This window comes from Bos grunniens, chromosome 26 (genome assembly GCF_055505025.1).
Source record: "Bos grunniens cultivar Pamir isolate PY7600 chromosome 26, Bosgru_T2T1.0, whole genome shotgun sequence".
Taxonomy (NCBI): Eukaryota; Metazoa; Chordata; class Mammalia; order Artiodactyla; family Bovidae; genus Bos; species Bos grunniens.
In genome coordinates this window covers 33,964,063-34,030,686 of record NC_141190.1, presented here as the reverse complement: position 1 = coordinate 34,030,686, position 66,624 = coordinate 33,964,063, and the positions used below count along the sequence as shown (strand labels likewise).

The 66,624-nt window shown below is 42.3% G+C and overlaps 1 protein-coding gene across 8 annotated transcripts; it reads right to left on the bottom strand.

Annotated features, from left to right (window-relative positions):
• Window positions 1–25,218: 25,218 nt before the first annotated feature.
• Window positions 25,219–51,540, bottom strand: PLEKHS1 (pleckstrin homology domain containing S1). Of its 8 annotated transcripts, XM_086377065.1 has the most exons (14): window positions 51,461–51,540; window positions 49,333–49,432; window positions 49,096–49,142; window positions 42,732–42,820; window positions 42,514–42,620; window positions 42,050–42,184; window positions 40,014–40,089; window positions 38,829–38,939; window positions 36,884–37,009; window positions 33,829–33,941; window positions 33,125–33,331; window positions 32,323–32,424; window positions 30,542–30,677; window positions 25,219–27,643 (listed from the first exon to the last, which is right to left on the bottom strand). In XM_086377065.1, exons 3-14 carry the CDS (start codon window positions 49,121–49,123, stop codon window positions 27,464–27,466), a joined length of 1,410 nt encoding a protein of 469 aa, XP_086233191.1. In that variant the 5' UTR covers window positions 49,124–49,142; window positions 49,333–49,432; window positions 51,461–51,540; the 3' UTR covers window positions 25,219–27,463. The 8 variants fall into 8 exon arrangements, with proteins under 8 accessions (XP_086233191.1, XP_086233193.1, XP_086233198.1 ...); XM_086377067.1 differs by lacking the exon at window positions 38,829–38,939; XM_086377072.1 differs by lacking the exon at window positions 49,333–49,432 and having other exon boundaries at window positions 38,829–38,942.
• Between the last annotated feature and the right edge of the window lie 15,084 nt (window positions 51,541–66,624).

Here is a 66,624-nt window from a genome sequence, read left to right as displayed (position 1 = left end):
CCCAGGGATGGCAGAGCCTGGTGGGCTGCCGTCTATGGGGTCACACAGAGTCGGACACAACTGAAGCCACTTAGCAGCAGCAGCTGCCACTAAATTTGTGACCTTGGGCAAATTAATTCACTTCCCTGAATTACTGAAATGAGGTCTGTATCCCCCACTACAATGGGAGAGCTGATGGATCTCTAGATGGTGACTCTATAATTCTAAGTCCTGTTAGCTCAGTTGTTGTTTTGTTGAGTGTTTCATGCTTTTCTAGGACTTGGATATGATGGTTTTGGTCAAGCTTCTTATCACAATATATATATTCTATAATATTAAAATATGTCAGATGAGAAAAGGGTTTCAACCAATTTATTTTGTTTAATATATATTAAAGCAGAACTTCCTGCCATTTAGATTTGTGGCCTTGGAGGTAAAGCAACGGTAGAATTGATCTCTCATAGTGTTATTAACCAAAATAGTTGTGTTAACTATTTTGGCTCCTGGTCAGGAGCCAATATCAACAGACTAGCCCATCGGTAAGTAACTGAAAGAGTGAGTAAGAACAGCATGTTTATTCTTCTGCATTCTCAGGGAATAGTGAGCACAGGAGAGCAGAACAAATCTGCATTCTCGGATTATTCATTTTGATAAGCCAGGTGTGTCATACAAGCAGTTGGTAAGACCTATAATGGCTAAGGAGCTAATGCTCAGTCGTGTCCAGCTCTTTGCGACCCCATGGACTATACCCCTCCAGGCTCCTGTGTCCGTGAAATTTCCCAGGCAAGAAGACTGAAGTGGGCAGCCTTTCCCTTCTCTACACCTTTCTCTTCCCAGATAGAAGATGGCTTAATTCTCTATGAGGCAAGCCAAGACAGAGGTCTGGCCCCTAGTTGGAGCAGTAGAGGACAGAGCTATTCTGCTTTTGGGGAAAAAAAAGAGTGGCTTTTTAAAGTTCCACTGTCTCTGACTCTCTCTTTCAGTCTTTGGAGCCAGCTCTTCAACCATAAGCGAAACAGATACAAACCCACCAGGATTCAAACCCCACTGGTCACTGTTCACTCATTTTGGCAATGCGTATCTTCCCAACAGGGACATGATCAAAAGATATTAAGCATTATCTGTTGTTTATCCCTAAAGGGGTCCATGGAGACAATTTATTTTTGCCATATCCTGGCCTGGCGAGAGAGGATGTTGCTCACCATCTGCCATTTACTGGCCAGATTACAGCGTCAAGACTAACCGGCAGCTGGTTTGTTTCACCGATAAAAGAATGAAAGGCCTTGCTTGTAAATAGCTTTGTCTGTGTTAGCAACCTCTTAAATTAGCCTTGCTACCCTCGCATTCCCCAAGGGCTACTTCAAATGCTCTGCCCATTCTTAGGCTGTGAGTCACCCTGGTGACTAATCTTGATAATCAGTTCCTGGAGATTTTCTTTGTGGCAGAGTCTTAGTGCCTGTGAGTGATGGCTTTGAATTTGGTAGGAACTTGGACTCTGTGTTTGCCTGTTCCTGGTAATGGGTGTGTTTGTGTGGAGTAGTGGGGAGTGGGGGTGGGGTGGGGTGGTGAATTCTCCCTTGCTAGGATCTGAGCAATGGAGTGCTGCTGAATTTCTCCACCACTTTACAGACCTATCTGATTCACCCTAAAAATAAGAAAGGTAATTTATCCCCAACCAATGCCAAGATCCTGCAGAGAGCAGCTCTTTAGCTTCACAGAAGTCTTTCAGTTCTGCTAACATTTGATAATTTCTACCTACTCCATCTTAAAAATAGTCACCTGACAGCCTGTGCAATAGCTTGTGGAAAAAGGGGTTGGATAGTGAAAGGAGAAAAGATTATAGTGCCTAAATGCACCAAAAAAGGGAGAAGAGGAGGAGGAGGGAGAGGAGAGATGGGGGATGAGGAAAGGGAAGAGGGTGGGGGAGAAGGAGGAGAGAGAAGAGGAAGGAGAAGAAGAAGGCAACCAGGTATGAAACAAGACCATTTTTTGAAACAAAGCATTTGCCTGTATCTCTTCGGAGGCCTCCAGAAACTTCCCACTGTGGAATGTGCAGTTCACTCCCAGAAGGACTTTTTCGCTCCTCATGGGTTTCTTTCTGAGCTTAGAGAACCCTCAGATAAGAGCTTAATAAGGAGGTGAGTAAACCTAAGACAGCTCTCCTCCATTCCAGGGTTTCTCAGAGCATGATCTGTGAGCATTTCTTAAAATCACCTGGGGCCCTAATTTAAAAAAAGACAAATTTCTGGACCTAAATCAGTATCTCCAAGGGGGCTAGCGGGGTTGACCTGGGAATTTATGCAGGGTTAGCAAGGTTTTTTTTTTTTTTTTTATAGTTAAGGAGGAAGGACTCAGATGATTTTTAATGTCACCAAAATTTTGTGAATCACTGCTTTAATCCATAGGACTCAGGGCTCTGTTTTTCTCCCTGTGAAGGATAAAATTTAACAGTGTCTAGAACTTTCATCACCAGCCAAGAAATGTGGGTGTTGCATAGCTCTAAGCATCCTGAAACACTAAAGAAAGATGTGTGTACAAATATTGAAGGAGAAAACATTTGCTGCATTGCTGTGATACATAGTCAGATATCATAAAAGATACCAACATCATAAGCCTCAAAAAGAAAACGAATTAGGAAGCTCATCTGCAGGGGGCTTAAGAATAATACGCACTATGTGTATGGAAAGAGACGGCACACCTGAAAACAAAGGTTCAATGAGGAACTGGCTTTTTTAGGGATCTCAGCACACTGTACTGCAGTGAATTTCCAGCACAATTTACTGCCAAATCTCCATGCCGGAGGCATTCTTTCCTGCCTCACGGTGGGCACAATGGCTCATTACCCACCGTCTGCATGTTGTAGAGCCAGGAGATGCAGCTGACGGAATAGTACTATCATCTGAGGTGGAAAAACATTGAGATCCAGTGCCTGGCCAGGTGGCTGGCTTCTCCCTGAAATGCAAACCTGTGTTTCTGGATCTTCTCTGCTGTGAACTCAGTGTGCAGAAGCTTCCCGAAGATAATCAGAAAGGACACACAGAGGGGAGGGAAGACAACCCACCCCATGGTGTTAGATAAAGCATTGGGTACCCGGGAAAACCTGATGGCTGAGAATAAGCCAAGACACGAGCAAACAAACAACAACCAGAGAAGCACCTAAGCTTTCCATGTTGTATTCTGTAATGTTGTTTGGTTGCTAAGTTGCATCTGAATCTTTTCTGATCCCATAGACTGTAGCTTGCTAGGCTCCTCTGTCCATGGGATTTTCTAGGCAAGAATACTGGAGTGGGTAGCCATTCCCTTCTCCAGGAGATCTTCCCAAGCCAGGGATGCACCATGTCTCCTGCTTGGCAGGCAGATTCATTATCACTGAGCCACCAGGGGAGCCTCAATTCTGTAATGACCCACCTCTTAAACTATTTTTCATGGATAGGAATAGAAGAAAGAAATTTTTATAAATGCTTACAGCAAAGTCACTCTGTCAAAAATAGGATCATTTAAAATAAACAGTGGGATTGAAGAATGGAACATTCCAAGAAGAAAACTGTCAAAAAAAAATATTTTAAAAAAAGAAGAAAAGTCAATAATTAAAAGTTTTTGGTTGGCAGTAATCCACTCTGCGTTGATTAAATGAACATTTTGTGGAATGATGAATAAGAAAAAAAATCTGTTTTATATTTATAAAGGCTTATATTGCTAAATTATGAAGTTTTCCATTTTTATACAATCCTTACAGGTTTTGACAAATACTGCTTCCCTACTGACTCTTGTTAACCTCAAACAATAGAACAGCTATGTATTTGATCAACAAAACAAGTTTATTGGGAGCAGCAAAGACTTGCAATTCAGGGCAGGCAATTATGGTGAACCCCATGTAAGTCTAGTAAAACAAAAGAGAGAAAACTTTTATAGCCGAGAAGGGGAAGTTGGAAGGGACTGTTTATAAACAGAAAGTCCATTGGGAAAACCTGGAGCTTCTAAATATGGTGACTTTTCATTGGCTGAGTTGTAACAATATGTCATTGATTTGTTGTCATGAATCAAGTAGCAAGAGCTGAAACTGACATTTCCTTTTGTAAACGTCAGATTCTGGAATGCCTGAAATCATTATATTACACAAGGATTACTCACAAAAGCTGTCCTTATGTTCTTGTGTTTTGTCAGCCGTAGAAATATTAGGCATGTATGGAATTGAATCTAATACAAGATATGTGCTTCTTATGTATCTTAGAATGAGAGTGTCATCAGAGAACTTGAGAGTGTCATCAGAGAACTTCACTTGCAGCAAGTCGAGGCTTTCCTGTGATGAAGTGAACAAGTATGACCACTCTGCACTGTAAAAGTGAGACTGAGTTTTGTAACTTACTTTTTCTTGTGATTCCATATGTTGACAGTACAAATGAAAGTCATGTCTGTTTTGGATTAAAATAAATGATGGACAATAATCTCCTTTTTGCTTGTCTGGTGCTTTGTTATTTACAAATCTCTTTCCCACTCATCTCACCTACTTAAATCCAGACCAATATAAGCAGATGTCCTGAAAGTCCTTACTTAGAGCTTCAGTTATCAGTTTGTGCTCTTTTAAGAACCAGGCCTGGACAAGCTGGGAAAGTTCCTGGAGATAGGCTGGAATGGAAGACCCCTTCCACTTTTGTTCCATATCCTTATATCCCTCCAAATGCCACTACTTCTGCTTTCATGTGTTCCACTAAGACTGGCAACCTGGTGTCAGTCCATCTTAGGGGACCTGTAGGCAGCTAAGGGGAATAGAATGACTCCACACTTTTTATTGCTTTTTTATTTCTGGCAGCCTTTCAAAGCACCAGATCGTCTATGTGATGTTTAGTGTTTCTTACCAATTCATCCAATGAATCTAGAGGTTGGGAGTGCTACGTTCAAGTTCTCATCTTGCTACTGAGTTACCATGGACATGTCTTTGGAGTTTCTGGAGTGTTTCAACCTTACTCAGAAGATGAAACTGTTAGATCAAATGCCCTCCCATACTCCATCCAATTCCAGCACTTTCTGTATTATGGAGAATCTTTGAATGAAATGTATAGGAGACTGTGAGAAGGGACAGGAAACCGAGGTCTTGGTATCTGACCTTCAGTAACTACAGTGCAGTTGAGGGGTTAAGGCCTTTGAACAAGTGTCGAATTATCAGTCCAAGGCTATGTGTTATGAAATGCCCAAGCAGCTGACTGCTGAGGCTCACAGTTCTGATTGCAAAGCTTGAAAATAATACTGGATACAGTTTGTAAACAAATCTGTGAGCTCTTGGGAGGCCAAATATCATCAACAGTCTTTTGCAATTTATTAGAGGAGGGACAGACATCTACAAATTGTAGATATTTACATAGATGAAATGCAATACTCTAAGGGGATTAGACTGCATCTCAGTAAAAAATGAAATGTCTAGTCACCGTATTGTAAATTTAATTCCAACTAGAATCTTTATTAAGCCTTTTGGGGCAGGAGGACATGTGGATATAAACATTTTAAAACTCGGCTGTTCTCCAGAAGCCAGCACTCTTTCCAGTTGCTGAGAAGAGAATGTCCTATTTTAGTCACACTTAAGTAACTTTAATTGAATTTTTAACTCCTTATTAGCTAGTTTGAGACACCAAGAAAAAGTCAAGGCATATACAAGTATTTAGAACAATGGCTACTTTTGTGATAAGTATCCTTTTTTTAAAAAATATTTTAATTCATTCATTATTTTTTGGTTACACTGGTCTTTGTTGCTGCACAGTGGCTTTGTCTTGTTTCTGTGAGCTGGGCTATTCTTTTCAGCGCATAGGTTTCTCATTTTGGTGGCTTCTCTTGTTGCAGAACACAGGCTCCAGGCACATGGGCTCAGTGGTTGCATCTTGAGGGTTCTAAGGAGAAGGCAGTGGCAACCCACTCCAGTACTCTTGCCTGGAAAATCCCATGGACGGAGGAGCCTGGTAGGCTGCAGTCCATGGGGTCGCTAAGAGTCAGACACGACTGAGCGACCTCACTTTCACTTTTCACTTTCATGCATTGGAGAAGGAAATGGCAACCCACTCCAGTGTTCTTGCCTGGAGAATCCCAGGGACGGCGGAGCCTTGTGGGCTGCCGTCTATGGCGTCGCACAGAGTCGGACACGACTGAAGCGACTTAGCAGCAGCAGCAGCAGCAGAGGGTTCTAAAGTGCTAGAGTGCGAGTTCAGTAGCTGTGCCTCCCTGGGCTTTAGTTGTGCGCGAGATGTGGAATCTTACTGGACCAAGGATCAAACCTGTGTCCCCTGCATTGGCAGGTGGATTCCTATCCACTGTAGCATCAGGGAAGTCTTCTCTTTTAAAAAAGAGTACTTATTTATTTGACTGCACTGAGTCTTAGTTGTGGCGTGCAAGATGTTTTAGGTGCAGCATATGTGATCTTTAGCTGTGACGTGCAAAATCTTCATCGTGGCGTGTGGGATCTAATTCCCTGATCGGGGATTGAACCCAGGCCCCCTGCATTGGGAACACAGAGTCTTAGCCACTGGACCACCGGGGAAGTTCCTGTGATGAGTATTCTTAACCATACTTGGTAACAAGTCAGGGTCATCATTAGATAAAGCCCCTAGTATAGAGCTCTGTACATGAGAGACTCTCAAAGAATGGTTGCTGAGGGATTGACCTTGAAATTCCAATATACCTGAAAGCCAACTTTAAAGAAAATAATTAGTACTTGCACACTTGAAAATTTTGCGTGTGGTTTGCATTTCAATTGTTTTTCCATCTAAGCTATATTTTTCAAGTGAGAAAACTGAGGGTTATAGAGATTGATTTGCTCAAGACCTCACTGTCGTAGCATCAGGATTCCTCTACCTTTAATTTTAAATTCCGTGATTCTTTCCAAATCCCGAACATGTAGGACATAAATACAGACATAAATATAGACAGATACAGCTCTTTCTCTCAATAACTTTACATTATTTGGAAGCAAAGAAGTCCTTGAAAAAGAAACATCTTTTATTCTGTGATTTCTTTTCTTCCCTGTTCCATTTTCCAGGCTTCCATACATCTTTTCCTTGGATAAATGTGTTGAACTTTCCAAATATCAGACCCAAATATAAGTTTTAGAAACAAAAACCCCACAACTTTGAGAATAATTTTCAGAAAGTCCTCCAGTCTTTAAAGACTCCTTCTGGGGCCCACTGGGTCCGGCTTCCTAACCAGGGCTGGCATCTGGCCTGGCTTTTGATTTCCCTCTAGTGCTACCTACTGGTGGTGGATCTGCAATGGCACCTTCCAGGCCATAGACCATGCGATCATTTGTTCTAGGGTCAGATTCTCTGTACATCAATGATTCTCAGCTTCACCTGCACATCAGAACCACATGGGATGTTTTCAAGAGTGTGGATGCCGGGGACTTCCCTGCTGGCCCAGTGGTTAGGATTCCGTGCTTCTACTGCAGGTTTGACCCCTGGTCAGGGAACGAAGATCTTGCATGCCACACACTGTGCCCCCACAAAAAAGAAGTTGCTGTAACAGTATTGATGCCCAAGCCTCACCCCTAGAGATTCTGATTCAATTCAGTCTGGGGAGGACCCTATGCATTGGTATTTTTTGAAAAGCTCGCCAGAGAATTCTAAATTGTAGCCAGGATTGAGAGACACCAACCTAAATCAACCAAATCTCACTAGTACAGATAATAGGAAGGGTAATGTAACTGTGAAAAATACGCAGTCAATTTCGTCATATATAGACCAGTACCCCAGTTTATTTCATACCATTAATACAACTCACTTCGACTCTAGGTGATTTTTATGGATTAAAAAAATAGAAATCAATTATTTTATCTGTAAACTTTTAGGATTTTCCTCATGACTAAACAAGAATCCAGCCTAAAATAAGTTAGCTTTATTATTTTACCGCATTTCTTATTAAAAGCTATGATAATGTATAATTCAGAAAGAGGTGGCTTGTACTTCATTTTAATGTTCCTGTAAGCTTGGCATTATTTTAACACATGAGTCAATGTTAGACTAAGTCAGAGGCTTTCTTACTATATATAAGCAGGCAGATTAAGAAGGCAATTTATTCGAGACTGAATTTCTATCTGGTCATGAGGAAAACTGAACATTTCAAAAGAAGAAAATAATATAAGCTTTACACACACACACCTTGCATCATGTACAAATCTTATGTATTTTCAGAAATTACAAATGCATGGGAAAAGGGGTTTGATTGCCTTGGAAGTGAATTTGACAGATGATCCAAAGAACATCTATTAGAATAAATAAATGTTAATCTTGTGTTCCCAGGAGGTATTGTGTCGGCTGCAGGTCAGGAAGCGTTTTTATACCCTAAGCAATCCCAGTCTCAAACAGCCCAAAGGAAAACATGGCATGTTTATCCTTGTCTTAAAAGTTTGTTTTTAATTGGAGGATAATTGCTTTACAGTGCTGTGTTAGTTTCTTCCATGCAACAATGTGAATCAGCTATATGTATGCATACATCCCCTCCCTCGTGAGCATCCCTCCCACTCCACACTGCCTCTCACCCTTCTAGGTCATCACAGAGCACTGGTCTGAACTTCCTGTGTCATACAGCAACTTCCCACTAGCTATCTGTTTCACACATTGTAGTGTATATATACGGAGAAGGCGATGGCGCCCCACTCCAGTACTCTTGCCTGGAAAATCCCATGGACAGAGGAGCCTGGTAGGCTGCAGTCCATGGGGTCGCTAAGAGTTGGACACGACTGTGCGACTTCACGTTCACTTTTCACTTTCATGCATTGGAGAAGGAAATGGCAACCCACTCCAGTGTTCTTGCCTGGAGAATCCCAGGGACGGGGGAGCCTGGTGGGCTGCCGTCTATGGAGTCGCACAGAGTCGGACACAACTGAAGCGACTTAGAAGCAGCAGCAGCAGCAGTGTATATATGGGCTTCCCTGGTAGCTCAGCTGGTAAAGAATCCACCTGCAATGCAGGAGCCCCAGTTTGATTCCTGGGTTGGGAAGATCCCCTGGAGAAGGACGTGACAACCCACTCCGGTGTTCTTGCCTGGAGAATCCCATGGACAGAGAAGCCTGATGGGCTACAGTCCATGGTGACGCCAAGAGTCGGGTATGACTGAGTGACTAAGCACAAGACACCGCAGCACAGGGTGTATATTTCAGTGCTACTTGTAGACACAGTGGGAGAAGGAGAGCAGGGGATGAACTGAGAAAGCAGCATCAGACTGCTTATCCTGTACATCCTCATTATGGTTGGGAGGCTTTGTATCTTGTCAGGACAGAATGTCAGAATCTATCCATCACCCGTACCTGTGAGACCCTGACACTCTGACCTGCTGGACTTCATGGCATTTAGGAAGCTACAGCTGTGGCATTTTTCTTTAACTGTGTGAGCTTTCTAGAAAAAAGCCAAACCCCAAACCGAACCACCACAAGTAACAACAAAAAAACTCATCTGGTATCTTTTGGCCTTTAGGCCTTTCCTTAGCTTCAAAAATTTTATAAACACACAAAAAATTCACAGTCTTGTTAAGTGCTTTCTCAGTCTGATGGGGGAGAATTGCCAGTGTTAGTCTCAAGTGAAATTTTTATGGAAAACATTTTGTAATAGAATATAACTCATTATTTAACAAGATGAATTTGAAATTTTTACTGAACTTAAAAGATTTCCAATAAATATAGCCTTACAAAATATAAGGACACATGAAAGGGAGGTAGAGTAAATTCATTTGGTTTTAGTCTTATTGCCTGATTAAAGTTCTGAAAATATTGTGCAATTATTTATTTTCATGGCTGAAGAAACGAGTTACAAAACTAGGGAGATGTGATCTTGAAATTATTTGAAAACAACCCACTAGCTCATTCTCTCACACTTGTTTTATCTAGAGGATTATAGTCCCGTGAATTTCCCAGCATTATCATTTTCGATTTAGCCAAGATTCCAATTCTGATCATCCAGAATAGATCTAGGGAAGGTAATGCGATTTTTAAATTTCTGTTAAAATCATTTTGTACTTGGAAGGAAATCATTCCAGCACCCTTTGGTACTGCAAAGTAGACAGGCAGTTCTAAATTCCTGAGATTAGTGTCAACATCAGTCAAAATGTTATCACTAAGATGGATTTTTCCACCTGGTTCTATTTTAAACTAAACAGGATTGCTCATAGAGACCCAATCTACTCCATCAAATTGTTCGGGAGGGCAGACTCTTTATTTGGAGGCCAGGTATGGGTTTAAACTGGAGAGCGTTGGGGATGAAGAGAGCTTATCACTCATCTAAGGTCGCACAGTGAGTCATGGTCAAGGTCAGACTACATTCAAGTATTTTGCTGTCCACCAACACCCCACCGCCTTGGGAACCCCACTGTTGAATGCACTGTTGACATTACTCTCTTTTTAATTCTTTTGATAAATGCAAACCTCTGCAAGTTCTTCATCAATTTCTTGCTTTTTCCAAAGGGTGCACTTTCTCATTGGAATGTTAAATTCCAGACTTTTTATATCTAAAAGATGTTGCTAGGAAATGTCTGATCCATTCCAACTACCTTGCAAATGTAGCAAAATTATGAAGTGAAAAATATTTGAGGCCTTTAAGGCAATGGCACCCCACTCCAGTACTCTTGCCTGGAAAATCCCATGGGTGGAGGAGCCTGGTGGGCTGCAGTCCATGGGGTCGCTAACAGTCAGACACGACTGAGCAACTTCACTTTCCCTTTTCACTTTCATGCATTGGAGAAGGAAATGGCAACCCACTCCAGTGTTCTTGCCTGGAGAATCCTGGGGATGGGGGAGCCTGGTGGGCTGTTGTCTCTGGGGTCGCACAGAGTCAGACACAACTGAAGCGACTTAGCAGCAGCAGTAGCAGCACAAGGGTACACATGTGGGATTGTTACTTCTTAGGACAAAACAAAGTTATTCAGGAGATTACATTTGCCGGGAGGGGAAAGCCAAGAAACCACATTCCAGCAAGACCCAGGATCTTAGAAATAACAGCAAATTCATGAAAGTGTTTTGATATTGTCAGCATGTTAAGTGTATTTAAATGTTTAAATAGTCAGTTAAAATATGCATATTAATCAATAACACTGCTGCTGCTGATGTTGCTGCTAAGTTGCTTCAGTCGTGTCCGACTCTGTGCAACTCCATAGACGGCAGCCCACCAGGCTCCCCAGTCCCTGGGATTCTCCAGGCAAGAACACTGGGGTGGGTTGCCATTTCCTTCTCCAGTGCATGAAAATGAAAAGTGAACGTGAAGTCACACAGTCGTGTCTGACTCTTTACGACCCCAGGGACTGCAGCCCATCAGGCTCCTCCGTCCATGGGATTTTCCAGGCAAGAGTACTGGAGTGAGGTGCCATCGCCTTCTCCAATCAATAACAGTTATACTTAAATTTTAAAATACCTTATTTTTCAAATAAGGGTATAATTAAATTGTAACCAGTTCTCATATTGTGAAATGAAATTCATATTTTATGGCAAGACAAGAAAGATTTGGATGTAAAATTTTTTCTCTGCTCTTTGGCCTCCTCTCTCCCTGCTGCTGTGCATTACGTATCTGCATTATACAACAATTAGACCTCCCCATTGGCAGAAACACCCTCTCAACCAAGAAGAGCAACTTTCTCCCAGCATCAGTAAGCAACTCCTTAAAAGATAACATTTCTTCTTGACCTCGTAAGGGGCCATGATGCCACTTAGATCTGGATTGTGTAAACTATGAATGATATGTCATTTAACATATAGCCCTCAGTCTCAAAACACTTATAGAACTGTGCCTTGACTTTGAACAGGTGAAACAATTCTCAGAGCTTTCCGAGATGTTCTTCTTGGGTTATAATCCTCAAATTTGGCTCAAATAAAATTTTCCATTTTTTCTTAGATCATCTGATTAATATTTCATCAACAATGTTATTTAGAAGAGTTTACTTTTTTAACAAGAGAAAAGCAAACAGAAGCTTATTAACTTGTATACCTCAGGTGTTGTCCATGGGACACACAGAGGGAAAATCAGGAAAGTTTATGTTCAGTTCAGATGTCAGTCAATGAAAATTATTCCTAAAAAATATTGGCAGAAAATACATACTCTCTGTCAATTTTGTATAGAAAACACATCCATTATTATAATTTCTAAGTTGGAGGTGATGTTTTTACCAAAATGTAAGGTCTATGAAAGCAGCAACTTTGCTGCTTTTTTTTTTTTAAAACAAGTAAGGAAGATTTTATTCCTTTATGCATTTCTTAAAAAAAAACCCACAAAAACAGAACCCACAAATAGAAGCAAAGAACAAAGTTTTCCAGCTCTCTGGGACATGCAGAAACACGTCTTATAGAAACACAGCTATGTGTTAAAAATGCACTAATCAACATTGTTTTTTGCTTCCCCAGTCAAAAAATCTATAGAGAAAAACACTTTACATCGTATTCTGTGATAACTAACAAGGACTTACGGTAGAGCACTTGGAACTCTGCTCAATATTATGTGGCATCCTGGATGGGAAGGGGGTTTGGGAGAGAATGGATCCATGTATACGTGTGGCTGAGTCCCTTTTTCACCTGAACTATCACAGCATTGTTTTTCAGTCGGCTATATCCCTACACAAAATTAAAAATTAAAAAAGAAAAGTTAAAAAAGAAAAAAAAATGTCACTAAAAAACACTAAGTGAAAACCTACACAGGAACTCCCAGTACTATTTTTTCAACTTCCGTGGATATTTATTTTAAAATAAAAATTTTTTAAGTGTTAAAAAATAAATTGTATTCTAATATAACTTTGTGGCATGCTTAAACTTCAACTTATTCAAAGACTTACTGTGTAATAAACTGCAGAAAATAGAGTAATCTTTAATAATCTGCTCACAATGAACAGTTAAGCAGTAGACAGGGCGATAAATATAGCATGTATTACTTATTTGTTAAACTTCACATTTGTAACAAGCAGATGATTTATCATGAATAGTAACTACTTTCTTACATTTTAGGAGATACCAGATCCAGAAATGGAAGTAGGAAGTAATTTAATGAAACTGATTTTAGAAAATATTTCCTTGAGTCTGAGTCACTATGGTATTTATTCCATACTTAGGCCAGTTCCAACAGTTTAAAAATGTAGATATTAACAGATTTATAATCTTCAGGGAGAGAATATAGTGACACCAATTTCTAAAGCAACGCATCTTGGGTTTATTTCTATAGTTCTGGTACCTTGAATAGTCCCTAGAACATAAGAGGTGCTGGAAATATTTGTTGAACGAGTGGCTTTTTCTTAAACAGATACAAATTGGCCGCCAAGTAACCAGGACTGGAAATCTGGAGGATTTACTGAGACCAAGGAGAATTTAATACTCGGCTATTATTCCCACTTTTGGGCTTCCCAGGGGACCCAGCAGTAAAGAATCTGCCTGCCGAGCAGGATACACGAGTTCAATCCCTGGGTTGGGAAGATGCCCTTGAGAAGGAAATGGCAACTCACTCCAGTATTCTTGCCTGGGAAATCCCATGGACAGAGGAGCCTGGTGGGCTACAGTCCTTGGGGTCACAAGAGTCAGACACAACTTAGCGATTAAACCACCACTACCACCATTCCCACTTTCAGGTTGGGGTTGGTCATTGATTTGGGAATAAAGAAGGGATTTCCACTTTGATCTTGATTTATATTTTCAAATCTTCAGCCCATGTGTTGGCCATCACGTGTTCACTGTGACAATTTTCAACGCCTGGCTGGGGTAGCAATAGAAAGAAGAGTTATATTTCATCTAATCTTATATCTTCAGGATGTCTTGCATGTACTAGGTTTTCAATACACATCTACAGATTTGCATTGAACTATGCAATTTCAGTTTTAAGTGTAGCTTTCTATTTCTTTTGACAAATGTTAATCTGGTTAAAAATCGACATAAGGACTGAGCACATAGACATACTGTTATTCAGTCCTGCTGAAATGATTAAGTTAGGTCTTATTTCCAACCTGAAATGAAAAGCAGTTCCCATATGGGAAACCACTGCACAATTCCTCTCCACCTGCCAGTCATTCTTAAAGAAAGTACTATCTGCATAATTCTCCATGTGGTTTTCCAAAGAATTTATGTTATATTAAGATGCTTTGGTTAAGTATTCCAATATAAGGCCCCCCTCCAAGACCTGGTAGGTTGACAGGATATGGCTAAGCTTGCTCTATGCTGCCCCCACCTAATCAAGACTCCCTGTTAAGGGGGCTGCACAGCTGAATTTTCACTTGAGACACCATGGGGAGTTGGGCACACAGGAGAGGGGACAGGACTAGACTCCCCACCACCTCACCACACCTTCTTCCTTTGTCCATTTATGTCCCTCAGGGTGACAACGGTGGTTATTATTAAAAGCCAGCTTTCAATACACACACACCTTCCCTGGAGAAGGGAATGGCAACCCACTCCAGTATTCTTGCCTGGAGAATTCTGTGGACAGAGGAGCCTGGTGGGCTACTGTCCATGGGGTCGCAAAGCGTCAGACACGACTGAGCGACTAACACTTCTTCACTTCAACACAACATTCCTTTCCGAATGGTAATCTTTACATCTAGTGCCATGACATCCAGAGTTTTCCCTTCTGGAAAGACTTTATCCTTTGCTAGTTATTCATTTTAGTCTTTAATAATTGGTGTTCTGAGAAAATCAATGCAATGTGTAACAGCAACTTCAATTGATGGTCACTGAATCTTCAAGACTGCCACACATTCCGGGTACAAATTCCCACCAAGTGTTGGAGGCCCCAGCCTTGAAGGCTGGGAGATAGGTTATGCCTTGAACATTTGTGCCTTGAAGTTGGCTGATAGGTTGACTGAGTTTTTGCCATTGCAGATGAGTGAAAACAGATGTGGATGCTTGAAAGCATAGTGGTCCTCTAGAGTAGTTCTCTCTGAACCCAAAAGGGCCAGTGGTCAAAGGGGGCTTAATTTGAAGCCCATCACTTCTTGACCTTGAAGTCACATAGTCATAGTATTTGATTGTCACATTGTGCAGTGCAGTGAGAAAGTGACTTCTTATATGATATCACTTCTATATTAGACGTCAGGTGTTAAAATTCTTGAGTTGCTTAGAACACAAGGACTAAATATACGACAAAAACAAAGCCTCTAGAGAGCCAAATTCTCTGATAAACTAACATGTAGAAAAAAACTGTATTAGTCAAAGAGCTCAAAGACAAGAACTGAGAGTTAAAAGCTTGGGAGAAAGAGAAAGAAAAAAAATATCAACAGACACATGAAGAACAAATCTAGAAATTATGACAATAATAATAACATTTGGCACTCTTAAATGAAATTAAAAGAAATTTGGACTACAAAGATCTCAAAGAACTATTTCCTCCTAGAGAACCCTTGGGAAATGTGTCTCTGTAAAGAGTTTCATCTGGTTACCATCTATCAGATGGAATTAAAGAAAGAAATCTGCTTATTCATTGCCAACCTCTCCCTGTTGTTTTTCGACATGGGATAATAGACCAGTTATTAAGTAAAAAAGTTACTAGATATTAATTTTGAAAAGAGGAAGAAAGGTCAATTTTCAAAAGGGAAGAAAAGTAGGTAACAGAAACCACCTTGATTTTATAATGACATCAGAATATAACAAACAAAAACGAAATCTATTGACATGACAAAAATACAATGATGCAATGAATATCCAGAAAAGTCCAAATCAAATAAGTTGAGTTTGTTGGTTCATCAAAGGGTAGGACAAATTACAGGAATTAGGGAAGATATCTTTAGGGTGTCACAGTTCTTAATATTTTGTGGGGAAAATTAATCCACATAGACTGATAATCTCAGTGACTACAGAAACCATATGATATTCCAGACGCTTCTGAATAACTTCTCTTTAACACATTGTCATCTTTCCTGGTTAGTCAAGAGCATGGAATCAGAATTCTGGTTCTACCACTTAGAAACTGTGTCACCCTGGGAAAATCACTTCACCTCTCTGATCCTTAGTTTTCCATCAGTAAAATGGGGTTTCTCAAACAGCTAACCTCACAAGATTAGCGTGAGGATTAAATAAAGTAATGCTTACAAATTGCTTGGCGCACTTCTTGTTATATATCAATAATAAACACACAGTAAATGGAAGTTTTCTTTATCATAATGTGGAATGCTCTTTTCCTTAACATGCTCATTTCAAATTCATTTTTCTTCCTTTGTTCAATCTGCTCTCTCCTTTGTCTTTCCAAATCTCATTCATCCTTTTAGTTCCAGTTTATTGCACGTCTGTTCCAAGCGGCCTTCTCAGAGATCATTAGCTTACATGCACGTGATCTTCCTGTGAATTCCTGCATTACTCCTTGTGTGGATGGTAGATTTTAGCACTTTGAAACATTCTTTCTTGTGTTACACAATGCTTGTTTCATGATAGTCACATGTCTTCTAATGGATTTAGTATGACAGGCCTGATAGGGTTACAAGCGTTTCTTACAATGTTAGGCTGTCGTTTGTCCACAAAGGTTGTATCATTCCCATTTTACAGATGGAGTAATTGAGGCCTGGGAGATGAAGTGAATGTTCCAGGCCCAAGGTCAAATGGCACTTAGGTGATAGATCAGTGGGACCCCAAAGCCTTATAAGGAAGTGCATGGGTTTTCAAGCCATGCGACCTAGGTTTAAATCTGTGACCTTGAGACAATTACTTAACCTCTCTGAGCTTCATTTTTCCTCATCTGTAAAATGAGGTTGGTAGTAATTACCTTGGAAAGTTGTTGAGAAGTTGAAAAGGAATAATGCACAGAAAACAGTGCCTAGTGTTATTGAATAGATGCTAAAAAAAAAAAAAAGACCACTTTTCATTCCTTTCTACATCTTAAAGAGCATCTTCTATAATTTCTAAGCTCCACTTACTCCACTAAGTCTTACTAAGCACCACTGAATAAATACTCTTATTGACTTAAGATAAAAGTAGAGTTTTGCTGATGACAATGTTAGAACTCTATCATCCTAGCATCTCTGAAGTATACAGCTTTAAGAACTTATCTTCATTATTAAAACCAAGTGGAGACTTGGTGTGCAATGGGCATTGTAGCTGCACTTTGAGGAAGGCTCCATATTGTGAGATTGTAACCTCACATTTCACTTTAATTCATCATGCATTTGTTATTCTGAACATTCTTACAGATCCTAATAATATAAAAGTGACAAAGATATAGCCTTGCTTGCAAAGAATCCACAGACTTGTATGGAATAACAGACATATTAACCAAAAAAATGAATCGATCTACATACTACAGAGGAAATGAATACAAACTGATGTGGAAACATGGATGGGCAATTCATTCTACTTGAGAAAGAGAGGCAAAGAGATAAAGAAGGATGACATTTGAGATGGACCTTAGGGGTCAAGTTTGCTTTTAAATATGAGCATTTAAAAATGTTCACAGTGCTGTGATTAGCATTTAACTTTTTGTTTAACTCCTGCCTCGTAGAGAGTTAACCAGGCAATCCTGATATGGTGTAAATGATCTGAATTGTCACCTGTATTCTCAAATTCAGCAAGTTAAGAGAGAAAGATGGCAAGGCGGAAGGGAGGGTGGAAGATACTTTGAAGATAATGAATAATGTGCAGATATCTTACAGCCAACATGTGAAGAGGAGCATCTTTCCTAAACTGAGGATGGCACTCGTATCGAGCCTATTTATACAGCTCAGTAAATAAACACTGCATTAACAATGCTCACAGCAGCGCCTAATAAACCCACAGCCCAGCTCAAGTTGGGCTTATGTAAGCTGAGAGGAATCTTGGCACAGCACTTGTGATCTCACCCACTTTGTTTGGAAGTGTGAGATATTAATTAAAGAAAAGCTGGATTATAGCATCCAGGCTGAGCTGAGCTGGCAGCATCTTGCTAGCCATCTGTAATTGGTTAAGACCATTTTCTTCCTAAATCTCCCTCTTCTTGAACTAAGTCCTACTCTTCCTCCTCTAGCTCGTTGCTAGAGCTTCTGACCTCCTAGCTGGATCCTCTTGATTTGGGCTTTGAGAAGGCCTTTCTTCTACAGTGTTAAATTCTGGGGGGCTTTGGGGAGACTTTTTTTTTACTACAGTGTTAAATTTTGTGTGTGTGTGTGTGTGTGTGTGTTTGGTGGCAAGAAAGTAATTGCAAAGCAGTTTATGAGATAGTGGGACTGGATTTGCATAGAAGGCAGAAAACATTTGATCAAGGAGCACTTTCTTTGGAGCACAAGAAAACCCTGCCAGTATATATGACTCTGAACTAAAAATAACAATTATGTTTACTCAGCAAGTCCTAGAAGAAGGCTTCAGAGGAAGGAATATAATTTCTGGCCATTTTAGCCAGTGTTGATAGCTACTTTGACAAGTTAATAATGTTATTTGTTCTGGATCTTATTTGTCTTGGTATGTTTATTGGTATATTTCATCTTTTTTTTTTTTGTCATCTAGCTCTGCACATCCTACCCTTCCAGGCACTGAGTACATTCTCGTCCTCTCTCACCATCCTCTGCCCTAAGATTTGTAGTCATTTATACCTTAGTCTAAATGAGATTTTAAATGGGATCCCATGTCCTTGAGGTACTTCTATCTTAAGATTTGATGGTAATAAGAATTACCCCTATAAAACAGTTATTGTTGTTAATCAGGTGATCAACTGTTTCTTACAATGGGATATTCTTATCATCTTCACACGAAGAAATGTTTTAGAAAAGATGGCTTCATCGGCCACAGGAAAGGCTGCTCCTGCCTTTTTGCTTCATCAACTGTAAATGAACCCAAGGTTCAAGGTTGGGGAGATAACTTTGATATCCAGTTTTCCTACCCCAGGTTAGAGTCTGTGAGGGAAATTTTTATTTTATATTTTAAAAATTGACATATAATTTACACACCATAAATTCAGCTTTTTAAAGCGTACAGTTCAGTGTGTTTTAGGATATCCACAGAGTTGTACAACAGTCACCACTATCTAATTTCACAACATTCTCACCTCAAACCCATTAGCAGTCACTCCCCATTATCCCCTCCTCCCATCTGTTGGCAACCATTAATCTACTTTCTGTCTATGGATTTGTACATTGTAGACAATTCATTTAAACAGAATCATATAATATGTGACTTTTTGTTCTTCACTTAGCATCTTTGCAAGGATCATCTATGTTGTTGCAAATCTCAGTACTTCATTTCTTTTTACGACTAGATAATATTCCATTCTGGAGAAGGGCATGGCTACCCACTCCAGTATTCTTGCCTGGACAGAGGAGCCTGGCGGGCTACAGTCCACGGGGTCGCAATGAGTCGGACATGACCGAGAGACTAGCACTTTCACTTTCTATATTGTATGGATATATCACATTTTATTTATTCATACATCAACTGATGGACATTTATTTATTCATACATCAACTGATGGACATTTATTTATTCATACATCAACTGATGGACATAGGGATAATGCTGCTATGAACATTCATGTGCAAGTTTTTGTGTGAACATGTATATTTAATTCTATCTGCAAAAATTTTATGCCTAAGCAATTTTTATACCCATATCCTTAATTAGGCTATCACATCCCTAAGAGAAAGTATTTTATTTCTGTTGATGTCACCAGTGTTTGGTATCATTTTCTGAACCCAAGATGTGCTTAAAAGGTGCATAAGGTGACAATTCAAAGGGCTTGGGTGGTTTAAGGGCCTAGAGGATTTCTTTGGTCCTTCCAGTCACGTTCTGACGTCAGTGCACTGGTGGTTTGGCCTGTTCTAGAAAATACACTAAATGTTATGCATTCTTCCATAGGTAAAATTTCACCCCTCAAAATAGATGAATAATATAAAAATGAATAAATAAAAATCACCCTTCCGATGAGGCTCTCCCCAAACCAACCAAATATGATTAATCCTTAAGACTTTTACTCATTTAACGCTGAATTTAATTTAATAAGGATTCAGAGCTATTGGATTTGTCTTGCAGTTATCTATGCATGCTTTTCTGTTTCCCCCACTTGATGAAAAGGTTTACAGAGTCAAAGATGCTTTATCGCTCTTCTCCTGCCCACAGTTCTAGCCTCATGCCTTTGTGCCACTGGAGATGTGCATTGCTTATTAACTTGTCCTGTGGAGGCAGATGGCCATCTAAAAGGAGGGGTGTAAAACATGCTAACCAGTCATAACAGGAGCCTCCGTAGAATCCCCCTGGTTCCTGGAACAGAAGGTGTCGACTTTTATGGTTCTCCTGGGCAAGAGGCCCAGTCAATGAGTGGATATCATTGCAATCAGAGATGTATGAAAAATCTGAGTCATTCCACGCAGCTCTTGCTGCACTTGGAAAGTATGCGCTGTGCTCGCTTCTGTCTTTGCCGCTGTTGCCTGTGGACTACTTGCCGAGCTCGAGTCCTCTCCTTCTCCAAGAAGCTTTCAGTGTGATGTAGAGTTAGACTTGTGGCCTCCAAAGTCAACCGGTCTGATATACATTCTGGCTCTGTCATGGATAGGGGCTCCCCTGGTGGCTCAGATGGTAAAGAATCTGCCTGCAATGCAGGAGACCTGGGTTCAATCCCTGGGTCAGGAAAATCCCCTGGAGAAGGGAATGGTTACCCACTCCAGTATGTTTGCCTGGGAAATGCTATGGACAGAGGAACCTGGTGGGCTACAGTCTCTGGGGCTGCAAAGAGTTGGACACAACTGAGCGACTATCACTCTCGCTTTCTGGCATGTATCAGCCATCAAGTTCAGTTCGGTTCAGTTGCTCAGTCTTGTCCAACTCATTGCAACCCATGGACTGTAGCAGCCATAGCCTTGAGCAGATTATTTAGCGCTGATGTGCTTTGGTTTCCCATCCAAAACGTGGGGGTAGTGACAGTCCTGGTTTTACAAAGCTGTTGTTGGTTCACTAGTGTGTGTGAGCTCACTGAACATTAGTCATGATTGGCACTCCCTTCCACCACCACCTCTTCCTCTATCACATACAGTTTGGTATGTGATAATTGTCCTCTAACTTTTATTATAATTTTACTTAGTCCCTCAGTCTTTTTCCCAGAACACACTTGAGAGCCAAGAGGCAGGCAAATAACAATAGCTCCGCTACCACCATCAAGATAACTGTGCACCCCAAATTAATGTCACAGAACCCCTATACTAAAAATGAATGGGCTCCTTTGCTGCTCACCTGAAACGGCTAAGCATTATTAATTGGCTATACCCCAACGCAGAATAAAAAGTTTAAAGCTTGAAAATAATATAAAATAAAATAAAAATGAATGGGCTCTACTCATGGAACATCTTATACCCACACTCATAGCCTGTTAACTCTTACTGTATATATAGTGAGAACACGAGGCACCATCTGCCTCCCCAGCCTACAGCATAAACAAAAGCAGTCCAAGATCATTTGGTATAAGAAAAAAAAAAGGCTTCCATGTCCCAGTACTTATTAGAAAATACTTAAGAGTGTGGTAAAATAAAGCCCATTACCATGGTTCTGAGTAAGAGGAGTTTAAGATGGTGAGAGAACATTATCAAATTTCAGAAAGATTGTGACGAGCATAATTTAAAATTTAAACTATAGATGAGTGACTTTGCAAATGACATCAGGTAAACAGGAGATCACAGTCTGGTCACCTTCCTCTTTTATACCATGTCATAAACTCTTTTTTAAAGAATTTTAGATCTTGTATATTGTTTGTGTCCCCACGAACGCTCCCAAGATAACACTGAGTAGTCCATAGAAACCTGTGAATTGTTGAGAAAATAGCTTATATTAAAAAGGTCTGCAGGTGGGCTTTTAAGTTAATTGGTTCTGACCCCACACCAAAAAAAAAAAAAAAAAAAGGTTATAAAAATCATTAAGAATATTTTATTTGAAAGCATTATCAAAAGAGAATAATGCTAAAGAAAAGGTATATAACCCCATATTTAGTGATTCCTTCTGTCAACATATTTTATAACATCATTTATTTGTGCTAAATTTTTATTTGGCTGGGTCAGGTCTCAGTTGCGGTGTGCGGGCTCCAGGGCTAGGGGCCCAATGGTTGCAGCCTGTGACTTAGTTGCCCCAGAATGTGGGATCTTAGTTCCCTGACTAGGGATTGAACCTGCATCTTCTGCACTGGAAGCATAGTCTTAACCACTGGACCACCAGGGAAGTCCCTTAATATAAATGTATTAACACTGGCTGTGCACAGTGCACTGTATTTATGTGCTAGAAATATGGTACTGAGCAAGGCAAATATGCGTTGTTCCCCCCTGAGGGGTTTAACATACATTCTAGATCAGGGCTGTCCACTAGAACTTTCTGCAGTGATGGAAATACTACTCTGTATCTGTTTGTAGCCACTTGCCACGCAGAGCTACTGAATAATTCCAGTGTAGCGAGTACAACTGAAAAACCAAATTTTAAATTTTATTTCGCTTTGCTGCTGCTGCTGCTAAGTCGCTTCAGTCGTGTCCGACTCTGTGCGACCCCATGGACTGCAGCCTACCAGGCTCCCCGGTCCCTGGGATTCTCCAGGCAAGAACACTGGAGTGGGTTGCCATTTACTTCTCCAATGCATGAAAGTGAAAAGTGAAAGTGAAGTCACTCAGTCGTGTCCGACTCTTAGCGACCCCAGGGACTGCAGCCCACCAGGCTCCTCCGTCCATGGGATTTTCCAGGCAAAAGTACTGGAGTGGGGTGCCATTGCCTTTTCCCTTATTTTGCTTTAGTTAGTTTAAAAATTTAAAGTCACACGTGGCTAGCAGCTACTGAATCGGGCAGCCTAGCTCCAAGTTCAGTACTGTGAGTGCAAAATTCACTTAAACCCTTAGATTTCCAGAACCATCTAGCCAGAGTTGATATTGAGAATGGCTCCCAAGGTCTTTCCAGATCTTTGCTCATTAGACAAATACTTCATCAACAAAAACATACTATCTGTAAATTCAGCTTCACCAAAGAACCCTGAGTTAATCCAGCTTCTGAATCTGAAAGCCCTCTCCCTTGGGCCTGTTTATGATACTTTAAATTCTCTTTATTATCCCAATTAAAGTATTTGACACAAGTCTTGAAGAGATAGAGGAGGGGTGGGGCTATTGTAGTGCTTTAGCTTCTCAGCTGATTAAAGAATTATTATTGTCCTCTCCTTGTCGACTCCATCCCTGCCATCTACCTGCACACACACACACACACACGTACACACACACACGCACATCTATTGAAGAGCAAACCGGTTCACTCTCTACGTAACGATGAACGCCTTTCTGGAATCCATGCTCACGTGTCAGCAGCTTTGTGTCGGAATGGATGCCTTTGACCCTGCACGCTCATTGCATATCTTACCAGCTGCTGTTTAGATTTCACTCTGAATAGTTTGTGTCCTCAGCAGAAAGAACAAAGTGGAAAGAAACAGGCGTCCTCTGGGGCTTGTTCTAGAGACATGAGGCAACCATTAGCAAAATGGAGTGGCCAAGAGATGGCAGCTCCAAATGCCCTGCTGGAAAGTTGAACAAGCACAGAAAAGATGTTGCCCTGGGAGCTGGAGGCACTGCACAGAGCTGGGGAGCTCAGGTAAGTCTCTGCATGGCCAGGTCTGGTTTCTTCCCCAGCAAGACTGCACCAGATTTGGGCCTAGATTGTATGATGGCCAGGACTAACTTTATACACACACACACACACACACACACACACACACACACACACACACAGTTGCACCAAGTCTTAGTTTTGGCATCTGGGATCTAGTTCCCTGCCCAGGGATCAAACCCATGCCCCCTGCACTGGCAGTGGAGAGTCTTAGTTACTGGACCACCAGCAAAGTCTCCAAGGCTAGCTTATAATCCATTCTTGTTACCACCTCTCCTCCAGAAACACGCCCAGAACAGGGCTCTCCCTTGCAGGGACAGTTGGCTCCATCACTTTGCAGCCCTCCACTCCACCTTCACTCTGGTCTTCCACCTGGAATCGGGTGGCATGAACATCAAGGGCAGGTCTGGAAGGGGAAGGTCGCAGAGGGCTCTGTGTACCCAGGATGGCTGTGGACGTGGCTGGGGACGCACAGCGGGAGGAGGGTCTGTCCCACCCTCTCTGCTCTCATGAATTATATTTCTCGGAGGCACATGTCCTTTCAGCCTTGGCCTCAGACCTGCCCCCCACCCATCCACAAGCTGTCGTACAGCTCTTTGTTGAGTCACAGAAGGCTCCAAAAGCTGGGCGCTGGGACAAAAGCCTCAATTAGCAGACTTTTGGGTCAGTTCAGTCACCAGCTTTCCTTGGGACCACTACCACTGTTAGGAGGAAGAAGACCTATGTTTGGACCTAGATTAAGTCCTGGGAAAGAGTAGCTGGCTTCCCACACTGGGAAGGAATGAGACTGGATGAGGAGCAGCCTGCAGCCCCATGCCACATTCCTCTCCATCCTAAAGCTTCCGCACCTCACCCTCCTCCCAGTGGCGTACAGGGACCCAGAGTCAGGACAGGCTGCTTCTTCCAGGCCTTGGCTGACACTCCCCAGTGGCAGAGAGCCAAGAGTGGAAACCAGGCTTCTCTGCTCAGGAACAGGTTCTTTTCTGGAGGGGAAGAGATGGGGGATTGTCAGCAGCCTCTTCCAGAGCTATCGAAAGTGAAGGACGTTTTCCCTTTAATGTTGTCCTTGTGCAGGTTCCGTGTTCTGCAGCCTCTCAGAAGAAACACGGGCCTCTCCCTGGGACCCAGGGGAGCGATGCTCCCTCAACGTGCTCCCCCTGGCCCACCGGCCATCTGGTCACCCGAGAATGGCAGATTCCAGGACCCCACACCAGAACTGCTGCATCAGAATCTTTGGGTTGGGGGACACCTTGAAATCTGCCCTGAGACTTCCTTTGGGGGAACAAACCCATTCATGTGGGAGAAGCCCCTAGAGCAGAATCTTCATGACAAGTACCCCAGCTGGGTCAGCTTCAGGTGGAATATTTTGGGAGGAAGAGAGGGCTGGGAGTAGGCTTGCCTCCTTCATGGTACAGGGAAGAGCGTGGACCGGGAGCCAGGAGTGCCGTGATCTCCAGCACTTCTGGGAGCCATATAGACGCTTTAGTGTCTAAGTCTTCAGGCTCTTCTTCCCCCCAGTGCGGGGAGGCTGAAGGGCCTGTGAGCTAACGCTTGACCATCCATCCCATCTTAGTTTAAATGTCTGGGCAAAACAGAAGAAGGACTTCTGGGCTTCAAAGCAGTGTGTCCACCCCTACTGTTGATTCCCAGACAGTTTCACCTTGATGGCTTTTTAATTCCTTCAATAAGATGGCTTGATTTCTACTTATAAAGGTTTAATACATAAATATATTTAAATACACATATTATTTATTTACTACACCTGTATTTATTTTTCATTATAAACATGACATATGCTCACAGTAAAAAAGAGAGCAATTCAAACATTACAGAAATGCCTCCCCCCGAAGGCCAACTGTGATCATACTTCTCGGAGATGATTTTTATTGACAATTAGATGTATGTTCTTCTAAGAAGACCAAAAAAAAAAAAAGATTGTCTGAGCAGCAGTGGCAGGGCTAATCCTTACTAAGTGCTTACTCCCCGTCAGGCAATGTGTCAGGTGATGTATGCAGACCGTCCATTTCAACCTCACAGCAACCCCCACGAGGCAAGAATTTCTTTCCCTAATTAGGGTTGGGGAAATTTTATACACACCAACCCCAGCCATTTTTGTAAAAGTGTGATGACACTCCACTTACTGTACTGCAACCTGCTCCTTTCTTTCTTAAGGCATCGTGAGCATCTTTCCTAATCATGAATATGAAGCTTCGAACATCCACAGAGCGATCACTTACATGAAGTCATTATAATTAAGCAATTCCCAAAGGATTTCTGTTGTGTTGTAACAACCAATGCTACTGTGAACAACTTTTTAATGGATATCTTTGTGTATTTGTGTGACTATTTCCATAGGATAAATTTCTAGAAGTGGAAACAGTAGGTCAATATACACATATCAAATTATTATACAGTACACCTTAAACTAATACAATGTTATATGTCCACTACATCTCAGTAAAACTAGAAAAAATGTAGAGTCTTAATTCCAATAGAGCTTTACAAAAATAGAGAAAGAAACAGATCCAATAGGGCATATGAATAAAAATTTTAATACTTTTCTGTACAATCTAGATGACAGAAAATAAACTGTCTTTGAGTGTCTCATCTATATGCTGGAAGTGCTAGTTGCTCAGTTGTGTCTGACTCTTTGGGACCTCATGGACAGCAGCCCACCAGGCTCCTCTTCCATGGGATTCTCCAGGCAAGAATACTGGAATGGGTTGCCATTCCCTTCTCCGGGGGATCCTCCCAACCCAGGAATCAAACCCGGGTCTCCCGAATTGCAGGCAGATTCTTTACTGTCTGAGCCACCAGCGCTTTCTATCCATACGCAGAAGGCTTTTCCAAATCTAAATCCCAATCCAAAGAGAGGATCAGGACATCTGCCATATCTGCTTTTAGATTCTTGCTTCTGCCCCTAAATAGCTATGAAACCAGGAGCCACAAAAAAAAATACATCAGTAAACGTCAGAGGCCTTATTTCTTCCTGTGTAAAATGGCAACCCAGTACGATCAATTTTCCAAAGCCCTCTTTTGCTCTACCATTCCTTGCTTTGATTCATCCTTTTTAGTCCTCTGAATTTGTTTTCTTATTTATGAGAAAAAATACTTCCCACCTTTCAGGATCAGTGAGTTTAATGCATCAATTACTTGCGTGCGTGCTGAGTCACTTCAGTCATGTCTGACTCTTTGAGACCCTATAAACTGTACCCTGCTAGGCTCCTCTGTCCATGAGATTCTCCACGCAAGAATACTGGAGTGAGTTGCCATGCCCTCCTCTAGGGAATCTTCCTGACCCAGGGATTGAACTCGAGTCTCTTATGTCTCCTGCATTGGCAGGTGGGTTCTTGACCACTAGCACCACCTAGGAAGCCCATCAATTAGTTTAGACTCTTCAAACTTTCAAGTGCTATGCAGTTCTCTTGGTACTGGTAGAACAAGCAAACTTGCTGGATATAACCTTCAAACTGCTTTGACTTCTAAAATTCTTCCTGAGTCTTTAAGAAAACAAGACGATCATGGAATCCAAGAGGCCACTGATGTCTCAACATTCTGGACATGATGAGTAACAGGAGGTGTTTGGGAAGGCCGATACGGTATCACATCTCCCTGGGGAATCTTGGCTTCCCGGAATGAGTATTTCCAACTGTCCATTCCCTAACAAAGAAGAGACTGTGTGGACCATGACCTCACAGAACACACAGCGCATTTTAGATGAGAAACTTACCCACTCTCTGTCCGTGGTGTTTGGGACAAAGTCTGAGATAATAAGGCCTCGCATGTTCACTGGGTTCCATAGACGTTATTCCCTTTGGACCTCTCCAGCATCCCTGATGCTAAAGAGAGGGGAGGGTTAGTTCCATTGTTAAGATGCAGATGGAGAAATTCAGAGAGGTGTGCTGGCTGCCTGGTGTCACACAGAGATGAGGGCCAGAGACCAGCACAGAGTCCAAAGCCCGTCCTGGCTTGGTGGAGGTGGGCCCCAGCACGCTACTCTCCAGATCTTTTCCGCTGACCCCTTTTAATGGCTCGAGTCCTTTTCAGCGTACTCTCCAGTACAGATGTAACCAGTTGAGAAGGTTTAACACCTTGGTCTTGTAAGGAGCACGTACAGGCTATTGTGTGAAATTTCTCTGAATTTGGGATACGACCGATGGTGAGTTTTACTTTCTAAAACACAAGAGAGAAGAACATTAAATGGCTAAAGATTATCCTTAGGACTGTTGCTTCTCAATTTCAGTCTGTCCTCATTCACACCCTGTGAAGCTGGTTTTGAAGAAAATCTGGGCAGGAAAAAGCGGGATGACCTTATATATTCAGGGGGAAGATGGGTTTTTATTCTCTGGCCTCCACTGGCCTGAGACTTCAGGGCAGATTCCAGAGTACACTGGGGTTTCCTGGGTGGTGCTAGTGGTAAAGAATCTGCCTGCCAATGCAGGAGATGCAAGAGATGCGTGTTCAATCCCTGGGTCGGGAAGATGCCCTGGAGGAGGAAAATGGCAACCCATTACAGTATTATTGCCTGAAAAATTCCATCCACAAGAGGAGCCTGGTGGCTACAGTCCATGGGCTCGCAAAGGGTCAGACAAGACTGAGCAACTGAACACGCACACACAATCAGAATACATTAATCCTGTCCAGAAAGGCCTATTTGTACCAAGAATTAAAAAGCCTCTTGAAACCAGAGCACTAAACAGGACCACACTCTGACAAAATTGAGAGGAAACTGAAGCTCTCTCTGTTTTTCCTGCAATCTAGCATCTCCTCCCCTTCTACACTCACATTCTCTCCCCTCCCCAACCCCAGCCCCTGCTCACCCCAAATTCCTATTTCCATCAACTTCATGTCTCAAGGATGGAATATGCGTCTGCTTGGTTCAACTATTCTAAGACATTATCAGTCTTTGACTACCCTCTCTAGGCTCCCCTTGTGGTCCAGAGGGTAAAGAATCTGCCTGCCAATGGAGGAGAACCAGATTTGATCCCTGTTGGGAAGATCCCCTGGAGAAGGGAATGGCTACCCACTCCAGTATTTTTGCCTGGAGATTTCCAAGGACAGAGGAGCCTGGTGGGCTACAGTCCATGGGGCTCCAAAGAGTTAGACACTACTGAGAGACTAACACACACACACACACACACACACACTTTTGGTTCCACATTTCCCCTCTTCCAACATTATTTTCCTTCCAGGGACCAGCTATTTGAATTTTTAAAAGGACCAGGTATTCATTTTTAACATAAAGGAATAGATCAAGAATGGTGGGGTAAGCAAGTTGGGGGATTTTTTGACCTTCCAATAATCATGTCAGTGAACACCCCATATTTCTCAATAGCACACAGGAGAAAGTGAAGAGGCAGAAAGGGCCCAAAACAAACGTTGTCCGCCACTCTCTGCAAGTGAGTGCACAGTGTAGAAGGCAGTCTTGATAAACTGCAGTCAGCGATGCCCAGGTGGAGTTCCTGGATCTGCTCCCAGGAAAAAACCCTTTTCTTGGCTTCAGAGTTGATGCCTGGGTCTCTGGATCAGAGTGTTGTTTGGTAACTTTCAGAAGATTATATTAAACATGTGGCCTCAGTGTGGGTTTTTGGCAGAGGAAATATATCACAGTTACTAGATTGTTGAGCTGGACTCCTGAAAGCTCCCTCTTTTTCCACCACACAAACTCCTATCCTAGGCTTCAAAACCCAAGCCAAGCATCCTTTTTTCTGAGACACCTTTCTGGCCTCCCTCAAATAGATTAACTTCATTTTTCCTCTGTGATCCCATGGCCCTCTGCTCATATCTCAAGGCACACACTGTACCTGTAACATATTTGTTTTATCCACTAATCTGCAAGCTCTTTAAACTCAAAGATCATTTTTGTAGCTCTAGGACCTAGCAGAGAATCCAGCATACAATAGATGTTTGATAAATGGAGAGTGAGCAAATGAATAAAGGAATGAATGAGTCCTTGCTCTAAAACTATTTATGTATCGTAAACAACTCACTCATTCTTCCTAAGTTTCCCCATTTAGACAGTAGGGGCAGAACAATTTGTCTAACCAACCAGGTTATTGTGTGATGTAGATGAGATAAGACATATTTAATCATAAACTCTCAGAGCTGGAAGAAATTTGAGAGATCTTCCAATAGAGCAGTTTTTAGAAATTTTAAGCCAAGTCACTATTTCCTCAAGGTAAGATAACAGGAAATTCAAACGTGAAAAAATAATGAAAAATATACCCTACTCTCTCTAGTTGGGGCCCTGAACACTGTCCCTTTCCTCTCCTCTCCTCCTGTCTTTGTCTCAGGGGTCCAAGAAGTACAGTTTGAAAATCAACCCTCTCTCACTTTAGAGAGAAGAAACTCAAATTCACTTGTCAGAGAAGGAAGTGACCTTCCCAAGGTCATGTGGCTCATCAGAAATAAAATAAGACCAGGAAAGGGATAACGACTCTGGGACTTACAAACAGGCAGAAACATGACGAGCCTTTTAAGGACATGTGTACATGTGACCCCATGGACTGTAGTCCGCCAGGCTCTTCTATCCCATGGTATTTTCCAGACAAGAACACTGGAGAGGGTTGTCATTTCCTACTCCAGGGGATCATCCCGATCCAGGGCTTGAACCTGCGTTTCCTGCATCTCCTGCATTGGCAGGTGGGTTCTTTACCACTAGCGCCACCTGGGAAGCCCAATTAGTCATTATCCCTAATTTCACAGAAGAGAAAATTGAAGCACCATTTGGTTCAAGGAGGTGGGATGTAAGCCTGTCTGATATCTCTGCAAGCTCTTTTTTGCCAGGTCATGCAGAGTCTGAGGTCTTGAACCCAGCTGTTTCAGTCTCCTAGCCCAGGGCTCCCTCCAAATACTACTTTATACAAAAGAATTTTAAAAGGGTCCTAAAATAACATTCGTGTTATTTAGATGTACAATATGAAGAGTTATTTACACTTCTGATTCTCTTATTTACATTCGGCGGCTGAGGACTGAAACATCTCATTTGTCTTCGGAGTATTGTTCAGATGCCAACCAAGGCCTTGCTCTTGTTCTTTCTTGCCCTGCCCGGAGCCAATCAGCAACACTCACCTCCCTCCGGATGGACCGGCTGAGAAACAAGGAGACCTCCTCCAGGCTCTGGGGCTTCAGGTCATTCACGGCCAAAAGGTGATCTCCATGGAAAAATAAGCATCCCAGACGTGGGGGGGCATCCCACTGAGCCACACTGCAATGAGGGTACAGCATCCAACACAAGTGTGAGACGGCGCCCGCTGGGAATGCCAGGCACAGATGGGGGCACAGATTGGGCTCCTCACTCTAGTCTATTCTACCACTACTGTTACTAATTTCTTTAGCTGCGTTTCACCATATCTGAAACAATCAAACTCCTTTTACTATTTGGAATATTTTTTCCTCTATCATTGCTCTACCAGCCTGAACCTTCTTCCAAAGTCCTATTCCAAAGTATGCTACCTCTACAAAGCCCTCGTCACACTTCCTTTAGCTTAATTAATCTCTCCTGCCTCTGGATTTGGAGAAGGCAATGGCACCCCACTCCAGTACTCTTGCCTGGAAAATCCCATGGACGGAGGAGCCTGGTAGGCTGAAGTCTGTGGGGTCGCTAAGAGTCGGACACGACTGAGAGACTTCACTTTCACTTTTCACTTTCTCCTGCATTGGAGAAGGAAATGGCAACCCACTCCAGTGTTCTTGCCTGGAGAATCCCAGGGACAGGGGAGCCGGGTGGGCTGCTGTCTATGGGGTCGCACAGAGTCGGACACGACTGAAGCGACTTAGCAGCAGCAGCAGCCTCTGGGTTTCTATTGTATTGTGTGAGCCCCTCACTTATTGTATATTTAAATAAAATGTGATTTTATATTTACTTGTTTATGTAGCTGTCTTTTCCACCAGGCTTTGAGACCCTAGGCATGTGGTACCACCGTTAAAATATTTTTATAATCCTATAAACAGAAGATGCTAAGTATTTATTGAAAGTGGGTACATAATGATTACACAATGAATGGCCAATGAACACATAAATGAATTAACAGATGAGCAAGCTCAGACACAGAGAAGTCTATAGTTCCTGTCAAATACTGTGTTGAGCCCTGGATTGTGGGAAGTCTGGAAAAATGGCAAGCTATGGTTCCTTCCCTCTAATAAAATTATAAGACAGTTGACACGTGATGTTTACATTAGCAAGCTTTTTTCTCTTATAAAACTCATCTTCCGTCAAAATGAGTTACAAAGTCTTAAAAAGAATATAGAGTCAAATAAACAGTGGTCATTCTAAGGAAATTCTCTGCCACACAGGCTTCTGTGTCTGAGTTTCCTGACCAGCAGGTGTTTAGCTGATGTCTGGACATCTTCTACCCGGGCATGCTGTTTTCTTTTAGATCTTAGATTCTTGTTGACCTCAGTAACTTCATTCATTCATAAAATAATCACTGATCATTGATTGGCAATGATTTCCTTGGACCATACATATCCCTGCCGACTTCAAAACAGCAGAAATTTACTGTTTCCTGGAACTTTGGGTCCTTCTATACCCACCTACCCTCAGCTGACTCTCCTATACAGCGATATTCTCAAAGACCCTTTGTGACAACAGCATGGAGGAAGGCATGGCAACCCACTCCAGTATTTTTGCCTGGAGAACCCCATGGACGGATGAGCCTGGCAGGCAATAGTCCATAGGTTTGCACAGAGTTGGGCATGACTGAAGGGAATCTGCACGCTTGCATGACAACAGCAACACAAGTCCAAGTTCTCCAGTCAGTTTTGCCACATACAGTACTTCAAGATATAATTCTTGCTTTCATATCATCCAACCCCATTTATAATCAATAACCCTCAAATCTCCTACCTACCATATCCGTCCTGCAGCTTCTTTGAGAACAAGATAAGTTTTGATGTCAGGAAGAGAAAGGAACACGTTCAGTTTCTGCACTTGGCTTTCATCTGGGATATTACTGTAAAATAAGATGTTTGCAAAAATCAGGCAGCTATCACAGGCTCTGATCTACACTTTCCGAGTGGACTTTGGGCTCTGACACCTGAGAGGGTATTGTCCAGTTAAAGATTATCTAAAACATTTGGAGAAGAACATAGATTTAAGTTCCGCATCAATGCCTTCCCTCATCCCTCCTGGAATGGGTTCATGACGGTAGACAATGAAAAAGAAGTAAAAATTGGACTAAATTCATTATGTATCACATCAGATTGCACATTTCTCCACTGAAGGAGACACCAGAAAGAGTTAAAATTGAGAGCAATCTCATCAAATTGTTCTTGGCATCATTTAAAACCTAATTGATCTCCCCTCCTAGTCTATAACCAAACCTGACATGGCTTGCATGCCCATAATTTTAATAGTAAAATCTGGGTGATGTGCTAACCTGATCAGAATGATCCAAAATTCCAGAATCTGAAAAACCAGCTAACAGAGAATTTTTAAAAAGTATTTGAAATCACCACCCACAGCCCAGGGACCACTGTATTCCCAGCTCTGGTATGTACTGTCCTTAGCCACCACTTCAGTGACAAGGCCAAGGTCAGATTCTTGGCCAAGTTGGAGATTTTTAGGAACTGCTTGAAAATGTGAATTCTGAGTACAAAAGGAAGTTTGCCTTGCTCTATGGGCCCATAAAGTTTTAGAAATGAAGACTTTACTTGATTAATATGGACAATTGCACAACAGTGAGTGAGGCCGACTGCGTTGCGTCATTCGTGGTCTGTGCTTCGGAATTGTCAGGTGGAAGATAAAAGTGAGTTCCTGAGGCTTGTTCTTGCTGATGAAGCTCCCCATTCTGGATCTCTGCCAGGGGCTGAAATTCCTCTTTGCCATCAACAGACTCAAGGGACAGCTCTTTGAGAAGACTAGAGCATAAGAAGTTAACACAAAAGTTTTCTCAGCATGTCTGTCTACAACTTTCCACGGTGTGCGAATCAGATTTAAGTAGCTAAAGCCGTGTAAAAATTAACAGTGTTTGAAGTATATCCAACCAGCAGAATCCCAACCACAGTCAGAATTAAATCCAATAGAATTCCCTTCTAAAAATGGATATGGAATCAAAATAGCTCTTTACATTGGGACAGATTGGAGACAGAAGTCAGAGTGTGAGAGATGTGAATGCAAAATAGGACAGAACTGCCCCACAAGACAGAAAATGTCCCAAGGATGTCACTAAGCATGTTTTCTATAGGTAGGGAAACCATTCTCACTTTTTCTTGTTTTGAGATGAATAATATGCTGAATTTGGTCTATAGTAACGCATCTGTATTATTATATCAGCCCTTGAAATGAACTGACAGCAATTGTCATTGAATAGTACATTAGCTAAGAGCAAATTTTAGAGTATGGCAGTTTTACTTACCAGGATTTCATTGACAAGTAATGACTCTCAGCTGTCTTGGAGACCTTGTCTGGACTATGAGGTCCAATGGGGTCCGTGAGTTCACCAGAATCATTGGGAGCAATATTACCCAACTATAGAAAAGAGGCAGAGATGTAAGGACGCAAGTCTACCAATAAGCCTGGTACCTTGTGCTGCCTCCTGATGGCTTTGGTCCCTGAAACTGTAAGTATGTCTACCATCGAATGAACAGTGGTGCTTGTTCTGGGAGAACAAACCAGTAAAGTTTCTGCAGACTCAGAGTTCGTTTTCTTCTCTTGGGTTCCCCACGCTCCTGATACAGGTGCATACTGGACTCAATTGCTATTTATTTTTTCGTTTCATCACTAGGCAGTTAATGACATGAACTCTTTTTCTCCCAACCAGTGCTATTATAGAATAATATCACCTGGGCCAAAGGCTCTGACACACGCAGGGCTGGCCTCTCTCTGTAGAGAGCAGGCTACTGTGCTCACAGGCAGGCAAATTGCTTCAAGGGGCTGTGAAGGTCCTAGAAAATACTGCCCTCTGGGGGCTCCCCACCAAGGTGGTCAGAACTGAGTCATTTGGGACAATGGTTTCTCAAAATTCCCTGAGGGCTTTCGATGGCCTACCTAAAAAATCATCAACCATTATTACAACACTTCATTCCAGACAAGCCAGTCTTCCCACTGTGCCCCTTATCCATTTCATGCCATTTTCTTTGCCTGGAATGCCCCCTTTCCCCTCTGTCTGTGTGCATGCTAATTGCTTCCATCTCTTTGAGACCCTGTGGACCTCAGCCTGCCAGGCTCCTCTGTCCATGGGATTCTATGGGCAAGAAAACTGGCTTCCAGGGGATCCTCCCAACCCAGGAATCAAACCCGAGTCTCTTATATCTCCTGTATTAGCAGGCAGATTCTTTACCACTAGCTCCACCTGGGAAGCCCTCCCTTCTGTATAATGATGCTGTATTCAGGCCTGGCCTGAAGTCTTTCTGATCACATTAGCCACTGCCAACCTTTCCCTTCTCTGAACTTCTTTAACACAGTTGTTACACTTAATTTTTGTAACCGTCTTCCAGTTTTTTTTTTTTTTTTAAGATTGTTTTTTTGAGATGGACTATTTTTAAAGTCTTTAGTGAATTTGTTACAATATTGTTTCTGTTTTATGTTTTGGTTTTTTGGGCGCAAGGCACATGCGATCCTAGCTCCCGATCAGGGCTAGAACCCACACTCCCTTCACTGGAAGGCGAAGTCTTAACCACTGGACTGCCAGGGAAGTCACCAGCTTAGTTTTATTTGCCATACTAGACTTTGCATCTCATAAAGTACCTAGAAAATGCCAGACATTATAGCTTAGTGTTCATATCACCTGACCGGTTGGTTCGACTGTCATGAAAAGACTGGTTGTCGTCACTGTGTCCCAAAGAGCTCAGCTGTGAAAAAACCTGGGGTAAAGCAGGGTCCTGGGGTCACATGCTGTGCGCTGTGTTCTGGTTGGCTGTTGATAATGCACCAGTGCATGCTAAAGGCACAGAGAATTCTACACTAAAGAAGCTTGTGTAAATTACTTTGATTTACTGTTTCTAGAACGTACTTGACCTCAGAATGCTTCCTTCATATGAACACATGTCATCATCTTGCAGAAACACCACTCCCCCTGGTTTGAGAACTGCTGCCCCCTCCCCCTAATTCTGTCTTCCTACCTTCCATTTCCATTCTCTTCTCTCCACTGTCCACCTTGAATATAGCTCTTAGGTTAATAGTGAGTGCTCAGTCGTGTCTGACTCTTTACGACCCCAGGGACTGTAGCCTTCCAGCCTCCTCTATCCATGGAATTTTCCAGGCAAGAATACTGGAGTGGGTTGCCATTTCCTACTCCAGGGGATCATCCGAACCCAGGGGTTGAACCTGTGTCTCCTGCATTGGCAGGTGGATTCTTTACCACTGAGCCACCTGTGAAGCCCAGGGTTAGCAGTCCTAGAAGATAATTTGGTTTTGCTCTTTCCTGATTGAGAAGCTGCTACTGCCCCCTGTGTTGCCTGTAGCATGAAGTCAACTTGGCATTCATAATCCGTCATGGTCTGACTGAGTCTTTTTACTGCTTTTTGTGTGTTTTCCCCCAATAGGTCACTTGTTAGTGTTAGGTTAGGGCTAAGCTAAACTATTCATCACACCCATATCAAATGCTATTTTGTATCTTGAAGCTTTCCCTGACTCCAGTGGAGACAGAAAACCTATTTTTTTTTCCTAGTGCCTCCAGGGCTCTTTTTTTAAAAAAAATAATATTGACATATATTTATGTCAGCTTTATTGACATATAGCTGATTTGCAATGTTATGTTAATTTCTACTGCACAGCAAAGTGATTCAGTTATATATTATATAAATACATTCTTTTTCATATTCTTTACCTTTATGGCTTATCACGGGTTATTGAATACTGTCTCCTGTGCTATACTACAGGGCCTTGCTGTTTGCTTCCAGAGCTCTTTGACCACACCTCTGCTGGAGCATCGACCTGTAAGACTGGTAAGACTGTGAGCTCTGCGGGGGAAGGGGGGCAGGCATGATGTCAGGTCCTTCCTGGCAGCCACCATGCCTAGCACAGGCCAGGATTAGCACACAGAAGGCTCTCAGTAGGGGCTTCCGAATGATCAATATGCTGATTGGCACATACCGCACAGTTTCTCACCCAAGAATATTGAGTCTGTTCATATTTATTGTTTCTATCCAGAAATACTCCTCAGGTGAACCCCTCAAGTCTAAATTTCGCCTGGCATATAAGGCCAAATGTCATCTCCATGGAACCTTCCCTGGCCTCTGTCTGAAAGTCAGCTCCCCCTGCCTCCCACGCCTCAGGCCCTCTGAGCATTTTATAAGCATCTCTCTTCAGCATGGAGACTTTTCTGTCGTGTGTCCTGGTTAGCTTCTATCAAAGTGTCAACACTGTGAGCGCGTCACCTGTGTCTGCTTCGGAACCTAGTCTGAGTGCCTGGTAGGGGCTCAGTAAATATTTGTAGAAGGAATAAATGACTGATGGGTGGGAGAGGTTACCTCTAAAAGAATGCTCCGAGGACTAATATAATGGCTGTCTTCTTCTGAATCTTCAGAGATTTCTGATGAGAAGTCATGCGATAGGCGAGCTTCTCTGAGTCCTGGAGACTGTTCTTTCACTAAACGCTGAATCAAGAGATCAAGACAGAATGAATGCTTTTTCTTTTTCTTTGCAACAGACAGAATTAAGCCACATATTTTCTGGAAAAGGCATAATAGAGTAACTGGGTTGGGAACACCTGAGGATCTTCCAGGGTTATATCCAGAAGCCCATATGACTTAAACCTGCTTCTTGAGTCCGGGTCACCACTGATAGAAAATTATAAGCGCATCTTTCAGGCTTTTCTCTACCATTGGGTCCTGGAACTCAGAACAAGTGATTCTCTCTGGTGCGTGGTGTTCTAAGTCACTAAGCTCTGCCGCAGAATCCTCACTCTCATCTTTTCCTGCTTTTCAGTGCCATCTGAGAAGGTAAGCAGCCTAGAGGCAAGACACTGCGTCTTTTCACTTTCTGCCCAATATTCCTCTTCTGTGTTCGGCTTCTATACCTCTATTGTTTCCAATGCAATTTTTTAGCTTTGATCTTGTGATAGTATGAATTATAAGCCTTCAAGGTGATCTAGGTTCCACCAATTATTGCTTCCCTCCCTCATAGATACAGAACATTCTGCAAAGTAGCTGCTTTGCCTGGCAGAAAAATTGTTGTAATTCAGTTCTTTCAAGAACAATGCCTTAGAGCAAGAGCGGGGGAGGTGGGTTTGAAAAAAAACCCTGAATGTTCTCTAGGAAGTCCTTGAAAGAAAGTGATTTTTTTTTTAAAAGATGTATTTAAGTTGTGTCCATTTTTCTAGCTCCAAGCTCATGGAGCCAGGCCATGCTGAATTGAGGATGAGGAAGGGTTCCCATTCTATTTTGGAAACAACAACCACAACAGCTCCCAACAATGTAGGTGGTACCCTTAACGGGAACTGATTGGAACACACCGCAAGAACAGACAAAATGACCAATAACATTATCTTTAGAGAGAAGGGTATGGACGTTGAAAAGCAGGAGGGCAAGAGGCATTTATAGAAAAGAGTTATCCTTCTCAGTCTTGATTCCTATCACCCTTATGACAAATCCCAAGTGAAGTATTTGGCTTGGTGCATTTGATATGCTACAAAAAGCTTTTAAAATAGTTGGAGAGCTTCCAACTAGATAAAACAGGAGGCTAGGTCCTGTTGAGATGTGCCTGGTACCCAGGGGAAAAAAAGGGGAAAAAAAAAGAGAATGCCAATGGTTACATCTCTAAGGCACAAAATAGCATCCATGGCAGAAGAAAAAAACACTCAGCCTGTTTGTTAATAATATCCAAAACTAGGCAGCCTGCAAATCTAAGAAAGCTGAGGCATAATTACAAATCACTTTCAAGGGGCAGATGTAGTATAATTTTTTCCTCAAGTGGATTTCATTAGAAATGAAGTTGAAGTCACACACACACACATACACACACACACACACACACACACACACACACACACACAGAAGTAAGACTGATTTGGGTGAATACACGAAATTAATAAGAATCTGATTTTGCCTCAAGAGTACAAATGGTCAAGTGGTGTTTGGGGAATTTTTTTTTAGAAGTAATCTTTGCCCTGTGGGTGAAAGGAAAGAGGAGGTTGCCAGCCAGGCTTTTGTTTAGCTGAAGGATCTCCATCCAATGTGGATACGTACCTGGATGTGTATCAAGGAGCATCCAAAATGAAAGAATACATTTAGAGGTAGGCAGGGCATGCAGTGAGGCTTATCATGGTAGGTGGAACAGACTAAATATAGGATAGATCCTAGGACCAAAAATCATTCATGATGGGTTAGGCTTTGAGGAAGATGTCAAATACAACTGACTTCTGAATCAGCTAGCTCCAGGCATGGTGTCCTAACAAAGAGAGGTAAGTCTGATTACCATGTCTGGAAGACTGTTTCTTGCTATGGTGGCGCTGACAGCCTCTGGCATGCGGAAAGGTCCAAGGAGAGGGTCTGAAGAGGGCCTTTTATCACCTGATGAGAGTTTCTCCTACTTATGAAAAAGGAATATTGGAATCAGGGCACAATTGATCCCTGGTCTAGAATGAAGCAACCGCCTGGTCTTGGGGTCTTTGCTCCCAGTCTTTGAGCGCTAGCATTTATACTGCTGGTCAGCCTGCTCCCATTAAGATTAAAGCTGATCTTGTCCCTCTCCTGTTTCCAGACCCTTGAGGACTTCCAGCCTGGCCTTCAGAGATGCTCTGAGTTTCCCTGTCTTTTCAACCCTATATCCCTCTGTACCCTTCTCTCTAATCATCTGAGTTCTTACAGACACACCCTTGCTTTCCTTTTCTCCTTGGCCTCTGCTTTTGTTGTAAGCATAGGACAACCTAGAAACCATGTCAAAATGGTACCTAGAGGCCAGTTTCATTAATAAAGGTCTGTCTTAAGAAAAGCGAAGTGAGAAGTGAAAGTCGCTCAGTCGTGTCCAACTCTTTGAGACCCCATGGACTGTATAGTCCAGGCCAGAATACTGGAGTGAGTAGCCTTTCCCTTCTTCAGGGGATCTTCCCCACCCAGGGATTGAACCCAGGTCTCCCACATTGCAGGTGTATTCTTTACCAGCTGAGCCACAAGGGAAGCCTATCATAAGAAAGGACTTAGGTAAATTTAGCAAAGGTTCTTATGAAGCAAGTAAGCAACTTAAAATTACTAGCATTTACATCAGAGAAACATTCTATTGAAAATACAAGACAGGTGAAATGCATTTCTATAGAAACCACCCTGAACTTAGTCATTGCAAAGGTAGCTGTTATGTACTTTGAATAACAATGATGAAAAATACTATAGTTTCAGCTACTATTAAAAAAATGCCACAGCTAAAATTTACCCCTCCTACTCCAGTAATGAAAATCTGAAGTGTCTATATTTTAGCTTTCTTGTAAAACACAAAAGAATTTTTTTCTATTGCTAATCATAAAAATTACAAGGATGTACATTCTCTCACTTATTTATTCCTTGTGAATGCCAGTTGCCAAGCAGGGGGAAAAAAGCTTGCATTGTTCCCTTGGGAAAGAGGGCTGTGTTCAGGGGCTCTGCGATTTTATTAGTGATATGGAGTCACCTCTGTATTCTGGTGCGCTGCTTTTATATCCTGGCAGAGTGATGACAAGAAGGAGACCCAGTCTTTAATCTTCTCCCTGTTGAAAGAAATAAACTTTCAGCTGGCATGTGGCACCAGTGGTGCCTGCACTCCCTCTGAACCAAAGAATGAGTCTTTCATGAACACCGGAACAGGCAGTGGGGGTAGGTACCAGGCAGATAAGGACTTTTCCCCCTCCCCGAGTAGTTTAAATGCCCATCCCCAGCTCCTCACCACTTCCACACTCACACACTAGAATTAACCCTCATGCCGCCTCTGTGAGGAAAGCTCAGAGAAATGGGAAGAAAAGTGGGAGGTAACAGTATAATCACAGGTTTTGGAGCTTTTGGCTTTGACATGTATTTCTTTTGTGTTCTTAAGCGGCCCCTTAATCTGTCAGTGCCATTTTCTGGAGCTCTCCAGGTGTGCCTCCCGTGAGGGAGTGTGTGTGTTTATGAAGGGCGTGTTTGAACGAATGTGTATCAATCACACCTCCTTTTCTGTTGACTCTCAGGACGGTTGAAAAGAAAGCTTTTCGCCTTGGGGTTGATCTACAGCAGCTCAAGTTTCTTCATACTCTGGCTTGAGCGTTCGCTGCCTCCTCCGTACTTCTTTCTCCCCCAACATTAGCCTCTCTGTCAAGCAGATAATCATCTACAAAGGATCCATTAGGCATCTTTGCCAGCACCAGAAGCCCCTCTTAAAAACTGAAGACTCCTTCAGGGATGAGCACAGCCCCTCCCTAATATATGTAGCTTGCACAGACATTTGTATATTGGGTTCGTGCACATAAAGTGCCTCTGAGGTGATGGTGATTATCATGGGCTGAATTGTGCCCCCTAAATTCATGTGCTGAAATCCCAATCCTCAGTACCTCAGAATGTGACCTTATTTGGAAATCAGGTCGGGTTGCTGTAGATGTAATTAGTGAAGATGAGGTCAGACTGGAGTAGGGCGTCCTAATCCAAGATGACTAGTGTTCTTATAAAAAGGAGAAATTTGGACCCAGAGATGTGCACATAGGGAGAACACCATGTAAAAGCTGGAGGTTTGCTGCAGCAAGGCCAAGAAACTACCAGAAGTTAGGAAAGAGGCCTGGAACAGATCTTCTCTAGAACCTCTAGAACTGTCGTGGCCCGTGACACCTCAATTTCAGGCTCCTAGCCTCTAGAACAGTGAGATAACAAATTTCTGTTGTTTTAAGCCACCCGGTTTATGGCACATTGTTATGGCAGCCCTAGGAAATGAATACTGTGATGTGTCAAGGGGCATAATAAAGACTAAAGTCATAATAAAGAATGCCAAGGGGCTTGACTGGTAAAGAGTCTGCCTCCCAATACAGGAGACAGGTTTGATTCCTGGTCTGGGAATATCCCACATGCCACGAAGCAACTAAGCCCATGTGCCAGAACTATGAGTCTGTGCTCTAGAGCCCAGGAACTGCAACTCCTGAAGCCCACGCACCCTAGAGCCCATGCTGTACATGAGAAGCCACTGCAATGAGAAGCCTGCAGACCGAAACTAGAGAAAACTCCGTGCAGCAACGAAGACCCAGCACAGCCTAAACAAGCTGCAATAAAAAGAAAGACCGCCAAGATGGGGTTTAAGGTTGTGGTCATAGGTTTCTTTCTTTTTTTTTTTTTTTAATTTTTATTTTGTATTTTATTTTGTATTCCCAGGTGGCACTCGAGGTAAAGAACATCCCTGCCAATGCAGGAGATGAAAGAGACATGGATTAGATCCCTCCTGGGTTGGGAAGATCCCCTGAAGGAGGACATGGCAACCCACTCCAGTATTCTTACCTGGAGAATCCCATGGACAGAGGAGCCTGGCAGGCTACAGTCCGTACCATCACACAGTGTCAGACACCACTGAGGCCACTTAGTGTGCATGCATGCATAGCTGATTATAAGGCTGTGGCCGCTGGTTTCTATTCAAGGCATATTTATTGTTTTAAAAAATATATATATTTTTTTATTCTACATACAGGAGACACTCCACGTTATCTTACTACTTACCTGTCACTGCCAATGAGGAAGTATTCCCTGTTAGTGGTCTTGATGGACATCACTTCATCAGGGTGACATTTAAACATCTTCTGTACAGACTGCATTTTTTCATGGTTCCTGATGCCAACTTCTACACTGGAATTTCTATTAGATATAAAGTATTAAAACAGATGCAAATACAAAATTAGGAAGAAAACTGACTAATATTTTTCAATTGTTAAGATCCCAACTGAATAAAACTTTAGATCTGTTTGACCAATGCTTTGAAAAGTATCCAATGGTTTTAGAAAATAAGTTTAGATCTGGTTTATCACTGATTAAAAATACTTTGTTCAGCCTAAAACTTAACTGAAAAATTCATATTTCAGTTAGAGTCTTGGTTCCACAAATTAATGTTTGCTAATTCTTTTTCTAATTTGCATGCAACATGTTAGTATTTGTTGTTATCAACATTTTCTTGATTGGATACACACCGGTCAATTTCAATAGAACCTCGATGATGATGGTCTTTGTAATACGAAAGACTAAAGTCCTTTTCCCCACTCTTTGACAGAATGAAAAACCGCTTTTTCCAAGAGGTCTGAAAAATGAAAACACTTTGCATCTCAGTTAAATCTCAGAGGAAGAGAAAGGATTTAAAAAATGCCCATGAGGCTGGTGGGAGGCCTGTTAAATCTTTGTGAATACTTACCGCAGAGAAGAAAAGCTGAGGAGGTGGTGATTTAATAAAGTAATCTTGTTTGCAGACTTCTTTTTCATAATAGAATGTAAATTGTTTGCCTAGTAAAAGAAAGTGAACAGGACTCAGTCTGTTCTCTAAAAATTTCTGAGAAGAAGTGATTCAATTGAAAAACACTGTTTACCTCTGGAAAGGTCTTCAAATTATTCAGTTATGGAAAAGAACATCTACCATAGGCCAAGAGAACAAAAACCTCAGGACCACGTGTGTGATTCTTATTCATCCACTGTTAGGACCTTCATTCAGATGACATTTAGAAGCTCTTTAATTCAGCTCACACCTGTCTGGCTCCCCGTCTCTGGAGGAGGCTATTGGCTCTCTGCTGCTGCTGCTGCTAAATCGCTTCAGTCGTGTCCGACTCTGTGCGACCCCATAGAAGGCAGACCACGAGGCTCCCCCGTCCCTGGGATTCTCCAGGCAAGAACACTGGAGTGGGTTGCCATTTCCTTCTCCAATGCAGGAAAGTGAAAAGTGAAAGTGAAGTCTCTCTGTCGTGTCCGACTCTTAGCGACCCCATGGACTGCAGCCTACCAGGCTCCTCCGTCCATGGAATTTACCAGGCAAGAGTACTAGAGTGGGTTGCCATTGCCTTCTCCGATTGGCTCTCTAGATGTGAACAAAGATTTGTCTCCATTTCTGTTGAAACACCAGCCACAGCCAGATAATTCTGCCTTGCCCTTTGACTTACCAAACAAAAGCAAAATGACCTGTTATTGAAAATAAGGTGGCAAAGTCGTTAAATAAGAGGTTTCCAAATTGTTAACTACTTCTCGGTAAGGATTGAAATGTAGAGGCAGTTTCGATTTTTCCTATGTTTTTTGAGAATGTCTGCAAGAAATATGAACTACTTTCATTATTTAGAAAAAAATTAATGTTGCTAAAATAGAATTTATTTTGAAAAGAAGACTTTGACTTTGCTTTTACATCCAGGCTAAAATTCTATTTCGTCCATGGGTTTGGTAAAACATAGCCTTTACTAAAGAATCTGTTTGTGCTTGCCCTCAGTCATGTTCAATTCTTTGCGACCCCATGGACTATAACCCACCAGGCTCCTCTGTCCACGGGATTTTCCATGCATGAATACTGGAGTGGGTTGCCATTTCCTACTTTAGGGGGTCTTTCCAACCCGGGGATCAAATCCATGCCAAATCTGACCAAATTTACACTTTGGACAAAGATGTAGTGATAGGATTTACTCTCCTGTTTAAAATAAGCAAAATATATAAAATAGTGGTTTTCAAGACACTGGTCATAGGCAATAAAAGTCAGTGGACCTTTAAGAGACAGGAAACAAACTAGGTGAGCCCCACAATTTCCTTGATGGAGTTTCCAGCCCACAGCACAGAAAAGGGGAACTGAGGTGGGACCAGGTGGACCCCTGAACTGGGGGAAGAAAGATGAGGGTTCAGGGAGATCAAGGCAGCTAGAGCTCACAAGACAGAGGAAAGAGCTGCATGAGAGAGAATCCCAGAGACATTAATAAGGTCCCCCTCAAGTATTCATAGGACTTGCCTGGTGGCTCAGATGGTAAAGTGTCTGCCTACAACATAGGAGACCTGGGTTTGATCCCTGGGTCTGGAATATTCCCTGGAGAAAGAAATGGCAACCCACTCCAGTACTCTTGCCTAGAAAATCCCATGGACAGAGGAGCCTGGTGCAGGCTACTGTCCGTGGGGTTGCAAAGAGTTGGACAGACTAAGCGACTTCACTTTCAAGTATTCAAGAATATTTATCAGTATACGTGTGTGGGAAAATTACCCAAGGCCAGATAAAGAACCATTAGAAAAAATTAGAGGAAATAGTGCCTAGTGTTCTGGTGGGTCAGAGAAAGTGCTTGTTCCCTCCAGCTAAACTAGCAAAACTGATCATTTATGGAGTTTTGGGAAGAGTACTCAAGAAAGTGGTTCCTCAGTAGTGAGGACTGCTCCAGATCTAGCAAATCAGCAAAGCAAGTCTTAAAAGGATTGAATTGTTTGCAAGAAACTTAACTGCATCCCAGAAAAAATGCTCAAGGTTTATTTTTTGTTTGTTTAGTTGCTCAGTTGTGTCTAATATTTTGTGACCCTATGGACTGCAGCACGCCAAGCTTCTCTGTCCTTCACCACCTCCTGGAGCTTGCTCAAACTCATGTCCATTGAGTCAGTGATGCCATTCAACCATCTCATCCTCTGTTGTCCCCTTCTCCTCCTGCCTTCAATCTTTTCAGCAGCAGAGTCTTTTATAATGAGTCCGCTCTTCACATCAGGTGGCCAAAGTATTGGCGCTTCAGCTTCAGCATCAGTCCTTGCAATGAATATTTAGGACTGATTACCTTTAGGATTGATTGGTTTGATCTTCTTGCAGTCCAAGGGACTCTCAAGAGTCTTCTCCAACACCACAGTTCAAAAGCATCAGGTCTTCAGCGCTCAGCTTTTTTTATGCTCCAACGCTCACATCTATAAATGTCTACCAGAAAAACCACAGCTTTGAGTATATGGACCTTTGTTGGCAAAGTCATGACTCTGCTTTTTAATACGTTGTCTAGGTTTGCCATAGCTTTTCTTCCAAGGAGCAAGCGTCTTTTAATTTCATGGCTGCAGTCTCCATCTGCAATGATTTCAAAGTCCAAGAAAATAAAATCTCTCACTGTTTCCATTGTTTCCCCATCTACTTGCCATGAAGTAATGGGACCAGAAGCCATGATCTTGGTTTTTGAATGTTGAGTTTTAAGCCAACTTTTTCACTCTCCTCTTTCACTGTCATCAAGAGGCTTTTGAGTTCCTCTTCACTTTCTGCCATAAGGGTGGTGTCATCTGCATATCTGAGGTTATTGATATTTCTCCCGGCAATCTTGATTCCAGCTTGTGTTTCTTCCAGCCCAGCATTTCTCATGATTTACTCTGCATAGAAGTTAAATAAGCAAGGTGACAATATACAGCCTTGACGTACTCCTTTTCCTATTTGGAACCAGTCTGTTGTTCCATGTCCAGTTCTAACTGTTGCTTCCTGACCTGCATACAAATCTCTCAAGAGGCAGGTCAGGTGGTCTGGTATTCCCATCTCTTGAAGAATTTTCCACAGTTTATTGTGATCCACACAGTCAAAGGCTTTGGCATAGTCAATAAAGCAGAAATAGATGTTTTTCTGGAACTTTCTTGCTTTTTCCATGATCCAGTAGATGTTGGCAATTTGGTCTCTGGTTCCTCTGCCTTTTCTAAAACCAGCTTGAACAACTGGAAGTTCACGGTTCACGTACTGTTGAAACCTGGCTTGGAGAATTTTGAGCATTACTTTACTAGCGTGTGAGATGAGTGCAATTGTGCTGTAGTTTGAGCATTCTTTGGCATTGCCTTTCTTTGGGATTGGAAGGAAAACTGACCTTGTCCAGTCCTGTGGCCACTGCTGAGTTTTCCAAATTTGCTGGCACATTGAGTGCAGCACTTTAACAGCATCATCTTTTAGGATTTGAAATAGCTCAGCTGGAATTCCTTCACCTTCACTAGCTTTGTTTGCAGTGATGGTTCCTAAGGCCTACTTGAATTCTCATTCCAGGATGTTTGGCTCTAGCTGAGTGATCACATCATCACATTTATCTGGGTCATTAAGATCTTTTTTTTTTGTCCCATAGAAATACAAAAATATCCAGTACCCAAAAAGGTAAAATTTGCAAGATCTGGCAACCAATCAAAAGTTACCGGCTATGCAAAGAGGAAGGAAAGCATTATCCATAATGTGGATAATCATCAAGCCATCAAACCAGGCCTAGAACTGACACAGATATGAGAATTAATAGAGGAGTTCATTAAAACCAGCATTATTAATTGCATTTTGCACATTCAAGAAATTAGATATACAGAAGATATAGAAAAGATCCAAAATGAGCTAGGGATGAAAACTACAATGTCTCAGAAAAACAGCAATACCAGATGGGATTAACAGGACTACCAAAACAAATGCAGAGTGAAAAGCAGAAGAAAAAAAAAAAAAAACCCAAACATTAAAAAAGCACCAGTGCATTGTGGGACTATTTCAAGTGACCTGACTCAATGGACATAATTTGAGCAAACTTCAGGAGAGTGTGGAGGACCGGGAAACCTGGTGTGCTGTAGTCCATGAGGCTGAAAAGAATCAGACTCAATTTAGCAACTGAATAACAACAACAATTTAAAGTAATTGGAGTCCCTGAAGTAGGGGAGAGAGACAGAAAAAAATATTTGAAGAAATAATGCTGAAAATTTCACAAATTTAAAGAAAACTGTCTCAGAAATCTAAGCAGCTCAGGAACGCCAAACACAAAATATATGAAGAAAACTGATAAGGAACATCATATCAAATTGCTCAAAATCAGTGATAAAGAAAAATCTTAAAAACCATCAGAGGAGGAGAAAAGACATTCATGCATAGAGAAGAAAAAATACAGATATCACTAGATTTCTCATCAGAAACAATGCAAGCAAACAACAATAATAACAAAAACCAGTGGAACAAGATGCTTGAACTATTGAAAGAAAAATAGGTCATTTTAGAATTTTATATGCAGCAAACATATCTTTCAGAAATGAAGGCAGTTTCAAGACATATTCAGACATGCAAAAGTTGAAAGAATTAGGAGGACTGCTTTATATGTTAAAGGAAATCCTTCAGGTGAAAAAATGACGCCAGATGGAAATATGAATTTATACAAGTGAATGATGAACGCTGAAGTGGTAACGGCAAGGATAAATATGTGGAATATTTTCCTTACTATTTAAAAGATAAAAATTCAATTGACTGTCTAGACAAAAAACTTGATATATGTAACAATAAAGGTGAATCTCAAAAGAATTAAGTTGAATGAAAGAAACCAAAGAATTCATTCAGTAAAATTCCGTTTGTGTAAAGCTCTAGTAAGTGACTTCCCTTCCACTTTCATGCATTGGAGAAGGAAATGGCAACCCACTCCAGTGTTCTTGCCTGGAGAATCCGAGGGACGGCAGAGCCTGTGGGCTGCCGTCTATGGGGCGGACACGACTGAAGCGACTTGCTGCTGCTAAATCGCTTCAGTCGTGTCCGACTCTGTGCGACCCCATAGACAGCAGCCCACTAGGCTCTTCTGTTCCTGGGATTCTCCAGGCAAGAACACTGGAGTAAGTACAAATGAACTTAGAACGACAGAAAGCGGAACTGCGGGGAGCAGGATTGGTTCCTGGAGGAAGGATGATAAAGAGGCACAAGGAGATTACTGGGAGTGATGCAGGTGATTACTCTCTTGCTGTGGTGATTATTTCCAAGTCATATACACACAAACCATTTAAAATATGTGCAGTTGATTGTATGTCAAGTATACTACAATAAAGCTATTTTTCTCAAAATATGAGCAATCCCCAAAGCATATTTGATGATACCTTTTCTGGGCTTGAAATTCTTCAAGGGTTGCCAGGGTCCTACGAGGTCAATTCCTGGCACCAGTCTATTCTCTCCCGTCCTATTTTATAGCCATATTCTCCTTGAACACAACCTGCCTCTAACCTACTTCATTGCTTTTGGTCATACCATCCCTTTCTGCTGAGATGTGCTCTCTTTCCCAATCTCTTTTGAAACTTTGATTGGATCGTTTCGGATCCAGTTCAAATCCCTTTTCATACAACCTCTCTGGATCGCCACAACTATGAGTGTGGCTTTTTTTTTTTTTTCTTCAAGCTTTACACCATTTTGCTCTTATCTTTCATAACCTGATCCTGATTGTATGTGCTTATCTTAACTTCCGAATGAAATTACAAGCTCATTGAAAGCAAAGACTCTTACTAATTAGGCTGTGCATCCTTCTGCAATAGGAAGTACTGTAACTTACTAATAATAGGTGCTTTGAATAATTATTCATTAACATTTATTTTTGAATTGAATTGGATAGTTTGATTTCTAAGTTATTTCATCCTAAATCTGACTCTTCTGGCATATGAGCATGAAGCAAGAACGTCTGAATGATGCCCCTTAATCTATTGGTAACAATTTAGGCAGTTTCTGTCCAAATGAGAGTTTCCTGTAAAATTAAGGAAATATTTTCCAGTCTTCTCAGGGATATAGTGTGCTGTTAATATCAATACCATCTCCATAAAATATTTGATCCATAAAAGTTGGAAAATGCCAAAGTTCTAGATAAGTGAACTCTTACAAAATAATTAACCAAATCTAACAGTCTCTGCTACATTCTCCACATCAACAATCATTACCCTAGAATGCCACCCATTATCCTTACTAAAACCATCTTCTGTATCCTGGCTACTTTTATGGGAATTGATCATTATTTCCAATAAAAAATATGGGAGTATGCCCTTCTGAGAATATGCCCCTTGGGTACCTGAACTCTTCTGGGGTTTGCGCTCCATTATGGCTGTCTGTTCTTACCTGCAAAATAGAAGGACTAAGTGTTAGTCCCCAAACAACAGTATGCTTCACTGATAGCCACTCAGTCACCAAGTGGCAGAATGGCGCTCTTGAATGTTGGTGAGATGGGTCATCAGCCCCGCTTCCCATTCTGCCCTTGAGGCTGATAGCAGTCATGGTAACAAGGACCATCCCAGCAGCCTGTGCTCACCACGTGGCAGTTCTGTGGAAGTGTTGCTGGATGACTGAAGGAGCATCTTCCCTGGACTTTCTCCGTTTCTACCTCTTAAGTGGCTCTGACAAGAGAGCCCCTGGAGACAGAAACACCAAACAATGGAGACAAGAATAGGGCAGAGGGCAGGATGCTATGGACCAAATGCAGCAGATAAAGCATTCCTGGCCAAAAGGAAGCCCAAGATAAGCTCTTCTCTGTGCCAGGAACTCATTTTCTCTAGAGGGAAACCTGAGAGCAAGGACCAGGGCACACCCCTGTCCTTAAACTGCCCCTGCCACCCGAGAGGCCTGTTCCCACGGCTGCCCAACCCTAGGAGCTCAGGCTGATATGATCAAACTGACTCTAGATGTCAAGTCCTTTCCTGCACACATCTGCTGGCAATCCTGTAACTGACTTGAGGCCCTGCAAGTAGAGGGGTCCCACAGGATGAAAGCCCAAGGGGCAGGTGTGATCTTTAAATCAAGAATCAAATTTTCACCTTGAATTCATAGGACTCTCAAATAGGAGGAAGCACCGAACAGGGCAGTGCCAGGGTCATCCCAGTAAATAGGAGGAGGCAAAGGGTCCTTTACTATTGGTTGGCATGAGCTCATTCCTCCTCTCCTGAGTGCTCCCTTTCTCCAGCATAAACACTCATTCTTCCCAGGGTATAAATGATATAAATGACTCACAGAAATGCTGGAAAGATATATATTCATATCACACACACAATTATTCATTAAATAACTCATGGGTGAAGGATGAAAGTATTTGAAAAGCACTTTGTCCCTTACCATCTCTGTGTGCTGCTTGCTGCATGCATGTGTTCTCAGTCATGTCTGACTCTTTTGCGACCCCATGGACTGTAACCAATCAGGCTCCTCTGTCCATGGAATTTTCCAGGCAAGAATATTGGAGTGGGGTGCCATTTCCTCCTCCAGCGGATCTTCCTGACCCAGGGATCAGACCCACGTCTCTTGCGTATCCTCCATTGGCAGGCTGATTCTTTACCAGCTGAACAACCGGGGAATCCTATACACTATGCACTATATACTATACTCTCCATATATACATACAAACGTAGTATACTATATGTATGTATGTATATTATACGTGTGTAATATGTACATGTTAACCTCTCTACACCTCTGTTTCTTCACCTATAAAATGGAAGTGATAATATCACCACCCTCATAGGATTTGTCAGCATTACTTGAGATAATCTGGCAAGGAGCAGTCAGTAATTTGTAGGTGCTTAACAAGTGCTGCTTGTTAGGTCATGTCCAGGTCAGAGAGTCTATGATTGCTTCATAATGACTGGCATGTATTATGTGTTTAATACATTCCAAGCACTTTTAAGCAAAACCTGTAAAATAGATTTTATATGTTTATCAATGGATTTCATATATATGTATACATATCTGGATTTCATATAACATATATTGCATATTATATATGCAATTTAATTTCTATTATATCAAATTCAAATTATTTTTATGAAATCCAGTATATGTATACATATATATGAAATCTACTATTACATGCACATGAAAACAAAATCTATTATATAAACTCTGCTTATATAATATAAGCAAAACTTTAATATTATCTATCACATATATGAAATCTAATGAGATTCAACATAACATAATAATGAGATACAACAATACTATAAAGTTTTCATTATTCTTACAGGGATACAATATCCATTTTACAGACTAGGAAACTGTTACCAGAGAGATTAAGTAATTTGCTTTTGATCACATAAATAAGAAAAAGCAGAGTCAGAATCATAACTTGAGAGCTGGTGTCCGAACCACTTTTCTCTTACTTTTATCTGAGAAAAAAAGAATTAAATCTGTTCATAGTTCGGCTTTTATTTCTTGTCATTGCCCCCAAATAAAAAATCTTTTCAGATTTAGCTCTTTGATCTTATTCAGGAGACTTGACCCAGTCTTGTTGCCTAACCTGTTCATTATAATGAAATCTGATGAGTGTAATCCCAAGAGGTCCTATTTCCCTCTGATGGTACAGCCCAAGAAGGTTATAAAGAAAAAGTCACAACAGCCCAGATTGGCGCAGCCTTGAGAACCCAAACTCATCATGTCAAGCAAGCCGTACTTACTAGAAGCCAGGTGGTCGCTAGTGTGTTTCTCAGCAGAGTGCACTGTTCCTGTGTCTCTTGAACTCACCCCTGCTCACTCTGAGCTCTGAGGATTAAGTACAAGCTTTGTTTGAAATGTGAGCCAACGGGAAATTCCCAAACTTCTACCTTTGGGCCGATTTTACTCTTGCCCCAAGCTGAAGGAAGCTGGTGACCCGAGGGAAGTCCTGGGCTTTCATTCTTCTTGTGGTTTGGCAGAGAACTGCCCTTGGCATTCCAGGTATCTAACAACAAAATGAAAGCAAACATATAAAAATTTCCTGCCAGACTTTGGACCATGATCACAATGGCTGTTATTGAAAACAGTGCCAGCCCAGTCTTGACCTCCTGAGGCGACCACCAGTGAAACAATTCCTTTGCTACCCACCCATCCAAACCCTCCCCAAGCCTCCTGGGGAAGTTAGGAAGGGTTCTTTTATGCCAGATAAAGAAACAAAAGTCTGGCTTCTCCAACACACTTGCACATGCCAAGGGTCTTCCTGAAGATTTGCTTATATATCCATAATGGAGTGGTCATCAACAGCGTAGCACTGGGCAAGCTGTCTTGAACATCCTGCACAGCCACCAACAACTCTTAAAAATAATGGAGATGCAGAAATAGAGACCAGACTTGTGGCCACCATGGGCAAAGCAGAGAGTGGGATGACTTGAGAGAGTAGCATGGAAACATGCATGTTACCATATGTAAAACAGACAGCAAAAGAATTTGCTGTGTGAAACAGGGAGCTCAACCCAGTGTTCTGTGACAGTCTAGAGGCGTAGGATGGGGTGGGAGATGGGAGTGGGGTTCAGGAGGGAGGAGACCTATATATACCTGTGGCTGATCCGTGTTGATGTGTGGCAGAGGCCAACACAATATTGTAGAGCAACTGTTCCCCAATAATTGTATTTAGTTCTATACTTCTCCATATTGTACAATTATAATATTCAATAATTATTACTCAAAAAAAAAAAAAAAAAGCAGGCTACCATGACTAGTCATTCTCAGTTATATCTGGTCACCAAAGGGCCCTAGATATATTTTCATTTCTATTAAATTGTTTTAAGGGGAAAGAGGAAGTGGCAAATGACTTTAACTTCTTATATCACCTTCAGAAGTAAAAGTACATAATTTTAATCTTTGTCTTCACTAGTACAGCTGAATTTGAACCAGCTCTACCAGATATTCACTGAATGGTTTTGGCCAGCTACTCAAGTTCTCTGAGTCTGCTTCCTCATTTGAAAAATGAGGTGGATAATGCTAACCTCACAGTATCTTTTAAAAATGAAGATTTCACCATAAAAACCCTATAGCTCAGTGCTTGATTCATGGTAACCATTCAACAATGGTTATTTCTCTGCTTTCCCTTTTGGTATCTTATGGAGGGTGCAGGTAATACTTCATTTAGCAAACAGATGAATTTCAGAAATGCAGAAGTGAGTATTTTATAGCTTACTTCCTTCATGGGACAGGTTTTGCTTGAGTGAGAAGAAATAATTTCTTGGAATGTATTTCTCTAGATGTTTCCTTAGGCCAGGTTTTGACTACTCTAAAAATAGTTTTTAGTATCTTTACATTTGATTTTTAACCAGATATCATTAGTTTTTGCTCTAAGTAGCTCTTGAAAATCTTGTGCTTCTCTCTACTTACTCAGAACTATAAAGCTACAGACAGACAGTACCTCATAATCCAGGGACTTAACCAAAAAGCAGAGGAGAGAAAATTACTTTAAGACTGCATTCCTTTGGAAAGGCTATAAACCAGTTAAACAGACAAAGGAACTCCCCATCCATCCACTCATCCATCTGTGTATCCATTCAAATATCTACCCACCCAGTTCACCTTGTTCTAGGTTTTTATGGTCAAATTTTCCTAACAATATTATAAAGCTCTTCGAAGAAAAGGCTTAATATATCTTACAGGTGCCTATGAGAGTTATTTGTACTGTAGATGCCATCTAGAAAATTAAAAAAAAAATGGCAAGTAGACACCAAATACTAAGATTGTAAAAACTGATCATACCTATGAAAAGCAAGTATAGTTTCCTCGATTCTCTTCAGTGACCTGTAAACAAGAGATCAGTGAAATACCTGTTGCAAAAGGCCACTCACTTGTTCATTTGAAATATCAGGTAAATTATTTTCTGATTTTTCCAGTTGTGCTTTTCTATCATGAAAGAGGTGCTTATTAGCTCTGCTGCCTTTTAAGCAAAACACAACTGAACAGTTTATATTATATGACCTAACACTTGGGAATTTTTCTTTTACATATAATATCTTATTTAATCCCAACAATTTTGTGGGATAAGTGCCTTACTTTTGAAAAGAGGAAATTGAAATTTAGAGAGAAAAAAACAACTTGCTCAAAGTCATACAACTAACATGTAGACCACAAGAAATCAGACTGTCTTGACTATTAAGCTTATACATGTCCTTTGCACCCTCTACTGTGTTGAATCCTAGGCTGGGATCTGTCAGCCCGGGCTCTTGACCTGTTCTGCCACCAACTGTGTGACCCTACATAGCTTGATACTTTCTGGGCCTCCTAACCCCATTGCTGTCCCTTCGTTAAGGAGCTCCAAGTACCCATTCAGTTCTGATTATGATGATGCCCTTGAGGCAATGCCAATGATTCATCAACATACAGGCTGTCTCGTTGCATGTTGCATGCTTGTTCTCCAAGTGGATAGTATATATGCCTTTGCGGATGTCACCAGTGAAGGAGCAACACCAATCACATCACTTCAGGATATTCTTGCTGTACCTCTTCTTTTGAACAGGGACTCCAAGGGAAGCAAGGGGAAAGCTGTACACAGGAAAAAAGAACAACTCGGATGCCTTTTAGATTGTGTTAAAATGATAATAGATGAAAATCTACTTTTAACAGCCTATTTGGTGGCAATCTAAATCATCTTAAATTTGTAAAGAGGACAGGATCGATAATATAAAATGTTTTCTATCATTCTCTTCTATGACTGAGAATTGCCACACAGTTAGGATTGCTTTTGGCTGCAAGTGGAAAAAAAGTACTCAATGGTAGTGGCTTATAATTTGCTTATCGTACATCATGTAAGATGCCTGAAGTGCACCAGACTCAGAGTTGGTTTGATGATTCAGTGATGTTAGAAGGTTGATTTCACGTCCCTGATTTTCTTGATTTTTTTCTATACGGCCACACATCCGCTGTCACAAGCATCATAGTTTCACAAGACAGCATGTCAAGCAGCAAAGAAAGGTTGAGGGAAAAGGAAGATTCTTTTTATGTACCTTCCACTTTAGGAGGAAAAAAAGTTTCTTACAAGACCTGCAGAAGACTTCTCCTTACATCAAATTGTACAAAATAGGTCTTGTGTCACCTCAAGGTCTATTGTTGACCAAGAGGAAATACGATTTCCTGGGTTGGCTTGGACCAATCATGATCCTTTTCCTTAGCATCTGAACAAAATTGAGGAACAGTTATCAGGAAGATAGAGGATGCAGAATGTCTGTTGATGACATCATTACCTGGTCCCTGACTCCTTCTCCAAGATCACCTCTGAGAATTCCCACTTGTGCTCCCTGCCTTCTAGGCATCTTTACCTGTGTACTTACTGTTCCCTCTCTCTGATTCATTCTTCTTTCATCTCTTCACCTGGATAACTTCTCCACTTCCCAGGGATTCCCTCTTTCCCCTAGATAAGGCCAGATTCTCTTGGTACATTATCATGGTGCTGTGTTAACTTCAGAACACATTTTCCCATTTGTGATTCTATCTTCGTCTCATTATTTGATTAATGTCTGTCTCTACCTCCACAAGGCTGAAAAATCCATGAGAATTATTAGTATCATGTTGGCTTCTGCTGACCACTGCATCCCCAGTAGCTAGATTAAATGCTTCTCCCATTCTTCGTTTACTGTGGGCCTACTATATGCAAGGTGTTATTTTATGGGTTAAAAGATGAATGTCTTTTGAGAGCTCTTAATATGGCCATGGAGACCAGAGACAATGAACTCTAATACTCCAATGATACATCTGCTCTACTTCCATACCCTATTCCCATGGCCACACTTGGAACTTTGTAATTACCCATACCTGTCTGGCCTTTGATCACATTAAAATTCTGGTATCCCATCTTCTGACTGCAACTTCCCATCCTTCTACCATTTCTTACTTCAACCAAACCTGTTATCCAGCCTCTCCAAACCCTCAAGATTCTTGACCCTTCCTCATACCTTCACACGTCTGTTGTGACCAGTGACCTTTTCTAGCTGAAACTGACATTCCTCAACTCCCTGTCAAAGGAGATGAGCCAACCTGGGCTTTGGGTCAGGTGAGCAGGTGACCCTAGAGCCACCCCTCTGTTGGGTTGGCTAGTGGCTGGTGACACAAAGAGATTTGCTCAAAAGAGAAAATGGCAGTTAGTGAAGCCTTGTTGAAAATCTCTTTCCAAGCTACTTTTTTATCTAGTTTTCGTCTCTGCGGATCTATCTTCTTTGTCTCTTTTGTTCACTTCTCTCCCTGTGTGCAATCCTTACATTTCAGAATCCTCAGCATTCCTTCCCTAGAAATTTACCCACTTTTCAAGCATTTTTTGATGCCAGAACTGTTGAGGGTTCATTGAGGTTGGTGACCATAAATCCGGCAAGATTCCTATCTGCCCAGTGTGTGATTTTCTACAGCAGCACCCAGCTGTTCAGTAGCAGGTGTGGGGAAGCCAGGTGGTGAGGTTCATTCTGGGTTAGCATTTTTGCTGGGGAGATGCCACGGAAGGACAAAAGAGCAGGGCAGTTTAGGTTACTTGCAAAAGGGTGCCCAAAATGATGAACCACAGAATCATAGAGGCATACGGAGGCAAGAGAAGATAGGAGGGGCTCCTGGAGAGGAAGTAAAGGTGAGATTGAAGACAGGTAGAATCAGCTGGCTGGAAGGGTAGGAGGTGATCCTTGGAGAGAGTATGATTGACTGATGATCTTAAAAGGTGAACAGTTGCAAGGAGGGAATGGCTGAGTTACAGTGTATAAGAAGGTCATTGGCAATGAGGAGGTCAAAGAACTTAGTGGCTAAGACGGTTGATCATCCACATGGATGTCTAGTTAATGGAACAAAATCCTTTTGAAATTATCTAATTTTTTTTGAAATTAAAAACAGAATGAAGTTAATCATCTCTGCCCACTTCCCCTAACACACACATACAATAGTGTCCATTTTAATAGTTGAATTCATTTGTCAAAGCAAAAGTAGACATAAATGTAACATGTGTTACAAGGAGGACCCTTGGATCCATAGATGATTGAAGTCAGAAGCCTCTTTGTTTCACAAGAACATTTGGGTCCAGTTTCTAGGGATTGGGGAATGTGTATAGGTGATAGAAGATTACCTTAAGGTTGTAGGCTGGGGAGAGCCAAAAAGACCACCTCTAGGGCCAGTGGGAAGATGAGGAGAGCTGCTTCTGTTTTCTTCCTTTACTTTCCCTTTGTTGCACTGAATCCTTATATTGCCCACTTGGTTGGCACTGAGGCAGTGGGATCAGAGTTGGTAGGGAAGGAGTGGCAGTGCAGTTTACAACAGTGAAGAGGGAAGGACAAGCAGAGTAGAAAGGAGACCGCCCCCCCCCCCCACAAAGTGGGGACCCCCGGAATAGCCAGTTTCTCAAAGCCCATCACATGTATAGGATGTAGCGTAATTACTGACACCCTAGGTGAGCTCCCTCTGCTGGTCCTCTGCTGGCTTCCTTGCCCCTCTGGATTTCATCAGCTGCCCAGTTTATTTGTACTTCAATTCTATTGCAATAGAAGTAACCATCTTTCATTTATGGACTTGGAGAAGATAGAGCATGTTCCACATGAATTTTGTATGAACTGTGAACTTGAGGAATCAGGCAAAGCCCATAAAATCAGCAACTAACATTCTTTCATCCTTCTGCCTTTTGTCTTGGGGGTTGTATAAACATTTTAAATGCATTTATCTCTTTCACTTCCTATTTAAGTTGAAGGCAGTTAATATGAAAGAATATTTTGTTTTGACATTTATTGGTACCAATTGTATAACAATCATTACTAGAAATAAAGGGAGAACTAAGTCCTTGCGCTTAGGACCTTACAAGCTAATATGGGAGATGCTGCTGCTGCTGCTAAGTCACTTCAGTCGTGTCAGACTCTGTGTGACCCCATAGACGGCAGCCCACCAAATTTCCCCATCCCTGGGATTCTCCAGGCAAGAACACTGGAGTGGGTTGCCATTTCCTTCTCCAATGCATGAAAGTGAAAAGTGAAAGTGAAGTCGCTCAGTCATGTCCGACTCTAGTGACTCCATGGACTGCAGCCTACCAGGCTCCTCCGTCCATGAGATTCTCCAGGCAAAAGTACTGGAGTGAGCAACATACAAAAGCAAGCAGTGTGTCCATCAGGGTCCCAGTGGGGAACAGGACACTCAAAGGATTTATGGAAGAGAGTTACCAAGGAGACTATTTACAGAGGTGTAGCTGGCTTAAGGGCCTTCCCAGGTTGGCACCAGTGGTAAAGGACCCACCTGCAAATGCAGGAGATTCGAGATGGAGGTTTGATCCCTGGGTCAGGAAGAGTCCCTGGAGGAGGGCATGGCAATCCACTCCAGCATTCTTGCCTGGAGAATCCCATGGACAGAGGAACCTGGTAAGCTATAGTCCATGGGGTCACAAAGAGTCAGACAGGACTGAAGTGACTTAGCATGCATGCAGTTGGATTAAGAGAGCCCAAAGAGTTGGTGAAGCAGACAGGGTCTAGCAGTAACTTTTACCACTTCTAGCCCTGCTGGGATATGAGGAGGGAGCAGTGTTAGCAGATTCTCCTCCAGGTTGTAGCTACAGGAGAAACACCATGGTACAGGAGCAATGGCTGTAGGATGGGGAAGGAGCATGGCCACAGTCATAACCAAGGTTCTGCATGCAGAGAACAGGGATGGATAGGGGTGGATGGAGAGAAGCCGGTGAAGGAGATCAACAGGGAGCAGTCAGAGGAGCAAGTGAAAATCCGGGAACATGTGGTGTCTGGAAGTGGCAGTGAGTGTTTCTGGAGGGAGGAGGCATCAGCCACACCCAACACTGCCAGGAGAAGGAGGAGGAGGATGAAGACTGAGAATTGACCACCAGACTGGGCAACACGGAGGTCATCATGGCCTTGCCAAGAGCTATCTTGGGAGAGTGGTGTAGAGTGGAAAGTCTGATGGCATCTTAGTTTTCTGTTTTGTTTTGTTTTTTTAATTCCTAATAGGAACCCTTATGCAACTGGTAGTAATAAATGCTAAAATAAAATATTCTTTTTTATTAACTGCCTTCAACTTCAATAGGAATGGAAAGGGATAAAAGCATTTTAAATGTTTATGCACCCTCCAGGACAAAAGACAGAAGAATGAAATGCTGTTCAATGCTGATTTTATGGGCTTCACCTGATTCCTCAAACTCACTATTCATACAAAATCCATGTGGAACATGCTTTTTCTTCTCCAGGTCCATAAATAAAAGATGGTTACTTCTATTACTATAGAAGATCCAGTACAAATAAAGTGGGCAGCTGTGAGATCCAGAGCAGCAGGGAAGCCCCACTGCAGACCAATGGAGAAACCTAAGGCATCAGTAATTACTGCTGCTGCCACTGCTAAGTCGCTTCAGTCGTGTCCGACTCTGTGTGACCCCACGGACTACAGCCTACCAGGCTTCTCCATCCATGGGATTCTCCAGGCAAGAACACTGAGTGGGTTGCCATTTCCCTCTCCAATGCATGAAAGTGAAAAGTGAAAGTGAAGTTGCTCCGTCGTGTCTGACTCTCAGCGATCCCATGGACTGCAGCCCACCAGGCTCCTCCATCCACGGGATTCTCCAGGCAAGAGTACTGGAGTGGGGTGCCATTGCCCTCTCCACAGTAATTACACCCCGTCCTATACATTTGGAGAAGGGCATGGCAACCCACTCCAGTACCCTTGCCTGGAGAATCCCATGGACAGAAGAGCCTGGCGGGCTACAGTCCATGGGGTCACAAAGAGTTGGCATGACTGAAGCGACTTAGCACACACGCACTGTGCACGTGACAGGCTTTGGGAAAGTGACTCCTGCAGGGGGTCCCCAGTTTGGGAGTCTCCTTTCTACTCTGCTTGTCCCTTCCTCTTCACTATTGTGAGACTGGGAGAAAGGGCTCATTTGGCCGGGCTCAGAGCTGGGCTGAGAAGAACAGAATAGTGGAGAGTGGCCTGGAGGGGCAAACGAAGATGGGCCAGGAGAAGTCCAGTGAGGATTATGCAGAGTGATGGCTGCAGATCAAGAGTCACAGGAAATCAGAGGAAACAGCTGTTCTTCCAGAGAGGGAAGAGGAGGAAACCAAAGGAGGCTTAGTGGAGGAGGCGATACTTCAGCTGGGTCTTAAAATCTCCCCCATCTCCCACTTTCCAGTGGTCTCTGGGACCCATGTGACTCTTGGATAATGGACTCACTGGACTCCAGCATTGGCCTCAGTTGCTGGTTCAGAGGCCGAGGGAATCTCAAGGCTTGTGAGTGGGATTCTGGGCCAAAGCCTTCTCTTTCTCTGGGCAGCACAGTGTGTCGACAGGAAAGCATTTTGCTTCCTCAAGGGGAAGCCAACCTGATAATGCAGATGACTCAGGGAAAGGGCAGAGCTGAAAGGATCACAGAGATAGAGCCACTGTCTTGATGGCTTGGTAAACTTTGGATTAAACTGTGCTTGAATTTCATCCTTCCTCTGGACTTTCCTGTTAGAAGAAACGGAAATTCCCTTGACTGTTGAAATCAGGTTGCATTAAATTGTTTGTTTTGTGCAAATGGAAGTCATTTTGATTGAGGGGTGTTATGATTTGAACATGAGGAACTGCCCTGGGGATAGAGATAGGGAGAGAGAGTTTATAGGAGAAAAAGGATCAAAAAGGCAGGGTGAAAAAGAAGATGACTGAGCACAGCATAGTATTTTCTTTCTTTCTTTTTTTTTAAGTTAATATTTATTTTTTAAAACTATTTGATTTTTGGCTGCACTGGGTCCTCAGTGCGGTGCTTGGGCTTCTCACTGTGGTGGCTTCTCTTGTTGCAGAGCACAGGTTCTAGGTGTGTGGTCTCAGTAGCTGTGGCGTGTGGGCTTACTCGCCTTGAGCCATATGAGATCTTCTCTGACCAGAGATCAAACCTGTGTCTCCAGCACTGACAGGCAGCCTCCCAACCACTGGACCACCAGGAAAGTCCTAGCATAGTATTTTCAAGCATAGAGTCAGAGTTCTAGACTTCCAAGAGTTCATTACTAATGCTCTGTACTCTTGGAGAAATCACTTAGCTTTTCTGTGCCTTAGTTTTCTTATCTTTAAATGAGAACAATAATAGCACCAACTTGATAGAGTTGTTACAAGAATGAAATGAGCAGATATTTATTTGCAAAGTGCTTGGCGCACAGTAAGCACTTTATGTGTTTGTCAAATAAGTCAGGGGCATCGTGCGTGGAATTTAACTTATAAATGAGTTTGTGTAGGAGTCACACCTCTAATGGGAGGGGCTAGAAATACCAATCACCTCAGATATGCAGATGACACCACACTTATGGCAGAAAGCAAAGAAAAACTAAAGAGTCTCTTGTTGACAGTGAAAGAGGAGAATGAAAAAATTGGCTTAAAACTCAACATTCAGAAAACTAAGATCATGGCATTTGGTCCCATCACTTCATGCAAATAGATGGGGAAACAGTGGAAACAGTGTCAGACTTTATTTTTTGGGGTTCCAAAATCACTGCTGATGGTGACTGCAGCCATGAAATTAAAAGACACTTGCTCCTTGGAAGAAAAGTTATGACCAACCTAGAAAGCATATTAAAAAGCAGAGACATTACTTTGCCGACAAAGGTCCGTCTAGTCAAGGCTATGGTTTTTCCATTGGTCATGTATGGATATGAGAGTTGGACTGTGAAGAAGGCTGAGCACCAAAGAATTGATGCTTTTGAACTGTGGTGCTGGAGAAGACTCTTGAGAGTCCTTTGGACTGCAAGGAGATCCAACCAGTCCATCCTAAAGGAAATCAGTCCTAAATATTCATTGAAAGGACCGATGCTGAAGCTGAAACTCCAATCGTTTGGCCACCTGATGCAAAGAACTGACTCACTTGAAAAGACCCTGATGCTGGGAAAGATTGAAGGCAGGAGGAGAAGGGGATGCCAGAGGATGAGATGGTTGGATGGCATCACTGACTCAATGGACATGAGTTTGAGTAAACTCCAGGAGTTGGTGATGGACAGGGAGGCCTGGTGTGCTGCAGTCCATGGGGTTGCAAAGAGTCAGACATCACTGAGCAACTGAACTGAATTGAACTGAAGCCTCCCCTCTGGGTTTAAAGACTCTCCAAAGCACTTTACAGTGGCACTGGGGGTGTGATGTCATTCTTTCCATATTTCACATCAGTAAATAGAGGCCACAGGAGGCTCAGCAATCATCTAAGAGTCATCTGGTAATAAACATCATGACAGAGTTGAAACCTGCCAGACCTAGAATCAGGATACCAAGTTTATGCTTCTGGTCTGCTTCAATTTACTGGAAGACCTTGGGTTTGTCCCCTTTTTCCCTCTGGAGAAGGGGGTTATGTACCAGTTAAGCTGATAGCAGCTTAACTGATTCTGCAGTTTACCAGTTACAAAACACTTATGCAGTCTCCTTCTGTTTGCATAAAAATCTTGCGAGGGAAGCAGGGCAGGTATTATTCCCAAGAAGGGAAGGCAGCTGATAAAAAATGTTTGATATCAGGTAAGTTACATTGGTCCCAAATTGGGAAAGGAGTACGTCAAGGCTGAATATTGTCACCTCTCTTATTTAACTTATATGCAGAGTATACATCATGTGAAATGCTGGGCTGGATGAAGCACAAGCTGGAATCAAGATTGCTGGGAGAAAGATCAATAACCTCAGATGTGCAGATGACACCACCCTTATGCCAGAAAGTAAAAAACTAAACAGCCTCTTGATGAAAGTGAAAGAGGAGAGTGAAAAGTAGCAAGTGAAAATCCAAGAGGGTGTGGTGTCTGGAGGTGGCAGTAAGTGTTTCTTGGGGGGTGGGGGTGGGCACCAGGGGCCAAGGAATATAAAGCCTCTAGCAGCTGGAAACAGCAAGGAAATAGATTCTCCCTGAAACCTCCAGGTGGAACACAGCCCTGCTGATGCCTCAGTTTTCTATTTCTGAACTTCATAACTGCAAGAGAATAAATTATATTGTTTTAAGCCATGACATTCAGAGTAATTTGTTACAGCAATAATCAGAAACTAATGCAGAGAGAATGGATACTGGATGGGTTAACCCTGGGGTCTAGCACGGAAGCTCAGCAGGTAGCTCAAACAACTTGTGAGAAACAGAACCCTTGATTTTCACATTCTGCCCCGCTCCCACCTCCTCTTTCCAGACCCAGGAAGCGGCACCAATTCATTTACCTGCTTAGCCTATAACCTGAATCAACCTGGTTTCATCTTTTTGCACATCCCTGCTCCAAACCCGCCAGCCAATCCTTCTGCCTCTGCCTTCAAGATAAAGCCCATGTCTGACCATGACGTCCCTGGCCATGCCAGGCTGCCATCATCTCTCACCTCGGCCACTTTTGAAACACCTGGGCTCCCTGCTTCTACTCTTCAGTCTAATCTCTAGAGTATCTTTGACAATAAATAGTTCATCAGATCCCATCACTTCCCCACTCAAATCCTTTGAAGGGCTTCCCATTTGTTATATTAGAATGAAATCCATGTGCTCACCATGGTTGGGGGCCCTACACAGTCAGGCCCTGCCCGTTTTTCATCCTTATTTCCCAGCATCCCGCTCTACAACACTGGCTTTCTTGTTTCTCAACTAGGCCCAGGTGGTAGCTACCTCAGGGCCTTTGTACTTGCTGCTTGCTCTGCCTAAAAAAATTCCTTCTTTGCATGTCCACAGGGCCTACCCCATCACTCTACTCAGATATAGGCCTGGGAGAGGTCTTTCCCAGTCATTCTACCTAAATTAACCTTCTTCTCACCTACCTCACCATTCCTGAGCTGCTTTAAAAAAATTGTTGTTAATTTATTAATTTATTTTTGGCTGCACTGGCTCTTTGCTGCTGCACGTGGGCTTTCTCTAGTTGCGGTGCACAGGCTTCTCACTGCAGCGGCTTCTCTTGTCGTGGAGCACAAGGCTTTAGAGTGCACAGGCTCAGCAGTTGTGGTGCATGGGCTTAGTTGCCCCACAGCACGTGGAGCCTGCTCAGACCAAGGAGAGAACCCACATTCCCTGCATTGGCAAGCAGGGATCACTGGACCACCATGAAGTCCCACCTGAGCTTCTTATCCTGCTCAATTTCTTCATTCTTTTCACTGCATGAAATCATATTAACCATCTCTCTTCTGCACTAAAATGTAAATTCTATGAGGCCAAAGACTGTTTTGTTGACTGTTCTTTCCCCAATTCTAAGAAGAGTGCTTAGCACAGATCAGTAAATATCAGTTGATTGAGGAAAAAAAAAGTATACAAAAGGTTATTTCCTTTTTGGTATCCATCATGATTAGTCAAAGACAAGTGGTGGCTCCCTATGTAGCTGCAGTTTACCCAGAACACAAAGTCGTGCGTTTTTACATATCCACCCACACCTTCCAGATCTCTATGCCTGAAAAAGAAATCGGTCTTCAGTTCCCACAAGTCCTAAGTTGGAAGAAAAATTGTGAACTAGCTGTGACTTCACTGAAAATACAAATCCTCCAACTGCCCTCTTCAGTCACAAATGGACCGTCTTGCCCTCTCAACTGAGAGGGACCGCTGTTCACATCAGCTATGTGGCTTTTAGGCACTGGTTGATTAATTACTGAAAATCTTGCTTGGTATTCTTACCTAATCCCCGCTTCCAGCACACATCCAAATCTTCTGGTTTTAAAATTAGCTATACGCATTTGCTCTTGGTACTTATATTATTTTTTAACAGTTTAGCAGATAGAATATATCTATCTTTATAATTCCTTCCTGTCTTCTTTTTTTGTTTTTCCTCCTCACCTTCTTACACTCAGTCTCACTGAAGAGTGTAGCTATGCCTTAGAACCCTCTCTGGGCTCCGAAATTTCTAAACTGTTCAACTTCAACTGTTACCTCTTCCTAGGGTGCACTCTACCACTGGTTTAAAGTTTGGCTGCAAACTGAAATCAGTGTTTAACAGCACTGATTCCTGGTTCCACCCTCAGAGATCCTGACCGAGCTGGTCTGGGATGCTGCCCAGGCTCTGGGACTGGAAAAGATCTCCAGGTGATTCTAGGGTGTAGCCACGACTGAGGACCATCACATCTAGTGCCTCTCATTAGGGTCTTTAGAACTCTCCCCCACCCACTTGCTTCTACATAAACTCCCTGGAATTTTACATTTATCTCTTTAAATTCCCAAAGACCTAGCTTTTGCTTGATGATTCATAACAACACCCACCAAAGGAAATGTCTTCTTACTTGATTTTATAGTTCTTTGGAGCTTGCAAAACCCTGTCCACACATTTTTACTCTAACTCCTCCCAACATCCATGTGAAGTGGGTACTCAGGGCCAAGAGGAGGTGACGGCAGCTGTAACGAGGGTCTGCAGAGTTAGGGCTGGGGCAGCCAGACTGAACAAAACATAAACAAATACAATAAAAAATGACCCCATAAAAACAGGATACCCAGTTAAACTGGAAGTCTAGATCAGCCACAAATGATTTTTCAGGATAAGTTTATTTCATGGAATATTTGGGGCATACTTACACTAAAAAAAAATTGTTTTGAAATTCCAATGTAACTGACACCTTGTTTTCTATTGGGCATCTCTACACTCAGTGCCCATTCCTCTCCTGAAGCTCAGACTATCGGCTCGGCCATTCTTTTGCTTTCCTATATTGTCCCAGGACCTTGACAGCCAGCTCCTGCCTTCGTCCTTCCTCTCCTCTGCATTCAGTTCAGTTCAGTTCAGTTCAGTCGCTCAGTCGTGTCCGACTCTTTGCGACCCCATGAATCACAGCACGCCAGGCCTCCCTGTCCATCACCAACTCCCGGAGTTCACTCAGACTCACATCCATCGAGTCAGTGATGCCATCCAGCCATCTCATCCTCTGTTGTCCCCTTCTCCTCCTGCCCCCAATCCCTCCCAGCATCAGAGTCTTTTCCAATGAGTCAACTCTTCGCATGAGGTGGCCAAAGTACTGGAGTTTCAGCTTTACCATCATTCCCTCCAAAGCATGGGTAGCCATAATTCTCAGAAAGCCTCTTCTGTAGCTTAGAGTCCACTTGCTCTTCCTTTTCTCCCCATTCTTAATCTCCTTTCTGTGTCCTAAATTATTAATAAGGTCAGGTTGGGTTGTTTGCTTGTTTGTTTTATTTTTTGGCCACACTGCACAGCATGTGGCATCTTAGTTCCTGCATTGGAAGCTCAGAGTCTTAACCACTGCAATGCCAGGGAAGTCCCACGGTTTAAAAACATAGGTAAATATTCACTGAGTACTTTCTGTGTGTCAGGCATTGTGTTAAGGGCTTTATACTCATTATTCCATTTATTTATCACAAGACTCTTCAAGGTAGATATCATTTCCTAGGAACCTGTGTGCGTGCATGCATGGTGTCTCTTCAGTTGTGTCCAACTCTTTGAGATCCTATGGACTGTAGCCTACCAGGCTCCTCTGTCCATGGGATTCTCCAGGCAAGAATACCGGAGTGGGTTGCCATGCCCTTCTCCTACATAGCCTAGGTACCTACACATGGCTATTTCCATTTTAAGATGCAGAAACTGAGGTTTAGAGAGCTTGAAAGATTCCTCAAGGTTATGCAACTTGGATAGATGGGGAATAGGGCTCTTCCTCCAGAGTCTTTGTTCTCAACTAGCACACTAGGAGACGGAGAAGGTACAGAGAGCCTTGTGGCTTCGCTGTTCCAATTTTCCAGCTTGTTCAATTTAGCTTTCTGAAGCTCCTGGGATTTGGAACAACCACTGGATAAACCTCTTCCATGCCACATGGGTGGCCTAGGAGATGAAAAGTGTTGACAACGTAGCAATCCATAAGATGCATACATATTTTTGGAAACTTTATTTTTAACTCTAGAAAAAAAAAGTGTCACCCACAAGGCTCTTGAAGAAGGCTTCAGCATCCATTGCCAGCAAAGTAAACAGTCAACCCAGGACACCGCTCTTTAAACACA

Coding starts and splice junctions, on each gene's coding strand:
- PLEKHS1 (XM_086377065.1), bottom strand. CDS start 49,123: ATGGAGCGCAAACCCCAGAAGAGTTCAG. Junction 33,332..33,828: donor TACTTGTCAATGAAATCCTG/GTAAGTAAAACT, acceptor CTTATGCTCTAG/TCTTCTCAAAGAGCTGTCCC. Junction 32,425..33,124: donor CAATTGTCCATATTAATCAA/GTAAAGTCTTCA, acceptor CTTATTTTACAG/TAATATCCCAGATGAAAGCC.